This window comes from Chiloscyllium plagiosum, unplaced genomic scaffold (genome assembly GCF_037043375.1).
Source record: "Chiloscyllium plagiosum isolate Xiang-an unplaced genomic scaffold, Cpla_swu_hap1 HiC_scaffold_9, whole genome shotgun sequence".
In the NCBI taxonomy this organism is placed as follows: Eukaryota; Metazoa; Chordata; class Chondrichthyes; order Orectolobiformes; family Hemiscylliidae; genus Chiloscyllium; species Chiloscyllium plagiosum.
The window spans coordinates 54055029-54127117 of record NW_028270147.1 but is presented as its reverse complement, the minus strand read 5'-3'; the positions used below and the strand labels follow the sequence as shown (position 1 = coordinate 54127117).

At 40.7% G+C, this 72089-nt stretch overlaps 1 long non-coding RNA gene across 1 annotated transcript; it reads left to right on the top strand.

Annotated features, from left to right (window-relative positions):
• Positions 1-46919: 46919 nt before the first annotated feature.
• Positions 46920-70991, top strand: LOC148149147 (uncharacterized). Its single transcript, XR_015758043.1, has 3 exons — positions 46920-47039; positions 63690-63845; positions 70743-70991. It is a non-coding gene; the product is annotated as an uncharacterized LOC148149147 (long non-coding RNA).
• The last annotated feature ends 1098 nt before the right edge of the window (positions 70992-72089 follow it).

The following is a 72089-nucleotide window of genomic DNA, read 5'->3' as shown; positions in this document are numbered from 1 at the left end:
CTTGGAGGGGAACTTGTAGGTGGTAGTATTCTCATGTAACTGCTGCCCTAGGCCTTTTAGGCAGTGCACCTTAAAGGTTGTACACACTGATGCTACTGAGCATCAGTGGTGGTAGCTTGTAAATGTGGTGCCAGTCAAGTGGATTGCTTTGTTCTGGATGGTGTCAAGTTTCTTTAGTGTTATTGGAGTTGCACCCACTCAGGCAAGTAGGGAACATTCCATTAAACTCCTGACTTCTGTCTTGTAGATGATGGACAGGCTCTGGGGAGTCAGGAAGTGAGTTGTTTGTTGCAGTATTACTAGATTCTGACAGTTCACGACTGGATGTGGAAAGACTGCAAAGCTTAGCTCTGATTCATTGCTTGTGGTTTTGCTTAGTTCTGTCTATGCTGTTTGGCATGAAAGTAGTCCTGTTTGAGAGTTTCACCAGGCTGATACCTCATTTTTAAGTATGTGTGGTGCTGCTCCCAGTATGCTCTCCTGCACCCTCATTGAATTAGGATTGATTCCTAGCTTGATGGTAATGGTTGAATGGAGGATATGTTGGGCCATGAGGTTGCAAGTTGTGCTGGAGTACAATTCTGCTGTTGTTTACTATTCTGCTGATCCACAGCACCTCATGGATGTCCAGTCTTGAGTTGATATATCTGTTTGAAGTCTGTTCCATTTAGCATGGTGACAGTGCCACACAACACAATGGAGATTATTCTCAATGTGAAGGCCAGACGTGTCTTCCACAGGAACTGTGTGGTGATTGCTCTTACCAATACCATTATGGATAGGTGCATCTGCAACCAGCAGATTGGTCAGGATGAGGTCAACTGTGTTTTCCCTCTTGTTGGTTCTTTCACAATCTGCTGCTAGTAGCTATATTCTTTAGGAGCCAATCAGGTTGATCAGTAATGCTGGTGCCAAGCCACTCTTGCTGATGGACATTGAAATCCCCCTCCCAGAGTACATTTTGTCTTGCCAACTTCAGTGTTTCCTCCAAGTGTTAATCAACATGGAGTACTGATTCATCAGCTAAGGGAAGACTGTACATAATAATCAGCAGGAGGTTTCCTTTTCCATGTTTAAATTGAAACCATGAGACTTCATGGGGTCTGCAATCAATGTTGAAGACTCCCAAGCAACTCACGACTGTATACCACTGTGCTGTCACCTGTGCTGGGTCTTTTTTGCTGATGGGACAGAATGTATCCAGAGATGGTGATGGTGACACATTATCTGACTCCATGAGTAGAACTACATCATCAGACTGTTGCTTGACTAGTTTGTGAGATAGCTCCCCCAATTTTAGCACCAGCCCCCATATGTCAGTAAGGACGGCCTTATAGGGTTGACAAGGCTGTTTCTGCCATTGTCTGTTCTGGTGCCTAGGTTAATGCTGGGTGGGCTGTCTGGTTTCATTTCTTTGTTGAGACTTTGTAGCAATTGTTACAACTGAATGGCTTGCTCAGCTATTTCAGAGGGCAGTTGAGAGTCAACCAGGTTGCTGTGACTCAATTCTACTAGTTATTTCCTCAAAGAACTCATGTGGATTTGTCAAACATTATTTCCCTTTCACACAACCATGATGACTCTGATCATTTGTGTTTAGCTTTTCTAAATGTCACGCCATTTCTTCCATGACAAACAGGACTACTTTCATGCCAAACAGCATTTTCCCAAAGCCAAATCTTAGAGTGTCCACTCAGGTTTACATGTCAGGAATTCTCGGCATCTGGTTTCTCTCTGTCCCATGATATCTTAAAAAGGTCCATATTAATGAATCAAAATTTGCAGTTAATGAGGTTGATATGAAGCAAAAGTCCATGATAACAGGTGTCTTGCTGCTCTGTAGCGTGAATCTGATTTCAATGTCCGGAACACTGTTGAAAAATGCAACTAATTGCTCTCAAGATCTAGAAGCATTGAGCTGGACTTGACACAATTCTCCCCGATTTCTGGTCATATTCCATGTTATTCAGAGCTCCACAAGATTCTGCCCTGCGTCTTCACCCTAATGGAATGGATATGGATTACAAAACAAGGAAAATTGCAACCTTTTTTTGAATTATAACTAATGTTCTTAATTCAGTTAAAAACTATTTTTAAGGAAATCGAAGGTTTGATGAATTTAGAAAATTTGTTTTTGACACAGCATATCTTTGCACCCACAGGCTTAAACATGGACTGAGCCCACTTTATAAATATGCACTTAATAATTTTACAAAAATTATATACAGAGAGATATCAGTATTGGATAAATGCTTAGATTTTCAATAGTGATTTTGCTGAAACCCTAAAACATAACCTATTGCAAAGAAAATATAAACTGTTTGATATGAGATGAACTCCATTTGTTGTGTGTTTGGCTTGTGTTAACCTAAGTGAAATATATTTCTGGATGCCTTCTGTCCAATTCATTATTATTAATTAATATATTAAAATTAATATTATAACTTAGACAAGCAGTCAACTCCAGGACCTCCCAAGTGGTAAATTACAATAATAGGTACTCTTGGGAGGGGCACATTTTAATTAACTACACTGCAAGTAATGACTCTTCAATTAAAATCTCTGCAGGCTACATTTGATCTAGGAATCAACAAAAGCAATTTCTGTACGTACTTGTAGAAACAACACAACTATTAACCTTTCATGGTGACTGTTTTCATGCATCACAGTCGAATAATATAGTGCATATGGGCAGCTATTATCAACACAAAATGAGATCACAAGTTAAATAAAGGCAGTCATAAATCGCATATATACATGATTTCATTTAATAGACTTTTCTATTAGCAGCTTGTTTTTCTTCTTCATTCCTTGTACAACTAATGATGATTTGTGGTGACAATTGATTGTTATCAACTCTTCCTGCAGATCACCAAAAAGTAGGAGCAAACATCAGGTGTTCAGCCCCTCACACCAGTCCACTATTTAGGATACCCTGGCTGATCTAATTGTGCCCTTAAATGAACTTAACTGTCTGTTTTGCCATAACTCTTGATTCTCTTACAGATCAAAAATATGTCTAACACAGCCTGACTACTCTCTGAGGAAGAGAATTCTGAAATCTAACAACCCTGCTAGATCTAATTCCTCCTCATCTCTATCTTAAATGGGAGACCTCTTAATTTTAACCCGTCTCCTTTGTTTGGAGTCCTCTCAGCCTTCACCCTGTCAAATCTCCTCAGAACGCTCTACATTTCAGTAAGAATGTCTCTCATTCTTCTAAATGCCAATGAGCAAAGGTATAACTCGCACAATATTTCCTCATAGGGCAAATCCTTCATCCCTGGTATCAGTCAAGAAAACCATCTATGAACTGCTTCCAATGTTTTTCACCTTAAGTAAGTGGATCCATATTGAGCATAATACTCCAGATTTAATTTCACTATGTCCCTGTACAGCTGTAACAACATTACCCTACTTTTTTACTCCCTTGCAATAAAGGCTGACATTTCATTTGTCTTGCCAATTACTTGCTATACCTGCATTCTAACTTCTTGTGATTTATGTACTGGACACCCAACTCCCTCTGTACCATACATTTCTGCAGTCTCTCCATTTAAATAATATCCTGGTATTCTTCCTGACAAAGGAGACAAGCATACACTTCCCACTCCATCTCTCAATTCTTTCGCCCACTCACTTAATCTCTCATTATGCTTTTGTGGACTCTTTGGTCTGAGGTTTCAAAGAGACAATATAAATGATACAGGCACATGTCTGGAGGTGCTGCTCCCAAGCACATATTATTTCTTAAGGGAGTTGGAATGGTGTGAGTTCTAATTTGAATATCATGGTTCATGGATGCAGCTGCACTTGTTAAATTGAGATGCTAGATCTATGTCCAAAACAAAGCTTATGCACATTAGAGCTGGTAGATAAAGATCTAATAAAATCAAGTTATTGCAGATGCCAGAAATCTGAAACAAACACAGAGAATGATGAAGAAACTCACCAGGTCTAGCAGCATTATGGACAGAGAAACAGTGTTAACATTTCAAGTCTAGTATAAATCTTCTTCAGAACAGGTGAAGATCTGAAGCTGCCAGTATTCTTTGGTGAGGTAAGGTACCCTTTTGGGTATAGTCCTGGAACACCTGGGAGTACAGGTGCTATTTGAAGGAGTTAGGATGTACTTTTATAGAGGTCAAGGGTCCTTTTACATTGTTAGATGCAAATATGACTTTCTGTAAAAGGTGCATGAACTCATTGAAATTAGCAAACACTTTGGAACTGTCAAGAGTACTGTCAAGATAGTTGACACAAGAACTACCAAAAAGATATAAAGAGGACTATCAAGATAGTTGTTAAATGGAGATGTCAAGCTACTAAACCATTTAAAAATCTTGCCCTTTAAACATTTAAAACACTGTTAAGCAAATCAGCATATGCTATTTCACTGTGTCTGTTGACAAAGCCTGAAATTTATCATCACATGATTAATGCTGCACAACTAATTTTACACCCTTTCATTACCATAGTGGGATCCCTGATAGATCCAATTGATCTTTAATCCTTTGACATTGAACTACAAATTCCAATGATTGTGGTTTGTTTTTAATAAGGGATGACAGGAAGTTGCATATAGTGAATGCCTTTTTTATGAAGCAAAGTGTTTTTCAAAAACAGAGACCTAAGAACTTTGTTTAAGATCAGCTTGGATCTTGAGGTTTGTTAATGTTGGACACTGGATGAGATGAGGTGATGGGATATGGTTATTGGAAAAGGGCAAAACTTGACATGGGGCTATAAAGAGTTGTGGGACATACAGGCTATAGGTTGGCATTGAAGGTACAAGTGGCCACAGGGAAGCATGGTGGCATGAGTTGGCATATATAGGTCATGGGGTGTATGGGGAGGGAGGGTGATATGAAGAGTGAGGGATGGAGAGTTGCTTTTGTTATTTTTTGAAAATCTTCAGCAAAGTGCACTGTGGTTGGCTTTCAGCTCAATTCACTTCCACAACTGGAACTTCCCACACAATTCCCGTAAAAACTATCCCCGTGAATGAAGGTCAGACCTTCTGGAGCACTGGTTCCTGGTAATCCTAACAGTCACTGGCTATGCACTCCTCGCCAGAGAGCAAAAGTACAGGCCTTTATGTCCTTTTACAATTTGATTTCTTACCAATATTTGTGTTATCAACATATCTATCTGGACTCAGTCCCTTCATTCAAAATTAATATAGATTGCAAAAAGTTGAAACCTCAGTACAGATCATGATGGCATCCACTAATTAGTTTGCCAACACCACAAAGGACTATACACCTCAATTCTTTGCTTCCTGTCATCCACCTTGCTTGTTCATACTTCAGAAGTTATTGCATGTGGAGCAGACTCCCATCAATTGTAATCGTAGTATTTATAAATCCTTCAATAGATGGTTGGATAAATATTTAAATAGACCCAACAATGAAGGGATATGCGCAGATGAAGATGATCAATTAACTTCTCAGCTCTGATGGCTTCTGTGTTCTAAGGAGGAGGGAAGAAGAAAGGTTGTGTCTATGACCAAGTAGACCAAAGGTGAATAGTGGAAAGAATGAAAATGCAATCATTTTGGAGATCCATTCAATACCGAGAGTTACAGATGTAAACTTGTCATCAATAGATGAAATAAATAGAGCAAAGACTATGTTCAGCAAAATTAGTATCGAAGAGAAATATAGTTATGCTGGAACGTACAAATTCTGCTACTAACTACCATAGTCCTGGGGCCATGGCATCATTTTCTAAATTGTGACATCATTTTCTGAAACAAAATTTAAAGTGGGCATTACTTATTCTTTAGTATCGTGGTAAGACTCAGAAGGAGTAATTTGCCCTAGTGTGGAATGTGTTGTCAGTGTATTGCAGCAGAGAAAAAAATTGATCTCTTTGTAACCCAGGATAAATATCACAGATGGAAACAACAGCTCAAGAGCTCCACATGCATAACTTACTGGTCTCTTATCATTAGTTTTACCGTTTTCATATACTAAATAATTAACCTAAGCATAACTAACTCCAATTTCACTGCCTAATCCAGTTTCCATGTTTTATGGAACTATAAAAAGCAGTAAATATGTGTCATACTATTAACAAAGTTACCAGGACATTCTGTACCAGGGCAGGTTCAACAGTGTCAGAGTTATACACGCATGGAAAACAAAATATTTTAAAACGAATGGTGATGTACTTCGTTTCTATTTTCTTTTTCTTTCTATGTGTTAAAGTAATCAGTCAATGTGAATACTTATAAAATATAAAAAAAATTAGCACATCAGGAGACGATCTTGTGGATCCATTTTTAAAAGGTGAAAGAATTGACCTTTTAAAATTGGTCTGTGGCACCATGCTTCCCTGTGGCCACTGAAATGGCAATATTGTAAAGGAGAAACTCTTAGTGAAAGGTCATGCTATTGAAGGCTATCCTCTCACAGATGGGGAGAAGTGAATTTTGGCAGAGAGCAGAATAAGACTTGTGTGTGATACATATTTGATTGAAAGGTGTCTTCACATTCAATGTGGGTAATTACAACCTAGTCTGTCCAGGACGACATTGATGAAATCAGATCAGCTCCTGTTTTGCAACCCACCCAATTTTACTTTCCATCGTAGTCATGACGTGTGTTTGTGTGTAGTGGGGGGTGGAGGTGGGGTTAACATGGGAGAAGGTTAAGTTAATATTAATCTCACTCTCATAACTCAGATATGTCAAGCAGCCATTTGGATGAGATTACCAGCAGACTGGCAATTTGGCAAGAAATCTGTATGACCAGCCAGTTTACTCAAGCTTGAACACATTTCCTGTCACACAAGCATCTGTGGAACTGTATATCAGCAAGAATCAGGCTTTCAGATGAGGAGAAAACTGCTGGAAAAAAAAATCAGAATTGCAATTTCTTACAAAATGCAATGTTTTAAATATTGGGTGAATGTTACAAAATTAACATTTAATGATCATATATTGTACAATTCTTAAATTGCTGTGTCAAGTAAGATGCAATTAATAGCACTAAATGCAGGTGATGATTCAAAGTTTTTGAAGTTACAGTCACAGAACAAAACTTTATCATTCACCACAGCGTGTGCAGGAAATAGGCAATGGTGCAGCGTTCACCCTGAGGGACAGAGGAAAAGATCAACGATATTCAATTCTTCAGCTTGTTACACCCCCACAAAATTCTTAGTTACTGCTTCAAGATGACTAAGTGTCAGCCAGGACTCAGTTGGTAGCATTCTCACTTCTGAGTCAGAACGTTATGGGATTTAGCACAAAATATAGGTTGAGATTGCCAATGCGGTGCCATCTTTAAGATGGGATGTTAAACCAAAGATGCTGTATACCCTCTAAAGTGGATGTGAAAGATCCCAGGCACTATTCCAAGAAGAGAAAATGGAGCTTTTTTGAAATCTTGACAATATTTATCCATCAATAAGCATAATTAAATTAGACTAAGTGATCATCATCACATTGGTTGCTGCTTATTTCCAATGTTACGTAAGAACACAAAAAGTAGGTTGTGGAATAAATCTCATGGTCCATTGAGCCAGATTCATCATTTAGTACATTCATGTCTGAACCTCCATCAATTCCACTTCCACCCCCTTCCACAAAATCCCATGTCCCTTGATTGCCTGAGAGACAAAAAGTGTGTTTATCTCAACCTAACATACATATAACAATGAAACACCCACAACTCTCTAGAAGATATTTACAAATATTCACAAACACTTTACAGAAGGAATTTTCCCTCAAAATGATTGGCTCCTTTTCCTGAGCTATGCACCAGGCTTTAGATTCCAAGGAAAATAACTTATTAACTATCTTCTCTTCAGAGATATTAACCTAAAATGTGTTGGGTTAGCCAAAACTAAATTAAACAAAATGAGAAAGGAGAAAACATATGAAGTTCTGGTGATGATCTAATGATTAGAAAGGTCACTGGCTGTAAAGTCCTTCTGCGTTTTGCTGAAGGAATATGCATTTGTTTACATCAATCATTGTAATTCAGCAGTAATGAATTGAACTGTCAGAGCAACTCTGGAAGGGTTGAAGTCTTGTTTAAACAGACACAGTGAAATGTGGATAATGTGGATATTTATTAGTTGAATTTGTGGTTATCATAGAATTTTGTTGTGAACATAAAAATGGTGAACAATGAGCACAACGTAAAGTTTTTTATGTCAAAGTTCATTAAAAGCAAGTGATAACTTTCTTTCTGAGGAGACCCATCCAAATATTAATGAGTTAATTGATCAAACCAAGCCCGAGGAATAATCACAGGAATAACTTGAAACGTTAATGCTGCTTTATTCCCACAGATGATGCCAGACCTGCTGAATTTCGCCAGCAATTTCTATTTTTGTGTTGAAAATAAAACAAGTTTCTAATATTTACCAATGGTGAAACTGATCATTTGCTGGAGACTGGATAGTGCCAAGATTTGATTGCACAGTTTCTTCATATGGAAAGAGTATTAAAAAAGCCTTGCCTCACTGCAAAATTAGTTAGCTGAGGATGTAATTTGATCAAAAGCCAGAAGTTGTGACAGAGCAGGCTGATCATCTGTTTTGGTCTGATCTTTGTCAAGTCCATGTAAAAGGGCTTCACTTGTGATTGTAAGCATTGTATTGGTGAGTTTTTTTGCAGTGTTTTTTGTGGTGTAATTTGGTTTTAATAATGTTCAAGAAAATTCTCTTTACTAATATGTAGATGTGCCCACTAGAACAGAGCTAAACTCAACCTTCTCTTGGGAAATAAGGCACTGCAAGTGACTGAGGTGTTAGTGGAGGAGCACTTTGTGACCAGTGACTGTAAGTCCAGTGGTTTTAAAATAACTATGGAAAGGGATAGGCCTTGTATAAAAGTTAAAGTTCTAAATTGGAATAAGGCCAGTTTTGACAGTATTAGACAGGGACTTTCAAAACTTGATTGGGGAAGGCTGTTTGCAGCTAAAAGGATGACTAGCAAGTGGAAGGCTTTAAAAAGTGAGATAATGAGAATACAGAGATAATATGTTCCTGCTAATGTGAAGGGCAAGGCTGGTAGGAGTGGATAACTAGCCATATTGAGACGCTGGTCAAGAAAAAGAAAGAGGCATACGTCAGGTGTACTCATCTGGGATCAAATGAATCTCTCAAGGAGTGTAAGGGGAGTAGGGGAATACTTAAGAAGGAAGTCAGAAGGGTAAAAGGGGAAAATGAGATAGCTTTGGCAGGCAATGTTAAGGAGAATGCAAAGAGATTCTACAAGTACATTAAGGGAAAAATAGCAACCGAAGAGAGAATAGCTCTCCTTAAAGAAGAGCTATGTGTCGAAACGTAGGAGATGGGTGAGATACGAAATGAATAATATGCACCAGTATTTACTGTGGAGAAAGGCATGGAAGCTAGGGAACTTGGAAAAACTAAATAGTAACATCTTGAAAATAGTCCACATTACAGAAGAGGAGGTGCTAGAGCTCGTAAAACCTATAAAGATTAATAAATCATTTGATCAAGTCATTCCTAGGATGTTGTGGAAGCTAGAAATTGTGGGGCGCCTAGCAGAGATATTTTTATCACTTACAGCCATGGGTGAGTTGTCAGAAGACTGGAGGGAGGCTATTATTGTGCCCTTAAAAAATTCTGCAAAGAAAAGCCAGGGAACTAGAGACTGGTGAGTCTGACTCTATGACTGTATGACTTTAAATTCTGTTGCTAGAACTACCTTGAGTTATTGATGTTTGTAGTTATCCTGATGGATGAAGGAACACAGGAATAAAAGCCTACACCTATCATTTCCCTGCAATCTGTTTCAATAAGATCCTCATAAGTAGTTACTTTAGTAAACCTTTATAAGGTCACTGATGACAATGTAGATTATATCTTTCTATATGGTTGTAGTGATGACTAGACCCAAAGAACTGGAGGAAAGTAGCAGGAAGAGTGCAGAATGAAACCCAGCAACAGCATATTGTTATAGATAAACCACAAGGCCATAATCGAAACATGTCTGAACCACTGAACTGGATTCAACCTGTTATAGTCACCTTTGGGTAACTGGTTAATAAGAGCTGCTGAGAGCAGATCATATGATGAGCCAACCAAATCTCTTCTTTGTGTTTAATAAACTGCTTTGATTGAAAACATGGAACAGAAGGAGAGACAGCAAAGTACAAGACCCCTGAGTAGGGGCACACTCTCTCTCCATTCACCATGTAATTTTAACACTGCCTGTTGTTTGACAATCTACACAACACAAGTAGTGTTTAATGAATCAATGTGGCAACTGCTTTCTCAAGGAAAAATAACAAACCATCTAATGATATCTTTAAATTATATCAATGCTGTATCCTGAGACCATCCAACCCAGCCTGAATATTATCAATCCATTAGATTCACAAACCATTAACTCTTACTGGACTTTAGAAACTGCTTCAGCACACTCATCACTCTTCATGAAAGACATTGAAGGTCCCCACACAGAGTACATTCTGTGTTTTTTTCCTATCTTCAGTGCTTCCTTGGAGAAGTAATGATTCATCAAGAGAGGAGGATGAAAATCAGCAAGCAGTTTTCTTATTCCTGAATCATCTGATGTCATATGGGGTCTAGAGAAAATGTTGAGAACTCCTAGACGACCTCTTTCTGAACAACATATCACAGTTCCAATGCTTTTCCTGAATCCATTCTGCCAATGACTCAGGTCACACTGAAGGATGGGACAAGCTCCCAAATATTAGTTGGAATGACTTTGCTGGACAAGGATCGACCCAGGGCTCGGTTTCCCATTGGCATTTCTGGTGCCTGAGCCAATGTCATATTATCCGAGTTTTATTCCTTTTAACTTTTTGTAGCAGTTTGAAATCACAACGAGCGCACTTAAGAGTCAGCCACATTGCCGTCTCTCTGAAATCACATTTTGGCCACACCAGATAATCAAAGCAGATTTCCTCCTTGAAAGAACATTAGGGCACTGGAAATATTTTTACGACAATCAATGTTAAAGTAATTGTAACATCATTGAGATGAAGTTTCAGTTCCAGATTTATTTCTGTTAAGAGATTGAATTATTATTTAAATTTAAATTCTGCCAACTATGGTGAGACTTGAACCCATGCTATTACCTGGGTCTCTGGATTATTAAATTAGCAACATTAACTTAAGACCACAGCCTCTATTTCTACCAGGTGTTAGGGTAATAGGCCAGAACCCCTAAATACTTTGGATATTTTTAATTCCAGAATGTGTTTTTTAAAAGTGGGCTGATACACAGATGTAAATTAACTGTGGCTATCTGAAGAGAGTTTGGAATTTAACTTCTAAAGTGTTGAAGAGATTTCAAACTGAATTCTGATCTCTTGTGGATAAAAGGACACTGAACATTAAGCCATCCCGCTGTGGATTATGTCCCAAATTGCAGACGCGTTTTGAGTTTTTTAGTTTGAAGACAAATATTAAAAAGCCTGTTTCAACACTACTAGAATGCTCTAATGGGACAGAATGATCTTGTGTGGAATTAAAATTTAAATAATAATTGAATCTCTTAATAAAATAAATCTAGTTCAAGTATTAGCCTGCTGTGAAGAGTACAGTCGAAGAATTATCCTCTAGTCACCCTGTGTTTCAGGTAAAGGGACTCCAACTCTGAGTCCAGCAAGCCTGAAGAACTGAAGGATGCTCTCTCACTCGGAATGCTGGGATTGAATCACAGTTAAACAAGATCAGAACTACAGAATCACAAACAATTCAGAAAATTAAGGATCATGAAAACCCACTGTTCAACTACCAATGTCTCTGTATTGGAACCTTCCACTGTAATGACCGTACATTTTAACTCCCCGTCCTTAGTGAGCATTCAGAGAAGGATACATATTTTTCCAAACTTTTAAATTTTTACATTCACTTCTTATCTATAATCTGTGTATATGTACATTGCATTAGTATTTCTTCACATGTCATGATTCATAAACTCGCTCTTATTGTTAACTCAAAAAACCTGTTCAAATTGGCTCCTTTGAAAAGCTAAGTTCATTTAAATCAGGTAAATAATCTGTTTTCAAATTAATCATGCTGTAGCCAATTAAAGAGAGATGGGTGGTGAATAAAGAAGGGGAGTCTCCTCATCCAGAGGCTTAACAGCTTGGAGTATCCCATCTGGAATCATAATGAACTGGGGAACCTCATCCAGGCTCTGGTGATAACACATGATACAGAAGAAAGACAGTGGGTCATCTACAAGCTGAATTGCCTTAAACTAAAAAGAGAAATTATTTTTTAAAAATGAGCTCCAAAGCTATTTTTGAATAAATGTCAAATCCAAAGGTTTGGTCATGAAGACTGAACTCAACAAAAAAACAAGCTTTCCTTGTTTTGAGATGGCATGAATACAAGCCACATGGATCCAAGTTTTCTTGTGGCATTGAATGGAAGGAGAAACAGAAATTTCATTAGGTCTAATCAAGGTTTGGCTCTGTTGTTTTTGGCAATGTTCAGATGAGACTGTGCAGAGAGAGTTCCTTATTATTTAAGATTATTAGAAAGGTGTTCTATAATTCTTATTTATTCTCTTTCTCCTCACCCCTCATGCAAACACTGAGTCATGTTTGGACATGGCCCCATGGTTAACAATTTCATCTGGCTGACCAGGTTCCATGTGAGTAACCAAACAGTTAGTGGCAGCAGGTGTTTTAACAGTAGTGACAGGAAGGAGCAAGTGAGGCAATAAGATCACAGCTAAGGCTGGTCTTCATCCAAAAACCACATATATCTGCTTTCCAGCAGAGGTCCTTGGATAGGAATAGGGAAAAGCAAGCCTGGTTACTTTATTGCCTCATGTGGCATTGCAACAACCTAACTGCCATCTCAGCTGAGAGAAACAGACAATCTGAATCCCAGATCGTTGTGGTCTGAATGGCTCACTGTTACTCTCTGCAATTACGTCCATCCAATAAGCCATCAGTGCACTGCCAATTAAATTAGACAGTTTTCAAGTTTTCCATTTTTGGCTGTGATACATTCTGCTAGTTGTCAGAAACTAGACTAGAGTTACTGCCCAGTAGTGCATTGACAATGAGAAAGTTGGCAAGTTAAGCCTCAAGACAGCCTGCCACTTCAATCTATCTCCTATAGCTGACCAATTGCCAAGGTCTTAACAGCATAAAGATATACCAGAATTTTCTTCAAACCAAAGTGGTTGATGTTTCTCTCTTCTATGCATATTTTCCCAGAAGTATACCACATTTTATTTTGGGAATCAACTGGATCAAATTTAACTTTTTGTGATCAGCAGGAAAGGATTTGGATGAAGCAATTGAAATAGATTAGCTCCATTTTGTATTCTGTGTGAGAAACAAAGGAGATGCAAGGATTGAAGGTGCACACCTCAATTGTTGGCAAGTTTTTTTTTTAGATTACATTACAGTGTGGAAACAGGCCCTTCGGCCCAACAAGTCCACACCGACCCGCCGAAGCGAAACCCACCCATACCCCTACATTTACCCCTTACCTAACACTACGGGCAATTTAGCATGGCCAATTCACCTGACCCTGCACATCTTTGGACTGTGGGAGGAAACCAGAGCACCCGGAGGAAACCCACGCAGACACGGGGAGAACGTGCAAACTCCACACAGTCAGTCGCCTGAGGCGGGAAGTGAACCCGGGTCTCAGGCGCTGTGAGGCAGCAGTGCTAACCACTGTGCCACCGTGCCGCCCTGCACGGTGTAAGGCTGGAGGATGTTACTGTGTTAGAAAAAGGCAAGGCCATACAGAACTTTCAACATGCGGATGAGAATTTATAAATTCAATGCAATGCTGGACCATGAGTTAATTAGCATCAAGTAGAATTTGTCAGAGCAGTGAATCTGGACTTCTCAAATTAATACAGTGAAGGACAGAACTTTGAAGTAAATTTGAAGACGATGTAGGGACTATAGGGATAGATGCGAACACTGTCTACAGGCAGTCATGAATGACAACAACATTAATTATTAATGGATTCTCTCCTGACCCTTCCACCTGCTTCCAAAATGGAGGATTTGGATGATTTGAAAATCCTTACCAAATGTTTTTTAACATCTTGGACACAGATTAACTCATAAAAACAATTATTTGGAGAAAGTAAAAGCCACACTGCAAATTAGTTTCTTCTTATCAGAGATTCAAATATCAGGATTTAAAGTTTACAGGGTACAGTGGAGTTTCCACTGAGATCAGGTTTTACAATTATAATAACACTGATCTAATGTTCTAGATAGAACACTTTGAGAATGCTAACCTCAGGCACTTTACTGTGAAGATGAGACACTGGGCCAAAGCTGAAATATATTGTTGGCAGTATTGGCCTAAAACCAGAGTTGTTTGAATTCTATTTTATGAAATCTGTCAACACATTGACAATTTATAATGTTAGAGAATACACATTGTCCTTAGGGGAGATGGGCTGAGGAGCCAGTGCAATTATGGTATATTAAGAAAAAAACAAATGAAGCTGTTATTTTATTTTCACATTATATCGGAACATCAAAGATAAAAGCTGACTTGCAAGGCTGTCATAAGTTTGTGTTTTAACTACAGGCAGGATTTTAACTCCACTCATTATCAAGAATAGTGTATGGGAGGTGTTAGCATTTGGGAAACTACAAGCATGTAGCTCCAACCAATGGCATTCCAGGTCACTGATCCTAGTGTTTCAGGAGGAACCCTACAAGGAGTAGCATTGATTCCCTGATCTCGCCCCCACCAGCTCCTAATCATGTGGACCCCACCACTGATTACCACCCTTCCCCTGCACCATAAAATGCCCCCTCTTTCATCTGATCACTGTGAACCTTGCTCCTTGCTCCTTTTGAATGGAAATGTTTTCTATTTGACAATCCTGTATTGAAGCAGATCTGTCAGAATATGGCAAAGACTGTTACTGTGTGTTTGTATTTCTAAAGAGAAGAGAGATGAAGTCAGGCAGAGCAATGGATTATGGATTAGAGAAGATCCGCTATTTCGGTATTGTCAGAGTCCAACTAAAGGAGTTCAGATACTGGCACCTTTGGGGACTCCGTCACTTCAGAACTGTGATGACTTGAGTGAGAGAGTATTCACAGATATTCATTTTATCTGTGGCAAACAGATCCAAGAGCTTCACTAGCATGTGGCTATGACAAGGAATGAAATGGTTGAGTGAGAAATAATGGATCCTCAAAGAGAAAGCAGGGTTTGAAAGACAGTGAAATTACACTTGATGCCACAATTGTGCAGGAAGTAATGTATGTGTTCTTTTTAACAGTATGAGGGATATCTTTGTTAATACAACTCTTTAAAGATATTTTTAATTTGAAAATTCCTTTGCCTGTTAACTAATATTTAAATTATGTTAATTTCAGAAAATTTGTCTCAGTAGTGTGTTCAAAACGTAAATCCAGCCCATCAATTTTCTGTCCATTCCTGATGAAGGGCTTATGCCTGAAACATTAATTCTCCTGCTCCTTAGATGTTGCCTGACTCTCTGTGCTTTTTCAGTGCCACCCTTTTGACTCTGACTCTCCAGCATCTGCAGTCCTCCCATTCTCCCATCAATTTTCTTCTCAATCAATGTGGAAAGTCCCTCTGGTATTCCACCCAGTCACTGTGCAACTGTCTCTACATCCCCAACAGCTGGCGAATGTGAAACTTCCCTCTATTACCCATCTTATTACCATAATATCTCCAACCCCAGCACCCTATCACTGGCAGCATAGATTGTTCTCATCAGGCACTCACTCTGGCTCCAGTCACCAATTACAGGGTATATTTGTGAATCTGGCTAAACACCAAGTGGGATTCCAGTAATAAAAGAAATATAAGAAGGAGTAGTCCATTCTGCTGTTCAGTTTTCTTTGCCATTCAACTAATTTACAGCTGATCTTCCACCTCAAATACCATTTTGCTGCACTAGCTGCATATTCTTTGATTTCTTCAATATCTTGAAATCTATTAATTCCTGGTTGAGCATGGAGAGCCTCTGGAGTTGAGAATTCTGAAAGTCCACTGACTGAAGAAGCTTTGACAAAGGGTCAGTTAGACTCGAAATGTCAGCTCTTTTCTCTCCTCACAGATGCTGCCTGACCTGCTGAGATTTTCCAGCATTTTCTCTTTTGGTTTCAAGTTCCTAAATAGCCTATTTATTATTCTGGATCCACAGGTTCAATACTTTCAGCCCATAAGCCAGAGCAAATATCCTTTCTGTATCCACCTTGTCCAACCCTTTTAAAAAAAGTTTTAAGTTTCAACAAGATCACCTCTCATTCTTCTAAATTCTAAAGAATACAGGTCCACTCTCTTCAATTGTTCCTCTTAAGATAGTCCCTCTAACCCAAGAATTAATCTGTTGAACCTCCACTGCACTCACTTTCTGGAAAGCATATTCTTCCTTAGGTAAGGGGATAAAAACAACACATGGTACTCCAGCAACAGGCTCATCAAAGTTCTGTACAATTGCAGCAAGCCATCTCAACTCCTGTACTGAAATGTCATGAAATAAAGGCCAACATACCACTTGTCTTCCTAATCTGCATGTTAGCTTTTATTAACTAATAAATAAGGAGACATGGGTCCCTTTCAACATCAACACTTCCCAACTTCTCACCAATTAAGAAAATCTCAACTCATCATTCCTCTTAACAAATTGGATAATCTCAAATTTATTCAAATTATATTGTATGATATTCTTTCCCACTCATTCAACCTGTCCAAATCCCCTTGAAGTCTCTTTAAATTATTTTCATAACATACATTTCCACCTAATTTTGAATAATAACACATCCTGCGTGTTCCTGCATCCACTTTGTCCAGAATACTGCAGCTTTGGCTTAAACAGTGATTTCTAAACTTTTGGAATTTCTCTTTTATTTTTTAAGCTATTCACATGTTCAAATAATCCATATGGAGTTTAAATCATCTTTTCAATTTGTCATGCTACTCTTAACTTATCTGTGGTCACAAGGATTCTCCAATCATCTAACCTTTGAAATTGCTTAAATTCTGCCCATATTAGCTCTTGCACTGTTATCAGTTCACAGTTCTCTGGATTGAACTCCAATTCTTCACTTCAGTGTGCCAGAAGTCTTTAATTATCCTCTTTAACTACTACTTTTCTACTTTCATATCATCTGTAAACTTAATAACACTACTCCATACTGTTGAATCCAGTTTGTTCATAAAAATGGAAAAGAACAATGAATCAAAATTGAATGCTTGAAGAACATTTCTGCAATCCATTTCTCCATTGGAGAAAAGAAGGTTTAGGGGTGACTTGATAGAGGTGTACAAGATGATTAGGGGTTTAGATAGGGTCGACAGTGAGAATCTTTTTCCACGTATGGAGTCAGCTATTACAAGGGGGCATAGCTTTAAATTAAGGGGGGGGGGTAGGTATAGGACAGATGTTAGGGGTAGGTTCTTTACTCAGCGAGTCGTGAGTTCATGGAATGCCCTGCCAGTAGCAGTGGTGGACTCTCCCTCATTATGGACATTTAAGCGGGCATTGGATAGGCATATGGAGGATAGTAGGCTAGTGTAGGTTAGGTGGGCTTGGATCGGTGCAACATCGAGGGCCGAAGGGCCTGTACTGCGCTGTATTCTTCTTCTATGTTCTATGTTCTCAGAATCACCCTTGCTTCTTGTCAAATTCATATATCCTGCACGTTTCCCTTTATTTCAACGGGTTTCTACTTTTTTTTAATAGCCTTCCCATGTGATGCTTTGTTGAATGTCAGGAGTCCCTATCTACAAAACCTACTGCAGTACATTCATCAACCTTCTGTGTTACCTCAACAAAGAATTCAACCAAGTTAGTCAGACAACATTTGCCTTTAAAAAAATCCATTCTTGCTCTTCTTGGTTAATCCTTAACTATCCTAATGAAATATTGTTTTTTTTCTGATAATGATCTGTAATAACTTCCCCAGCAACAAGGTTTATTTATCTCCCTTTCTTTAAATAGTAGTGGAACATCAGCAATCTTCCAAACCTTTGGCATTGCTCCTCTATCCAATAAATATAGAAAAGATTGTAACCAATGCCTCTGCTATTTCTACCTTTGTTTCTTCCAGGAAGATGAATGTATTTCACCCAGCAAATTTCAATTTTGTTAAATCTTATAGTATGCTTTCATTATTACAAACTGTTGCTTAACTTCCCTCTCCTCTATTATTGTGCATTGTCCGCTTCCTTTGTAAAACAAGGAAGCAAAGTATTCGCTTAACACTTTAACCAAGACCCGTGACTCTCAATGAAGATTTTCCCTTTTCAGATCTTAATAAAAAGGAATTACTTGCAATTATATAGCAATTTTCATGAACACCAGACATCTTAAAGCATTTTACAGTCAGTTAAGTACTGCTGAAAACACCAGCTAATTTCCACTCAATAAACTCCCAAAAACCGCAATGAGCAGATAATTTGTTTTTTTGGGTAATGTTAATTGAGGGATAACAGTAGTGACTCCCTGCAGTTCATCAAAATCGGACCATGGAATATTTTACCTCAAACCAAGCATCCTTAATTTACAGCTCATCCAAGAAAACATTGCCTTTGACAGTCTGGCAGTAAAGTGTCAATCTTGGTTTTTCTGCTCAAGTCCTGCAGTGAAACTTGAACCCTGAGAATCACAGGCCAATGCAAACTGATTCATAGCTGAATATTGTCAATAGGCTGAAACAAATGGAAGAATGCTGAAGAAACACAGTAGATCTGACAGTTTTTGTGGACAGAGAAACCGAGTTAATGTTTCGAGTCCAGTGTGACTCTTCTTCAGAAATGAAATATATTGGAAAATACATTTTTGTTTTTCATAGATTCTTTTTCAGATAAAACAGCTTAAAGGTAACAATGGCAAGAACCTATTTTCCAACACCTTTCAGTTCTGGAGAAGAGCCAAACCATTCTCAAAACATTAATTTTGTTTCTTTCTCTTCAAATGCTGTCATACCTGTTGAGTTTCTCCAGCAGTTTTTCTTTTTGATTCAGATTTCCAGCATCCAAAATATTTTGCTTTTATTCGACTGTCAATAGGTCCATCTTTTCCCCAGCTAATTGGTTATGCTTTACGAGTTTACAGGAATGTTTTAGGGTCAGATTTAATGTCATTCGCTAGTCTCTTCTTTGAACAGTTCTTTGTCTCCCATATCAAATTTTGTCAATTCCCACATTCACTTTCTCAAACAAAAGCAGAAGTTGCTGGAAAAGCTCAGCAGGTCTGGCAGCACTTGAGAAAATAAATCATAGTTAACGTTTCAGGTCTGGTGACCCTTCCTCAGAACTGATGTACTTTCTCAAATCTTGTTTATTAACTGAATCTTGCTCCTGAAAGTTGTCACAGCCTTTTCTTTCTGTTTATTTTAATTTCTATTTCCTTTGTCACTAGGGTACATCAAATTTAAATGCCTCACTGTTTCCCTTCTAAAGGATTATGCATAGTTTGCAGCTACCTGTCTCTTATTTGAATGTCCTCAGTTGCATTGTTACTATAAAATAATGCATACAAGATCAATGTGAGTGATCTCTAGCAACGCTGCTAAATTAATTAAAGTCCAAATAGACACGTTGTCAAAAATCTAACAAACTGCCAATGTGATGTTACAGGCAGGATTAAAGTTAGTGCCTAAAAACTGCAAAGGATATGGAAATATACATTCTGTGTCTTTCTAATTATGCTATTATTGTGACACATTTGTTTTTCTGCAGCCATTTTATTTCATTGTTTGTCAAGCTTTTTATAGGCTTTTCAATGTGCCTGTCAGAAAATAGTGTTTTTCTTTACATACAACAGTGAGTAGTCACACCAGCAAAACTGTGTTTGAAGATTTGCCAGTGGGAAAGGTAACACGTTCTGCTCGCTGTCACACAGCTGCTGGTGGGCTTGTGTTGGCCAACAACGACAATATAATCCTTGGCAGCATATACTCAAATTTTGTATTATCAATAACACTGTCATAATATGATATGAAATAGCACTAACAAGGTACTCCTTGTCAACTAGCAATAGTTGGCTTTAGGGGACCAATTACGCAAATAGGTTTTTGCTATTCATGCAACCATCAAAATCTTATGGCCAAATGCCTTTGTATATTTTTGAGATTTCAAAAGGATTTATACTCAGTTCATTCATTTTAAGAACTCTCAAAAACAGATCATCAGGTCAGTTATCTTATGAGACATTTCATGAGATGGTTGTACATCTTGGCTGCCACGTTTTCCATATTTCAAAAGAAATTCACCTAGTATAAAGCATTTTCAGATGTCATAGAGCATTGAAAGAACTATGTGAATACAACGTCTTCTCAGCAACTTTCTGTGAAAATACTTTCAAACATTATATGGTTTATTTCTGAAGAGTACTATGAGATAGCTATAGCAACACAACATAAAACCATACAGTGAAATGGGGGAAAGTATATGAACATGTCTGAAGAGTAATATGTCACAAAAACAAAGATTTTTATCTTTGCCATCCCCATTTCACATAATCGCTTTTTATTCACATGTCCCCTCAAAGCAATCTAATGAATTATTGGAAAATTCTATTTCACCATTTACCATCCTGTATATCCCCATGATACTTTCAATCAGAATTATTGATTAATCAAAGTAATCAATCAATGAATGGCATTAACCATGACATGAGGAAAAGCTCATACACTAATTTTGCTGGGCAAGGCATCGTCAGTTACTTTTTCCTTTATGTGTATGCCTAGATTGTGAATGACAGCTTACAGATGATGAGAAGCATTGGATCCAAGCCAGATTCAGTTTTTAATCAACGTTCACAGTGCATATGCACACACAAGAATTTTCTGCTTGTTGTCTTTGGGTAATGATAATAAGGCAAGAATCTTGGCTGACGTTATGCATCTGTGGCCTAGAAGCACTGGACACTGAGATCAGTTGTTACATCCATGCAGACCTCCTGGACAAGACTAACGAATGAAATCTACTTCTCCTTGGACTACAAGGCTCAAAACTAGACAAACTTCACAGAGACGTATATGACGAGATGATGAGGGGTGACTTCCTGACTCAGCAGGAAGCCAACTTCCTTGGGTTATGTCTCAAACTTCAAACTTTTTTCTATTTTACTCTTCAAGTAAAAAGGGGGCTTAAAAACCAACTGTAACTCCTGCTCTGTGTGTTTTATGGCTTATCTGCAGGTGCAAACTCATGTTTTATGAAGATTACAGCTTGAAGACAGCCATTAGAAACCTCTGCACAACAAATAAAAATAAGACTTTCTTTATCTCTCTCTCTCTGATTGCTGAAATCAGGCAAATCAGTGAAGTTATTGTCATGAAGGAAGCAGGACAAAATTCTATCAGCTAACTGTGGAGCCAAGAATCTTGAAAACAACAGCTCCATGACAGACATCAGCATTACTGGTATTGTCTAGTTTAGTGGCTACAATGTTGCATTATTCATTATTAACAGAATTTAGAGACTGATTCATATGTCGTTTAATTGTCACCTTATTACTAAATTGAAATTTCCAATCTACACCATTTTTATTTTCTGTGTTTGGTAGCTAATATACTCAGACTTTCTTTAATTCAAGAAATCAAAGTTAGTTTGGCTCCTTTTAACATTCAGATACATTTGGATTGGGAAAAGGTGCACAAAGTAAAAACTGTGGACTGCAGATGCTGAAGATCAGAGTCGAGTGTGATGCTGGAAAAGCACAGCAGGTCAGGCAGCATCTGAGGAGCAGGAGAATTGACGTTTTAAGCTCATTCCTGATGAAGGGCTTATGCCCAAAATGTCTATTCTCCTGCTCCTCGGATGCTGCCTGATCTGCTGTGCTTTTCCAGCACCACAGTCTCGGCAAAAGGTGCACTATGCAAAGGATCCTTTTTAAGTTAGTCTTGCTGTGACAACCTAGGGATGGTGTGAATTAAAAAGTGGAACTAATTCATTCCTTTCCACCTGGGGGCATAAACATTTGAGATATCTCGCACAAAATCACAAAAAATTGGGGAACAAGTGTTCATTTTGAATATCCAAAACTTGTTGTTAAAGTTGCAGAACTCCTCTGCAAGATTCACAAACAGAATCTTGCCATCTCCATCACCATTGAAATGGGTATTGGATGTCATGAAACTGCTGCATCAGGGTGATAGGTATGAACTAATCTCATTGCAGATTTAAGCCAATGACTAAATAGTGTAAAGATAATCTTGGTGGCATGATACTTGTTAGTTATTACCAATCAAACTTTTCGGCTCTGTGGTTTTGAATGTTGATGGGAGATTTTATGAATATCTAATTTTAAATGTGAGATGTCTTACATTTCCTTTCTGTCTTTATTTCTCTCCTTCTCTTCATTCAATCCTTCTTACCCTATTCTTTTCCCTTATATGATGTTAAATTCACTCCTTTAATTCATTTTCCTTCCCAATCTTTAAATCTCATCAAAGAGAAATTCACTATTATCCTGTTCACTCAAATCCAGACAGCTACGTCTCACTTTGCATCGTTATCAGCTCATATTTTAGCAATTCCACGGGCAAACGTTTTTTGAGCTGAAGGGTGCAAAGGCAAGACTATTCAATGGCAGGCATCATTAGGTGTCCTGCTACAACAAATTCTGGCCCACTATTTGTGCCTTTAAAATACTGGAATGTACTCATTTGCAGCTCTAACAGACAATTATAAGATTCATGCAATGCCCGTAATGATCTTTACATATTGTTTGTGAAAAGCAAAAACAGTCTCTCTACTTGCAATTAAAACATCCAATTGTAAAGCAATTTTCCTTTACCTAAATCTTGAAATAACAAGGTATGAGACCAACATTGCAACCAACATTGTCAGTGCATATATATTTTATCATTTTGTAATATTATACTTAGATTCAACATCTGTATTTAGAATGTCTGTATGAGAAAAGCCAACCTGTCAGGACTGTAAAGCTGCAGGCCAAGTGTCAACAGAATGTCAAAATAAATCATTGTTAAAATTTTACAAACCTATTATGTGCTTGCAACAAAATCTCTGCTGAGATGCAATGAAATATATATGTTGTAAGGTCTTTAATAAATCATTTTTTTTCAAAGTCTAAGTAATCATAAGCTATTTAAATTATTTTCTCTCCCCAAACAGGATCATGTAAATTTTTAAGATTGATGGATTTACTAGTTATGTTTTCAAAGGATTGGAACTTTTTTCAGATATTTAGTTTCCTTTTCTATTTCCCACCTCATTCCATTCTTTAGACTCATCCTAATTCATTGGAGAAATTATCCTCAATTTTATGTTTGGAGATAGTGGGCTAGGTTTTGGGGATGATGGGGAGGGAATTAGAAAACTGCTAACATATATGTAACTCAATGTGTTCCAGCATTTTCCCACGTCAGCCAGGCAGGAGTGAATGTACTGGCAGCCACCTGCCCAACAGCATTCAATTGAATCACTTAGAAAGCCAATACATAAGGATTTTCCCAGAGAATTTCTGTTTACCAATACGTGGAAAAGTCTCACACTGTGAGACTTCCATGGTGTGAAGAAGCTGAGAGCACAGTGGGAGGTACAGGCTCAGTGATAGAATCTGTATTCAGTTGCACTCATTAGCCGTAGAAACAGGGCAGGCTGTGAGGTTGCCTTGTAGAGCACATGTTCTGTTGTTACTGAATGCTGTTATTGCTTGGCCAATGTGTGCCAACTGGCTGAAAAGACAATACACTTGACCAAAACCTCACCCTCACACAGTTACATTTTCCTTCAGACTGGCACAGGCGCAGCTTTTTTCGCTGCAGCATCCCTTTCCACTGAAGAATAGGGTGGAGAACTTTCCACTGTAACAGTATTCACAGCAGGCCCAACTAACTTTTGTGCAGCCACATGTTCCCCTATAAGGAGAGGGTATGGAATTGGAGATGTAGTGAAAGGTGGTCTAAAAGCAATGGACCAACTATCCTGAGATATAACATCACTTCTCTTGAGTCTCAGGCTGTGACAGCAACTGGGTGCAAACATCTGCAGCTTTATGATGCCTGACCATATTTACAGTGCAACATATGGCAACGTATTGCCAGGGTTCAATAGGATGACTGTCATGGAGGCACATCCCCCTTGCCTACTCCAACCTTCTATCCCGAACTCCTGCAGGAGAGAAAGCACTCGAGATGTATGTTGGAATGCAAATATTGGAGTTCAAAAGAGTGGAGATACTCCCTGGGTCGGCATGAGTGTAAGTGGGCAATTGATACAGCGAGTCCAAGTTTTAGCAGTTCAGTGGGTTTTTTTAATGTGCACTTTGCCTTTAAGAAACTTCATCTTTGAGGACTCCAGGTGCTGTGTGCATACCTTGTTGTGACCGCCATCAGTTCAATCTGGCTGGATTGTATAGGTTGCGCTTGAAGAAATCAGCTGTTATGTGGTAATGCCTGTTTTATAACTTTTAATGCATTTTGTTGTTTTAAATGTACAAAGCCATGGAGTTCACCAGTGATTGACTATTGGATCAACAGTAATAACATGCCAGTGAGCATGTGAGCTGCATGGAAAGAGAGGAGTGAGTGGAATTAGTTGGAGGAGTCTTGTGTAGGAGAAGCAGGAGGATCAGCATTGGCACCTGACAGTATTGTGCCACACACTTGCTATATCCTCATGAGGTCCTGCATCCTTTTGGTCCATGATCTCCTGCACAGCCACTTCTATCCATGTCTGCTTGGCTGTTTTTCAGACAGCATCCCATTGCAGAGTTCCAGCTCCATCACTGAACCTCTGATTGTGGAAGTTCAAGGGACTGGGCTTCCCAGGTTCTTATCACCATTCTTGCAGTTGTTGCAACTTAAAAAGTCCAAGTGCTGGTGAACTTCTCCAAAGTATGTTATGATCCCTTCAATTAGAAACCATTCCTCTGACAAATGGCTGCATTATCCCTTCTGCCCTTCTGAATTGATTGGGAAGCTCAGAGGCAGGCTCTTGATTGGGATGTTCTGGTAAGGATGTGGAGACCTGCTGTTCCAAAGATTGGGATCCTGACCTGGAAATGGTCCTGATATCTGGGAAGAACGCGACAGTGATGAGGTTCTACCCATTGTTTTGATTATAAAATAGTTAAGAGGGCAATAGTCAATTCAGTTTTGGAGAGAGCAAGTCTCAATTCTTTGTACTATCAGTTAATGTTGACCAAAGGCTCTATCATATTAATGCTGCAAAAAGGAAAAGATTTCCACTTCAGACAGAGAATATCTAACAGTGCTGCTATTGTACTCCAACAATATTTCTTAGCCTTCTGAAAGAAAAACACATCCTAAAACATATATCGGGTGCATAATGGCCTGGTATGGAAACTGCTCTACACAGGACTATAACAAACTACACAAGGTCGTGTGCTTAGCCCACTCCATCATGGAAGCCACCCTTCCATCCATGGACTCCTTTCACACAGCTTGCTGCTGTGGAAAGGCTGCCAATATCAGCAAAGACCCTGTAATGATCTCCTACAATCTTCTGTCAGGCAGAAGATACAGAAGCTGGAATACACGCACCAGCAGGTTCAGGAACAGCTTCTTCCCAGCCATAATTAGTCTCAAATAATGCTGACCTTGCTAACATTGATCTAGCCTCGCACACACTCTGCGCAATGTAACCTGTATGCCTTTGTCTAAGTCTTTTTACAACTTCTGATCTGTACATCCCTGCTTACTATGATCTGCCTGTGTTGCTCCTAAACAAAGCTTTTCACTGTCCTTCAGTACACATGACAATAAATCAATCAATAAATTTCAGTATGATGTGGAGGTGCCAGTGTTGGACTAAGGTGGACAGAGACAGAAGTCACATGACACTAAGTTATAGTCTAACAGGTTTATTTGAAATCACAAGCTTTCAGAACACTGCTCTTTTGTCAGGTGTGGTGATGCATTATTTACCATATTCAATATCCGTCTGTGACTTTTCTAAATTATAACAAAATGTCAAGGTTCTTTCTTTGCCTTCTTCCGTTTTCAAACTTCCATAAATTTAAGCTCACCAAATTCCTGCTTCTCATATGATGATTAAGTCACAAGAATGTTCAGTTTCCCTATAAGTCATGGAATCATAAAGTCATACAGCATGGAAACAGACCCTTCAGTCCAACTCATCAAAGCCAAGCAAGTTTCCTAAACTAAACTAGTCCTATTTGCTTGCATTTGGCCCATATCTCTCTAAACCTTTCCTATTCATTTATCTGTCCAACTGTCTTTCAAATATTGTAATTGTACCTGCATCTATCACTTCCTCTAGCAGTTCATTCCACATACAAACTACCTCTGGGTGAAAAAGTTGCCCCTCAGGTCCCTTTTAAATCTTTCTCCTCTTACCCTAAAAATATGTCCTCTAGTTTTGAACTCGCCTCCCCTAGGGAAAAGACCGTTGCTATTCATGTTAGTTATGCCTCTCACAATTTTATACACCTTTATAAGTGCAACCTTCAATCTCCTAAACGCCAGTGAAAGAAGTCCCAGATTATCCAGCCTCTCCTCAAAACTCAAACCCCCCAAGCACCACAACATCCTTGTAAATCTTTTCTGAACCCTCTCCAATTTAACAATATCCTTCCTATATCAGGGTGACCTGAACTGTACACAGTATTCCAAAAGTGGCCTCACCAACATCCTTTACAATTGCAACATGATGCCCCAACACCTATACACAACATTCTAAGCAATGAAGACAAGCAGGCTAAACACCTTCTTCACCACACTGTCTACCTGTGACACAGTTTTCAATGAGTTATGCACCTGAACTTCTAGGTCTCTCTGTTCAATAACACTACTGAGAGTCTTACCATTAACTGTATAAGTCCTGCCCTTGTTCGTCCTGTAAAAACTGCAAAACCTCGCATTTATCCAAATTAAACCTCCATCTGCCACTCCTCAGCCCATTGGTCCAAATTAATCAAGAATCCCTTTGTAATCTTAGGTAATCTTCCTCAATGTCCACAATCCCAACAATTTTGGTGTCATCAGCAAACTTATTAACCTTATTTTAAAAACTCTCACCCAAATCATTTATATAAATGATAAACAACAGTGGTGGTCACAGGCTTCCAGTCCGACAAAACCAACTTTCACCACCACCCTCTGCCTCCTACCTTCAAGCCAATTCTGTAAGTTGGCAAGCTCTCCCTGAATCCCACGTGATCTAACTTTACTACCGATTAATGATGCAGAATCTTGTCAAATATCTACTATTTTGCCCTCATCTATCTTTTTGGTCACTTTCTCAAAAAACTCCGTCATGTTTGTGAGACATGATTTCTCATGCAGAAAGCCATGTTGACACTCCCTAATCAGTTAGTGCCTCTCCAAATGCATAGAAATCCTATCTGTCAGGATCCCTTCCAACAACTTAGTCACCATTGATTTCAGACTCACTAGTCTACAGTTCCTGGGCTTCTCCTTACAGCCTTTCTTCAGTAAATGCAAAAAAATTAGCCACCCTTCAGTCGTCGGGCACCTCACCCATGGCTATACATGACACAAATATCTCTGCTAGGGGCCCCGCAATATCTTCCCTAGCTTCTCACAACATCTTGGGATACACTTGATCAGGTCTTGGAGATTTATCCACTTTTGTGTTTTTAAGAACCCCACAGATTTCCAAATCACGAATGCTACAACTTTAAAATTTGCGTATGTTCAAATCCCAAAGTGACATTGGCTCAACATATCTCTGCAGTCTTGCAATAGTCTGAAAATCTGCTGTGCCTTCAATTCAGGCCTCTTGTATATCCTTATAACTTTCATTCCACCACTGGGGGCTGTTCCTTCGCTGCTTTTAGACACTAAGCTCTGGTAATTTCCTCCCTAAACCTCTTTACCTCTCTTTCCTCCTTTAAAAATAGAAGGAGGAGAAGGCGATTCGGCCCATGGAGCTTGCTTCATAATTCACCAGGATCATGGCTGATCCTCTTTCTCAGTGCCATACCTCTGCTCTCTCCTCATACTCCTGGACAGGTTTAGCCTCTAGGAATCTATTTCTTTCTTAAATATCTTCAGTGCCACAGTCTTCTGTGGTAGAGAATTTCATTAGCTCAACACTCTTTGAAACTATGACCCTTGTTTTGTAGCGCCAGCCAAGACAAACAGGGAATGCAGATCTAATTGATCCAATCACCCCTCATACAGCAATCCAAGAATCCTAGGAATTGGACAAGTGAACCTTCACTGCTTTCTATCTATGAAAATGTGAGGACTGCAGCTGCTGGAGATCAGAATTGAGAGTGCAGTGCTGGAAAACACAGCAGGTCAGGCAGCATCCTAGATGGAGAGTCGACGTTTCGGGCATAAGCCCTTCATCAGGAATGAGGCCTGATAAATAGGAGGGGGGCTGGGGTTGGGGGAAATGTAGCTGAGAACATGATAGATTGATGAAGATGGGGGGAGAAGGTAATAGGTCGGATAGGAGGGTGGAGTGGATAGATGGGAAAGGTGATGGACAGGTCAGGATGGCAATGCCAAGTTGGAGGCTTTGGACTGGGATAAGGTGGGAGGGGAGGAGAAATGTGGAAACTAGTGACATCCACATTGATCCCACGTGTGCAGGGTCCTAAGATGGAATATGAGGCGTTCTTCCTCCAGGTATTAGGTGATAAGGATTTGCGATGGAGGAGGCCAGGATATGCATGCCTATGGCGGAGTGGGAATGGGACTTGAAGTTTAGTTATGGGGCGGTGTGGTTGGTCGGTGCGATTGTCCCAGAGATGTTGTCTAAAATGATCTGCAAGCTGGCATCCTATCTCCCCGATGTAGAGACCACGTCGGGTGCAACGGACACAGTAGATGACGTGAGTGGAAGTACAGGTAAATTTCTATTAGATATCGAAGGATCCTTTGGGGCCTTGGATGGAGGTGAGGGTGGAGGTGTGGGTGCAGGTTTTGCACTTCCGGCGGTGGCAGGGGAAGATGCCAGGAGTAGCGTGTAGGATGGTGGGGGGTCGTGGATCTGATCAGGGAGACACGGAGGGAATGGTCCCTCTGGAATGCTGTTAGGGGTGGGGAGGGAAATATATCTCTGGTGGTGGGATCCGTTTGTAGGTGGCTGAAATGGCGGAGGATGATGCAATGTATACGGAGGTTAGTGGGGTGAAAGGTGAGTACCGGGCGTTTCTGTCCTTGTTGCGTTGGGAAGGGTGGGGTTCAAGGGCAGAGGTGCGGGAAGTGGAGGAGATGTGCTGGAGGGCATCGTCGACCATGTGGGAAGGGAAATTGTGATTTAGGAAGAAGGAGGCCATCTGGGATTTTCTGAGGTGGAATTGGTAATCCTGGTATCAGATGCAGCAGAGGCAGAGGAATTGAGAATAAGGGATGGCATTTTTACAGGAGGTAGTGTGGGAAGAGGTGTAGTCTAGATAGCTGTGGAAGTTTGTGGGCTTGTAGTAGATGTTCTTGGTTAGTCGGTTGCCGGAGATGGAGATGGAGAGGTCCAGGAAGGGGAGGGAGGTGTCCGAGATGGTCCAGGTGAATTTGATGTTGGGATGAAAGGTGTTAGTGAAGTTGATGAACAGTTCAACCTCCTCATGGGAACACAAGGTAACATTGATATAGCGGAGGAACAGATGGGGGGGGGGGTGGCAGTGTAACTGCGGAAGGTGGACTGTTCCACATACCCGATAAAGAGGCAAGCATAGCTGGGTCCCTTCAAGTTTCACATAATCCTTCCAATAGGAGGGAGACCAGAATTGCACATAATATTCCAAAAGTGGCCTAACCAACATCCTGTACAGCTGCAACATGACCTCCCAACTCCTACACTCAATACACTGACCAATAAAGGAAAGCATACCAAACATCTTCTTCACTATCCTATCTAGGTGCGACTCTACTTTCAAAGAATTATGAACCTGCACTCCAAGGTCTGTTTGTTCAGCAACATTCCCCAGGACCTTACCATTAAGTGCATAAGTCCTGCTAAGATTTACTTTCCCAAAATGCAACACCTTGCATTTATCTAAATTAAATTCCATCTGCCACTTCTCAGCACATTGGCCCATCTGATCAAGATCCTGTTGTACTCTTAAGTAATCTTCTTCACAATCCACTATACCTCCAATTTTGGTGTCATCTGCAAACTTACTAACTATACCTCCTATGTTTTCATCCAAACATTTATATAAATGACAAGAAGCAGTGGGCCCAGCACTGATCCTTGTGGCACTCCACTGGTCACAGGCTTCCAGTCTGAAAACAACTCTCCACCACCACTCTCTGTCTTCTACCTTTGAGCCAGTTCTGTATCCAAATGGCTTGTTCTCCGTGTGTTCCATGAAATCTAATCTTGCTAACCAGTCTCCCATGGGGAACTTGTTGTACGTCTTCCTGAAGTCCATACAGATCACGGTATTGCTAACCTCTGTTCCTTGCCTTCTAAATCATTCTTGATCCATGCCCATATATAATCAAGAATCCCATGTCCTTTGATTTTGCGCAGTAATCTCTTGTATATGACTTCATCAAAAACTCTCTTAAAATCCAAATAAATTACATCCACTGGTTCTGCTTCATCGATTCTACTAGTTGTGTCATGAAAAATTTCCTGTACATTATAAAAATCAATTTTCTTTTCATTCATCCATGTTCACTTTGTGCAATCCCATCGATAAAGTCTAAGTGACCTGTTATCACTTCCATTATAATAAACTACAGCTTTTTCCCTACTACTGATGTTAGGTTAATTGATTGATACTCATGTTTCCTTTCTTTTTAAACAAAAAGATTACATTTGCTGCATTCCAGTACACTAAGATTGTTATAGAATCAACAAAACTTTGGAAGGTGCTAACCAACCCCTCCACTATTTCCATGGTCACCCTTTTCGGTACTTTGGAATATAAATTAGCAGGCCCTGGAAACATCAATCTCATCTGATACTGCCTGAGGTTCAGGTAAATTAAGTGTTTCCTGAGGACCTCATCATTCTGTGAAAAACTTCTCTGCTTTGCTGGCTCTACTGCACGTCACACTCCAGTTGAAGACACACTGTAACTGTATACTCATGACTGAGTGTAAGTGTTCAGTTCAGTAGACTGTCCAATTCACAATTTCCAAAGTTCCATTATTGACCCAAAGAATAAATGTCACCTTCTTCAGAATATACAGTGTTAGAACTCTGCAGTAGCAAAAAATGTCAAAAACACATCATCTGAAATGTATTTGCATTGATGGAAGGTGGTCCTTCATGCTAGCTTCAATTGTGCATGTTTAAAAGAACATTAATAGTGCTTATGAGGTCCAAAAAGGCAGATCTGGTGCCAAATTAGCTGATTGCTTGATGCTATTATTTGATGCTGACTGACACTATGCTATACCCTGACTTCCTGCCAGCAGAAACCTCCACTGCCTTCTTCCTTCAATTCTCTTCCCTCTTACTAATTCAATCATGTTGACATCTTACCAATTCAATCATACAGCCTACACTATAATGCCCAAAGGGATTCAACAATTGAGCCTTATCTGATCTTCAACAAGATCTGTACAGATATTTCTGATTTGAAGTAACTGAGTAATGATGAGGGTGAGAGATAGCTCAGAAAATTCAGAATAGATCATGGTTGCATCTTGGTACTTCACTGGTAAAACTTGTTCAGAATGAAATCAAGCAATATATTTATCAATAGAGGTAGCTCGTGTTCTGTGGAAACATCCTTTCTTTTCTGTTGTTATTTTTCTTATATAATGTCCAGTATCAGCTAATGGAAAACATATATGTATATTAAACCTGAGTGAAAGAAATTGCAATTGAATATGTAAACACCAGCTTTCTGCTTGGACGATGCATTTCGTTTTGCAGTAAATGCCATATATCTTGTTTATGGACGGATTACTTTTCCAGAAGTATATAGTCTTTGCATGTCATGAGTACATTGATAATATTCTGTCACCATGATTCTTGTTGAAAAAATGATTTAATAATTTTATTCCACTACCCACCAAAGGACAGAGCTTATTTAAATATTTCTTCAGCTAGTGTACAACCTGAAGAATTGAATATTTTTCATTTCATACTCTGAATATTTGCATCAAGCATTGCTTGGTCATGTACTGCACAATGCATAGAACAGTTTCAGTAATGCTTCATCAATCTCAGGAGAGAATGCTTGTATATACCAATGTGTCATATTTCATTTCCCGTACGCTGTAGTCACTTCTTTTCTCTCTCTATCTTTCTTGTACTTGACATCATCCTCGCATGACCACATAAATCATTAGAGCTTTGTTCTAAGGAGCTTATATCATTATCTAATACTCCTGAAGGACATTATTAGAGTGCTGTAATTCTCTCACTCGCAGAGGTGATGTCTGACAGCAAATTCTTTACTTGCTGCAGGCTGCTAGAGGTTTTAGTTCTCTGTGGGTTAAGGTTGTAGCATAAATAGTGTTTCACATTGTTCTGTTTTACCACTTTTTATTCCCTTGATTTAGCTTTCACCAGAAAGAGATTAAAGAATGTCGGTAATGGTGTTAGCAATAGATGGATGATTTCCCTGCAGTCACAAGTCTTCCCATGCAATGAGCTCTTCCAGTTTCAAGCTTTTCTGCTTATCAGTCTGATGCAATGTTTCAGGCTGTGCTGCAATGCTTTATAAATTGCAAAGATATATTAGTATCTGCTGTCAGTTGGAACAGCTTTTACTCATGTCTTTTTTGTACATTTATTAAATCTTATTATCCAAATATGCATATTAGTCTGGTAAATGGCTAGATATGTAAAATCCATTAGAGTGACAGAAGGCTTGGTAATTTTGTTCCCCTTCCAATTTATTGCTGGTCATATTTTCCCTTCCTTCCTCTCATGGAGGCAATTTCCCCACTACTAACTTAAATTGGCTGAGACCATTTGTGATAACTTCTGAAATCATATAACTGGGAACAGGTCAGGAAGTAAATTTGAGCCTTGCCTCCTAAACAAAAAAGTTAACTCCTTGTTGGATAAACTGCTTGGGTATAAATCCACCTTAGACCTCCGTGCATTAATTCTTCATATACATTGTCTGAATTTTCTTTTCATCATTATTATCCAAAATGAATTTATGTCCTATAAATGAGTAAACAATGGGCATTACTTATTCATGTAGGAATTTTCTGTTTGTGGCTGTAATTTGTACAAGCATCAATTCTCCTTTTGCAAACTCTTTTGATTTGCCAACATTGCTATGCTTATCTCAATCACATATCTGTTTGTGCAACTGCTCTTTATATCAGATATCAATGTGTTGGCATATGTTGTGTAGGCGAATGCGTAGGGATCTATCTATGAGCGATGTGCATAGAAATTTCCTTGTAACAGAGTGACTAGTGATTTTATAGATAAACAAGAACATTTCCACCCTAGTTTACATTGATCGATTTTCCAGATTAGCTGGTCTCAACACCTGCTTCAACATTTGAACAAAACTCTCTGTTTTCCCATTTGTGGTAATATGGCATGCTGAACTGGTGCTTTATATTGTCATGCGCATGAACTGTTGAAATTCTTCAGATATAAATTGACAAGGCGTTCAACAAAGTAACTCACAAGAGGTTAGGTCATAAGAGCCTATGATGTTGGAGGTGGTACATTTACATGGGGAGAGAATTGGCTCATGGACAAGAAACAGCAAGTGGGGATAATGGGTTCTTTTTCAGGTTGGTGACTCACGACCAGTGGGGTTCACAGGGATCACTTGGAGGAAAGAAGCAAATGCACTAAGAGGATGTTTCCCCTCATGGGAATGTCTAGAAAAGTCTCAGAATAATGGGACACCGAATTAAGATAAATGAAGTGGAATCACTTCTCTCAAAGTGTTGTGAGTTTTTAGAACTCTCTGCCACAGAGTGCTATGTGGGCAGAGTCTTTTTGTATATTTAAGGTTGCGATAGATAGATTCATGATCAGTAGTGGAATCAAAGGAAAGGGCAGGGAAGTAGATGAGAAGGAATGTCAGATCACCTCTGATCCTATTGAGTGGCAAGCAGGCTCAAAGGGCCAAACGGTCAACTCTGATCCTATTTCCTTTGGTCCTTTGATCTCATGGAATACTGTTATCAGGCAGTAACATTTGATGTAATCTATGTCTGCCAAACAATGTAACAACCATCTATTCTAATTTTAAACCTTTCATGGAAACATTTCTGGGCCACTTCACAAAACCATTCATTAGTATCATGCAAATGCACCTTCAAATGAATTTGTAAAACTAACATAGATTTGTTTGGAAGCAGGTGTGCAACAGTGTAAGGATTCCTTCTGATTGTTTTGTTTGAGTTGACTTGATCCATTTGCATTAGGGCATAGCTCAATCTGGCAATCGGCCTAGGACTATCAGACAGAACATCTTGCATTCGATTTTATCTTCAGAACTCCCAGATCATATAGTTTTGTTGGAACTGCACTACACAGCTTGCATGGAATCAATATTCTCATTCCCCATACGAGAACTCCATGCTTATTTGGGATCACTACCTAATGATTGTGGAAGGGTTTCAAGTTCCTTTCTTCTTCTTCTGAAATCCCGTTTAGCCATCCATTCAAAGCACACCCCATGAGTTTAAAGAGAATGGTGTTTTTACATGTTTGATTGTGAATTTCTCCTCCAGTGGATGGCAAAACACTAACAGGACATTCACGACATTTGATTCACATGTCCCTGGATCTGTATTCATATCAGGCAATGCTAACATGCAACCTGCTTTGAACTCTAATAATCAAAATCAATTCCTGCAGAGTACATTGCCCTCTCTGCATTCTCTGAGTTACAAGTACTAATAACACTTTGTGATAATCCAGCAAAGCAGTAGAACAGTTTATTATCTGTAATAAGTGTGAACTTGCATCTGTATACATGCCGACAAAACATTTGCAGCATTATTACAATAGAGTCATAGAGTTACAGAGCAGTACAGCATGGAAACAGCCCCTTCAGTCCGACTCATCCATGCCAACTAGCTACCCTAAATTAATCTAATCCCATTTGCCTGCATTTGGCCCATAGCCCTCTAAACCCTTTCTACTCATATACTCACCCTGCTGCCTTTTAAATGTCATAATTGAACCAGCCTCAATCACTTCCTCTGGCAGATCATTCCATACACACAGCACCCTCTGTATGAAAAAGTCCCTGAGGTCCCTTTTAAATTTTTACTCTCTCACCTTAAACCTATGCCTTCTATTTTTGGATTACCCCACCCTGAGGAAAAGACCCTGGCTATCCACGCTCCTCACAACTCCATAAACCTCTACAACGTCACCCCTCAGCCTCTGGCACTCCAGGGAAAATAGCCCCAAACTATTCAGCCTCTCCCATAGCTCAAAACACTCAACGCTGACAACATCCCTACATTTAATGTCATAATCAATTCCTGCTGAGTACATTGCTGTCTCTGCATTCCCTGAGCAGCAAGTGCTGATAACCCTTTGTGGTAGTCCAGCAAAGCAGTGGAACAGTTTATTATCAGTAATAAGTGTGAGCTTGCATCTGTATACATGCCTAAAAAACATTTGCAGCATTATTACAATAGACAAAGCTTCACATTCTATCTATGGATCCACCTCTGTCCTTGATAATGTTCTTGATACATACTGTATCAGCTTTTCATTTCCATTCAGCCAATGACCTTCACCTGACGAAGGAGCAGCGCTCTGAAAGCATGTGATTTTTAATAAACCTGTTGGACTATAATCTGGTGTCATGTGACTTCTGACTTTGCCCACCCCATTCCAAGACCGGCATCTCCACATCATGACAATTTAACAGAGTATGGCATCAAGGGGCTATCGCAAAACTGAAGTTAATGGGAATGGTGGGGGTGGGATTGTGACCAAAGCACACCACTAGTTGAAATTGTACTTAATAAAAAAAGATTTTTGCCATTGGTGAAGGCCAACTATCTAAACCAGATATACCAAGAAGGTATCCTTAGCATGAAGCTAGAGATGTAGTCTCCATAAGAACTGTGCAAACTGATGCCATGAGACTTCATGAGATCTGGCATCACCATTGAGGAGTCCTAGAGCTGCTTTCTCTCAAGTCTACCTGCTAACATGATATACCTAAGAAGAGTCTGGGACACTGATTTTTAAAAAATACATGCTGTTCTTTTAGCAGATAAAGCTAGTAACTCAGGAACATTCTGTTTAAATTATTCTGCTCTGTTAAAGACCTTTTTGAACATCTCCCACCAATCTTCTGTCCTGGTACTCATGAGAAGACTTCACTGTGAGAATGGTTTATATTTTTGATGGTTATAATTGTTTATTCATGTTAATAATGATCATTTGCACAAAATTGATACATGGACATAGATCATTATCTACTCCAAGAAATATTGATAGTTATCTACATGTTGTAATAACAACCATTAGATACTCAATGCATAATGACTTACATAGGATTTGGGTACTGCAAGATGTTTAAATGAGTTGCCATTATCCTGCCCCAGCACACACATGAGCATGTTAATGATTACATTATTAAAACTTGGCTGAGTTACATAGAGGCTCCTTGATTAGATGACTGATAATCTTCCTTGCTAAAAGCCTGTGAGTCAAGAGCTAGCTGATTTATAAGACAATAAACATTAAAAGCTGAAATAAATATTCTACTTAGAGTCATAGAGATGTACAGCATGGAAACAGACCCTTCAGTCCAACCCGTGCATGCCGACCCAGATATCCCAACGCAATCTAATCCCACCTGCCAGCACCCGGCCCGTATCCCTCCAAACCCTTCCTATTCATACACCCATCCAGATGCCTTTTAAATGTTGCAATTGTACTAGCCTCCATGACTTCCTCTGGCAGCTCATTCCATACACGCATCACCCTCTGTGTGAAAACGTAGCCCCTTAGGTCTTTTTTTATATCTTTCCCCTTTCACCCTAAACCTATGCCCTCTAGTTCTGGACTCCCCCACTGCAGGGAAAAGACTTTGTCAATTTATCCTATCTATGCCCCTCATGAATTTATAAACCTCGATAAGGCCACCCCTCAACCTCCGATGCTCCAGGGAAAACAGCGCCAACCTGTTCAGCCTCTCCCTATAGCTCAAATCCTCCAACCCTGGCAACATTCTTGTAAATCTCTTCTGAACCCTTTCAAGTTTCACAACATCTTTCCGATAGGAAGGAGCCAGAATTACATGCAATATTCCAACAGTGGCCTAACCAATGTCCTGTACAGCCGCAACATGACCTCCCAACTCCTGTACTCAATACTCTGAGCTATAAAAAAAAATTCCAAACACTTTCTTCACTATCCTATCTACCTGCAACTCCACTTTCAAGGAGCTATTAAACTGCACTCCAAGGTCTCTTTGTTCAGCAACATTTCCTAGGACCTTACCATTAAGTGTATAAGTCCTGCTAAGATTTGCTTACCCAAAATGCAGCACCTCGCATTTATCTGAATTAACCTCCATCTGCCAATTCTCAGCCCATTGGCCTATCTGCTCCAGATACTGTTGTAATCTGAGGTCACCTTCTTCCCTGTCCCACATTCCCAACTGTTAACACTTAAAAGAGCAATGGTAAGATTCTTATTTATTTACACAGGTGTAAATGTATTTACACCATGAACTATCCACAAGGAGCCGGAATCCAAGTCTCTTGATGTTTGATGGGCTGGTAGAGTTTGAGTCAGGTAAAGCTTTAGCCAATAGTGTCTTATAAATCACTGTAGCTGTTGTCATATCTGTTAGTGAGTGCAGTCAGTAACAAGCTGAAAATGTGTTGCTGGAAAAGCGCAGCAGGTCAGGCAGCATCCAAGGAGCAGGAGAATTGACGTTCGGGCATGAGCCCTTCTTCAGGAATGAGGAAAATGCGTCCAGCAGGCTAAGATATAAGGTAGGTAGGAGGGACTTGGGGGATGGGCGTTGGAAATGCGAGAGGTAGAAGGAGGTCAAGGTGAGGGTGATAGGCCGGAGTGGGGGTGGGGGCAGAGAGGTCAGGAAGAAGATTGCAGGTTAGAAAGGCGGTGCTGAGTTCGAGGGATTTGACTGAGACAAGGTGGGGGGAGGGGAAATGAGGAAACTGGAGAAATCCAAGCTCATCCCTTTTGGTTGGAGAGTTCCCAGGCGGAAGATAAGGCATTCTTCCTCCAACCAACCCCCGCCCCTCCAATCGCCACCAGGAAACCCCACCCCTTCAATCGCCACCAGAAAGCCCCACCCCTCCAATCGCCACCAGGAAACCCCGCCCCTCCAATCGCCACCAGGAAAACCCGCCCCTCCAATCGCCACCAGGAAACCCCATCCCTCCAATTGCCACCAGGAAACTTCGTAGGATATATGGAACAGTCCATCTTCCGCAGCTACATTGGCACCACCCCCCACCTTTTCCTGCGCTACATTGATGACTGTATCGGCGCTGCCTCGTGCTCCCACGAGGAGGTTGAACAGTTCATCCACTTTACCAACACCTTCCATCCCGACCTCAAATTCACCTCCTCCCTCCCCTTCCTAGAACTTTCCATTTCTATCTCGGGCGACCGAATCAACATGGACATTTACTATAAACCGACCGACTCCCACAGCTACCTAGACTAGATTTAGATTAGATTACAATGTGGAAACAGGCCCTTCGGCCCAACAAGTCCACACCAAGCCGCCGAAGCGAAACCCACCCATATCCCTATATTTACCCCTTACATAACACTACGGGCAATTTAGTATGGCCAATTCACCTGACCCTGCGCATCTTTGGACTGTGGGAGGAAACCGGAGCACCCGGAGGAAACCCACGCAGACACGGGGAGAACGTGCAAACTCCACACAGTCAGTCGCCTGAGGCGGGAATTGAACCCGGGTCTCTGGCGCTGTGAGGCAGCAGTGCTAACCACTGTGCCACCGTGCCGCCCCTACACCTCCTCGCACCCTGCCCCCTGTAAAAACACCATCCCATATTCCTAATTCCTTCGTCTCCACTGTATCTGCTCCCAGGAGGACCAGTTCCAATACCGTACAACCCAGATGGTCTCCTTCTTCAAAGACCACAATTTCCCCCCGACATGATCAACGATCTCTCCACCGCATCTCCTCCACTTCCTGCTCCTCCGCCCTTGAGCCCCGCCCCTCCAGTCGCCACCAGGACAGAACCCCACTGGTCCTCACCTAGCACCCCACCAACCTCCATATACATCGTATCATCCGTCGTCCTTTCTGCCACCTCCAAACAGACCCCACCACCAGGGATATATATCCCTCCCTTCCCCTATCAGCATTCCGAAAAGACCACTCCCTCCGTGACTGACCCGTCAGGTCCACAACCCCCACCAACTCAACCTCCACTCCCGGCACCTTCCCCTGCATCCGCAAGAAATGCAAAACTTGTGCTCACACCTCCCCCCTTACTTCCCTCCAAGGCCCCAAGGGATCCTTCCATATCCGCCACAAATTCACCTGCACCTCCACACACATCATTTACTGCATCCGCTGCACCCGATGTGGCCTCCTCTATATTGGGGAGACAGGCCGCCTACTTGCGGAACGTTTCAGAGAACACCTCTGGGACACCCGGACCAACCAACCCAACCACCCCGTGGCTCAACACTTCAACTCCCCCTCCCACTCCACCAAGGACTTGCAGGTCCTTGGACTCCTCCATTGCCAGACCATAGCAACACGACGGTTGGAGGAAGAGCACCTCATCTTCCTCCTGCGCTTTTCCAGCAACACATTTTCAGCTCTGATCTCCAGCATATGCAGTCCTCACTTTCCCCTCAGTCAGTAACAAAACTCATAATAGCTTTAGACCTTCAAACATGTGATATGTGTTCATCAGTCATTTCAAGAATTGCACTCAGCTGTTAATAACACCAATATTTTCAGGTCAGGGGAATTTTCTGGGTGCTTTCTGCAATTAACTTTGCATATCAAGTTGCATCAATTCTGAAACAACAATGGTGGAATGAAACTGAAAAAGTCTTTGGAATTGCATTGTAACTAATCAGCAATCTATAAAGGAAAAAGACAAATAAATGATCCTGGCCAGCTGTTGGATAATAGAATCATGACATAAATACTAATATGGTCCCTTTTATTAAAATAATTGTTGGTATTTACACAGTATTTACACATTTTGTAATTCAGTCAATTGGTTTAAACATAATTGCCTCCAATTATCCTACCAAAGTCAGAACTCTTTTCTCCCCCATCTCCAGCATTTTTTATGATTAACAAATGGAAAAGTTCAAAGAAAATGAGCAAAAATATCCCCAATGATTTTTCTTCTGTGTTAATCATAGAAGTGTCCAAGAAACTACATTTAAATTCCTGCAGTTTTTACAACTAATTTGGAGTTGGAAACCAAGTTGCTCTTTTATAATTATTGCCTCCAGGACTGGGCAGATGGCGTGACCACCTTAAAGATTTGAAAGACCTCAAGGATATTTGCAAGAATTCATTAAATGGACAACAATATGCCAGTTTGGATATTCCTTCAAATTTACCTTCATCACTCCTTCCTCAGAAAAAAACCCATCACTTCTCTGTCTTTGAAAACCAGCACCCATTTCTGTACAAGATACTTGAATGTGCTATCATTCCCATCCTTCCCAAAGCACCATACTTGAATCTTTCCAAATGAGTTTCTGCCTTTGCAACAGTAGCAAAATGTCTCCAATTAAAGTTTCAAACATTATCCTGTGTAACACTGATAAAGATAAACCACCCCTCTTTATCCTCCTTAACCTGTCTTTGGTTTTGACATAGTTGACTACACCGTCCTCATCCATGCCTCCTCACCACCAGCCAGCTACACTGAACTGAACATGCCTGGTTTTAGTCATCATTGTCTATTCATGGTCAGTGAATCACCTCCAAGGGATTTTCTTTCTGTTTTAGTACTGTTATCCTTCAAGGATCTATCCTTGACCCTCTCATTTGCTCTGAAACAAGTGTACCTTTGATGACATTGGCTATCATAGTCATGTGATTCATCAAAGAAATTTGATAGGGAAAAGCACACTACTTTTAACAAAACAGCACAAAATATATTGATGATTTACCCTGTCAAAATGGACTCCAGAGGGTTTCCATCACTATGTTCCCTGGCCAACATCAAGAACATAGAACAGAAACGTACAGCACAGAACAGGCCCTTAGGCCATGATGTTGTGCTGAGACTTAATCCTAATGTAAAGTATAGTAACTTAACCTACGCACCCCTCAACTCACTGCTATTCATGTGCACGTCCAGCAGTCGCTTAAATATCCCCAATGACTTCACTTCCACCACTTCAGCTGGCAACACATTCCATGCATTCACAACTCTCTGCATAAAGAACCTACCTCTAATGTCTCCTTTATACCTTCCTCCTAATATCTTCAAATTATGACTTCTTGTACCAGTCAATCCTGCCCTGGGGAAAAGTCTCTGGCTCTTGACTCTATATGTTCCTCTCATTATTTTGTACACCTCAATCAGGTCTCCTCTCTTCCTCCCTTTCTCCAGAGAGAAAAATCCGAGCTTATTCAACCTTTCTTCATAAGGCAAGCCCTCCAGTCCAGGCAGCATCCTGGTAAACCTTCTTTGCACCCTCTCCAAAGCCTCTGTATCTTTCCTAGAGTAGGGCGACCAGAACTGGACACAATATTCCAAGTGTGGTCTCACCAGGGACTTGTAGAGCTGTAGCAAAACCTCGCTGCTCTTAAACTTGATACCCCTGTTAATGAAAGCCAAAACACCATATGCTTTCTTAACAACCCTATCCACTTGGGTGGCAACTTTGAGGGATCTATGTACTTGCACACCAAGATCCCTCTGTTCCTCCACACTGCCAAGAATCCTGTCTTTAATCCTATATTCGGCATTCGAGTTCGACCTTCCAAAATGCATCACTTCGCATTTATTCAGGTTGAACACCTTCTGCCATTTCTCAGCCCAGCTCTGCATCCTGTCTATGTTACACTGCAGCCTGCAGTAGCCCTCTATACTATCGATGACACCTCCAACCTTTGTGTCATCTGCAAATATACTAACCCACCCCTCAACCTCCTCATCCAAGTCAGTTATAAAAACTACAAAGAGCAGAGGCCCAAGAACAGATCCCTGCAGGACCCCAGTCAACACTGTCTTCCAGGCAGAATTCTTTCCATCTACAACCATTCTCTGCCTTCTGTCAGCCAGCCAATCCTGAATCCAGATAGCCAAATCTCCCTGTATCCCATACTTCATGACTTTATGAATGAGCCTACCATGGGGAACCCTATCAAATGGGAGAGGAGAAAGTGAGGTCTGCAGATGCTGGAGATCAAAGTTGAAACTTTATTGCTGGAACAGCACAGCAGGTCAGGCAGCATCCAGGGAACAGGAGATTCGACGTTTCGGGCACAGGCCTGAAGAAGGGCCTGTGCCCGAAACGTCGAATCTCCTGTTCCCTGGATGCTGCCGAACCCTATCAAATGTCTTGCTGAAATCCATATACACCACATCCACTTCTTGACCATCGTTGACCTGTCTTGACACCTCGTCAAAGAACTCAATAAGATTTGTGAGGCATGACCTGCCCCTCACAAAGCCATGCTGACTGCCTTTAATCGCACTATGCTTTGCCAAATAGTCGTAAATCCTAATCCTCAGAATTCTTTTCACAACTTTGCTGACCACAGACGTGAGACTGACAGGTCTGTAATTGCCAGGGATTTCCCTATTACCCTTCTTGAAAAGTGGAACAACATTCGCCTCCTTCCAATCCTCCGGCATGATTCCTGTGGAGAGTGAGGAGGCAAATATCCTCGCCAGCGGCTTAGCAACCTCCTTTCTTGCTTCCCGGAGCAGCCTTGGATAAATCTGGTCTGGCCCTCGGGACTTATCAATCTTAATGTTCTCCAAAATTTCTAGCACATCATCTTCATCAATCTTGATCTGGTCAAGACTGTATCCCAGCTCCTCTAAGTTTTCATTTACAACAAGTTCCCTTTCCTTGGTGAAAACCGAAGCAAAACACTCATTTAGGGCGTCCCCTATCTGCTCAGACTCCATGCAAAAGTTCCCTCCGCTATCCCTGATTGGCTCTACCTTCTCCCTGATCATTCTCTTATTCCTCACGTATGAGTAAAACGCCTTTGGGTTCTCCCTAATCCTTCTTGTTAAGCCTTTTTTGTGCCCCCTCCTGGCTCTCCTCAGTCTATTTCTGAGCTCCTTTCTAGCAAGCCTGTAATCCTCTAAAGCTGTGCTAGATCTCTCTTTCAGACCTGCTACAGTGCTCCAGGCAGGCTCAGTGCAAGCTGGAAAAATGTCATCTTATCTTACCCTTGGGAACTCTGCAGCCTTCGGGACTCAATATTTAGTTCAATAATTTTAGAATCTGAACACTTCCTTCTATGTCCTTTACCTACTCTCAAAGCTCAGATTCTGTCATAATAAGAGTTGTTTTCAGCACAATCAACCCATTTCGACTCCATAATGGACACTTGTGAGTTATAAGTTAGCCAGGAAAGACCTAAAGAGAGAGCTAAGAAGATCCAGGAGGGAACATAAGTAGTTGTTTGTAGATAGAATCAAGGAAAACCTTAAAGCTTTCTATAGGTATGTCAGGAATAAATGAATGACTAGAGAAAGATTACGGCCAATCAAGGGTAATAGTGGGAAGCTGTGCATGGAATCCAAGGAGATGGGGAAGCGCTAAATGAATATTTTTTGTCAATATTCATGCTGAAAAAAGACAATATTGTTGAGGAGAATACTGAGATACAGGCTAATAGACAATATGGGATTGAGGTTCACAAGGAGAAAGTGTTAGCAATTGTGGAAAGTGTGAAAATAGATAAGTCCCCTAGGCCAGAAGGGATTAATCCTAGGATTCTCTAGGAAGCCAGGCAGGAGATTGCAGAGCCTTTGGCTTTGATCTTTATGTCATCATTGTCTACAGGAATAGTGCCAGAAGACTGGAGGATACCAAATGTTGTCCCCTTGTTCAAGAAGGGGAGGAGAGACAACCCTGGTAATTATAAACCAGTGAACCTTACTTTGGTTGTGGGTAAAGTGTTGAAAAAGGTTATAAGAGTTATGATTTATAATCATCTAGAGAAAAATAAGTTGATTAGGGATAGTCAACATTTTTTTTGTACAGGGTAGATCGTGTCTCACACGTTCTTTGAGATGGTGACCAAACAGGTGGATGAGGATAAAGTGATTGATGTTGTGTATAGGGATTTCAGTAAGGTGCTTGATAAGGTTCCCCACGGTAGGTTATTGCACAAAATAAGGAAGCATGGGACAGAGGGAGATTTAGCAATTTGAATCAGAAATTGGCTAGCTAAAAGAAGACAGAGGGTGGTGGTTGGTAGGAAATGTTCATCCTGGAGTTCAGTTACAAGTGGTGAACCGCAAGGATCTGTTTTGGGGCCACTGCTGTTTGGCATTCTTATAAATGACCTGGATGAGGGCGTAGAAGGATGGGTTAGTAAATTTGTGGATGACACTAAGGTCAGTTGAGTTGTGGATAGTGCTGAAGGATGTTGCAGGTTTCAGAGGGACATAGATAAGCTGCAGAGCTGGGCTGAGAGATGGCAAATGGAGTTTAATGTGGAAAAGTATGAGGTGATCCACTTTGGAAGGAGCAACAAGAATAAAGAGATGAGCAGAGTCCATGTCCATGTACATACATCCCTACAAGTTGTCACCCAGATTGATAGGATTGTTAAGATGGCGTACAGTGTGTTAGCTTTTAATGGTAGAGGGGTTGAGTTTCAGAGCCATGAGGTCATGCTGCAGCTGTACAAAGCTCTGGTGCGGCTGCACTTGGAGTATTTCATACAGTTCTGGTCACTGCATTATAGGAAGGATGTGGAAACTTTGGAAAGGGTTCAGAAGAGATTTGATAGAATGTTGCGTGGAATGCAGGGAAGGTTTTATGAGGAAACGCTGAGGGACTTGAGGCTGTTTTCTTTAGAGAGAATAAGGTTGAGAGGTGACTTAATTGAAACATATAAGATAATCAGAGGGTCAGATAGAGTGGACAGTGAGAACCGTTTTCCATGGAAGGTGATGGCTAGCACATGGGGACTTAGCTTTAAATTGAGAGGTGATAGATATAGGACAGATGTCAGACATAATTTCTTTACTCAAAGAGAAGTAGGGGCGTGGAACGCCCTGCCTGCAACAGTAGTAGACTCGCCAACTTTAAGGGCATTTAAATGATCATTGGATAAACATATGGATGAAAATGGAATAGTGTAGGATAGATGGGCTTCAGCTTGGTTCCACAGGGTTGACACAACATCGAGGGCTGAAGGGACTGTGTTGTGCTGTAATGTTCTATGTTCTAATGGTCTCCATAATCAGATTTTCTTCCTTTTCTGAATTACTTTTGTCTGGCTAACTTGCTTTCTCTCTTTCTAGGTTCCATCTCTAACAATCTGCTCCCACCAACAATCTCAATCTCACCCTCTGTCATCAGCACATATACCTCATTTTCCCAGCTACTATCAGTGTTGAAGAAGGGTCAATGGACTCAAAATGTTAACACTGCTTTCTCTGCACTGATAATCCCAGACCTGCTGTGTTTCTCCAGCAATTTTGGTTTTTGTTTCAGATTTTCAGCATCCGCAGTTCTTTGTTTCATCTTCCTTTGTGCTAGGCTGAACTGCAACCAATGGAGAATTTTTCCAATGATAACCATTAACTGAAGTTTTGCTTGGGATCCTTGATGTCACATTCAGTCAAATCCTGTCTTGACATCAAAAGTGGCTACTCTCACCTCACCTCTGGAATTTAGCTTTTTTGCCCATGTTTGAACCAAGGCTGTAATGAAGTCAGGAGCTGAGTGGGACTTTCAGAACCCAAACTGAGTATCAACGAACAGATTATTGTTAAGCAAATGCTACTTGATAGCATGGATCCAATTTCTTTGCTGATGATCAAGAGTAGACTAATGAATCAGTAATTGGCCAGATTTGATCTATCCTGCTTCTTGTTGAAAGGACATGCCTGGCAATATTCCACATTAAAGGTAGATACCAGTGTTATAGCTTCACTGGAATAGCCTTGCTACAGACAAACAAGGTTCTGAAGTACAAGTTTGCATATCATTGCTGGAATGTTATCAGAGCTGATAGTCTTTACAGTATCCAGTGGCTTTAGTTATTTATTGATATCATATATTAATGCTGGGTATGCTGCTGACATGTGTAATGCTGGAAAAGCACAGCAGGTCAGGCAGCATCAAAGGAGCAGGATGTATCATCCACTCCTGGTAGAAGATAGGTGCAAATGTTTCAGCTTTATCTTTTGCACCAATGTGCTAGCTCCCCATATCATTGAGGATGGGGATACCTGTGGAGACTCGTCCATGGTGAGTTGGTTAACTGTCCAACATCATTCATGACCAGATGTCCAGGACTGCAAAGTTTAGATCATCTGTTGGATGTGGAATTATTACATCCTGGTTATTGCACATAGTTTTCACTGATTGGCATGGAAATACTCCTGTGCCCTTTATTTGCTATGGCTGGTGCAGCTCTGCCCTGTTCATTGAACCAGGAGTGATCACCCAGCTTGCTGTTAATGGTAGACATTGGAATTTGTTGGATAGATTTTGCTCGATCTATTTGAAGTCCATTCCATTTATCACTGTGGCAGTGCCACACAACTGAAGATATCCTCAATGTGAAGACAGGACTTCATCTTCATGATGACGTTTCAGGTCACTTCCACCACCAATGGAAATTAAGACACAGGAAGTGAAATTTTAAAGGATGTCGAGTTTCCAGAGGTTAGAATGATGAAGATCATTCAGGAGTGGATTGGAATAGTCAGGTTTAGGGTTAAAGAAGATCTAATGAGGATTTCAGACAGCAAATGAGCTGAGACAGGGATAAAGTTGAGCAATGTTTCAAAAATAGAAATAAGAAGTTTTAACAATGAGGTAAATATGTGATCAGAAATTCATCTTAGGGTCAGTTCTGAGGAAGGGTTACCGGATCTGAAACGTTAACTCTGACTTCTCTTCACAGATCTGCCCGACTTGCTGAAGTGGACTCGAATTGCTGAGGCTGCAACAATATGAAATGGAAATGTAGACCTGGGAAAACTGTTCTTCACTGTTACCAGAATGTCTTGTTGTGAGATTTGAGGTGCTGCAATAAGGTGAGCTCTCCAAAGGAAAAGAGAAAGAGACCAGCCACTCATGCATGGTTGTTCATCTAATGATGATGACCACCTGCAATGCAACCTTAGTCCGAAGGCTGCAGATGTCAGCAGTGACCTGCCTTGACAGTCTCAGCCTTCTAAGACTCTGGTGCTCACACGTATCATGAGAGCTACCCCTCTACCTTGAGAGATGTGTTTTGTGCTTTGTCTCCTTCAAGCTATATCTCTGTGTCCCTCTCTTCTGTCCTGTGAAATGACAAGTGACTGAATAGGGACAATTGTTGCTGTTGCTTCTGATGTTGTTTGTGTTGGTGGATTTCTTTCTCTTTCTCCTCATCAGAAGATAGGCTACATAAGCTGCTCCTATGCTATAGTGAAGGCTGAACAGAGGAAAGTGTGAATCAAGTTACGTGAAATGATAGTCAGGTGAAGTGACTTCCAAGAGGTTTGCATTTACCTGTCAAGCAGTGAATACACTTTCTGGAAAGGAGTACTGTGAGCAGCAGTCTCTCAGTTGGCAATGGCTAGAGCTTTTCAATTTCACTGATCAAAGCCTTGTCGGTTTCACTCTCCAAGTACAACAACAGCACTCCACTTTCTCCAGCACTTTCTGTTTTTACCCCAGGTTGAACTTGACATGTTGCTACACCTCATGAAATAGTTGTATTTGCTGTTACACCCAGTATATCTGGTTAAAACAGCTATTAATAGGTCTCCCATATGATAATGACTTACCAAGAGATTTCCTCACTTATTCTCAAACCTGGCCCAGGGAATCCTGGAAGTAAATGGAATGATGCTGGGATCATGACTTAGTGACACATTAGATAGTTGGATAAAATTTGGGAGAAGATTTGTAGCTCGGGTGCTCATTGTTATGGTTCTGTGATCACTACAAAATGCCGGAGGAAACATCACAGAAGCGCTTCACAGGAGGCTCGCAAGCACTGAGGATGTCACCTAGACAAGTTGGATAAAATGGTTAAGGTACATGGAATATTGCTTTTATTAATTGAGGCATAGAGTTTAAGAGCAGGGAGATGGTGATGGAACTGTATAAAACCTTGGTTAGGACTCAGCTGGAATATTGTGTGAAGTTTTGGAATCCACATGATAGGAGGGATATGATAGTACAGAGAGGGTACAGATGAGATTTACAGGATCATGCCTGGGCTGGAAAGTTACAGTATGAAGACAGATGAGACAGAATGGGTGTTTTTTTTTCCACAGAGCAGAGAAAATTGAGATGGGACATGATTGAGACATGTACAATTATGAGAGTAGACAGGGAGAGCTAAATGACAAAGGGGAATAAATTTAAGGTAAAACACAGCAGGTTTTGAGGATTGTGAGAAAAAAATCTTTTTCACCCATTTGGTGGTGGGAATCTGGAACTCACTGCCTGTAAAGGTGGTAGAGGCTGACATTTAAGAAGAATTTAGATGTACGTTTGCAATGCAAAGGCAAACAAGACAATTGGCCAAGTGCCAGAAAATGGGATTGGGATAGTTAGGTGGTTGTTTTTGAACAGTGTGGATGTAATGGCTGGAGAGTATTTTTCTGTGCTGTAGATACCTACGGCTCTATGACATTTGGAAGATTAAGACCCACATCTGGCCACACCAGCCTTCCCTTGGGAATTAAAATTCTGCCTATAAGTCTGTTGAGAAGAAATGGAAAGGAATTTGGTACTAAAGGAATTTGGTTCTTGGCTGTTGGAACTTTGACATCTGCAGTTTTATTGCTGGCTTTCATCCTCTGCAATAATACTGGGATATTCACTAATATCTGCCTCCTTGGTGGCATGGCATAAAACTTACAAGTTCTATTTTATTGCATAGTTTGGCAACACCTTTTTTCTTCCCTCCTTCTTCTGGTAGGTGCCCAAAATATATCCACATTGAAATGGGCCCACAGTGAAGTGGAAATAAAAAATGAGAGAATGTCAATTTGACTTCAAGGATGTTGACGGGTTCAAGAGTTAAATTCCAAAGTACCTGCTTTGCTGTACTAGAAAATGCTGAAATTTTAATTTAGTTTGCAGTTAAAGGGAGAAATTAATTGGAATCTGTAATCCAGGAATCATTCAACAGAGACTGAGATCAAAAATATTTTTAATAGTATCATGGATTATGTCTAACTCTATAAATCTGAAGAGTACTCAAAGCTAAATTTGAAAATGCCAAGCTCTGCAAAAGTTGTCACGCAAAAGCAGCTCCTACAGTCTGAACTTGCCCTGACCACCAACATTTCAAAATGCAAATGTTTTAGAGAAGATTGCAGGAACATCCTGCTCTAAAAACTCATCATTGCACTGACAACGCCCATCTAACTGAGGCATCAAACACAGTGTACAACATATAAATCCTGTGCAGAGACAATGTTTCTTTCATTGAAAGGCAATCCAAAACATCTCCCTGCAATTTGCCATTGATGCAATAACTTGTCTTGTGCCAAATGTAAAACTCCTATAAAATAGGTTTATTAATGATGCGCAAGTTGAACTAAACTTTTAATCAAACCCGACTGACCTGTATTGAATACAGTAACAGCAATTTTGGATTAACTGATAGTAGTTTTAAAAATGTTTTATGTTTGAGTTGTATTATTATCATGTAGTTTGTTGGGAACAAATCATTTAAAAATCTGAAAAAAATACTTTTAAGAAAATCAGTTATTATTTATTTATTTATGCAAATGCAAATCTCTGAAGCCAAATGGTAGCCTGTATGTTTGCTCAGTTTAAGATGATTAGTCTGTCACTACAGGGAACACTTCTTGCAGCATTAAATCTGTCCTTCTGCAAGATTCACTCCATGAGATGTTTGAACCGATGCCTCTGAGACGGGGTTTGGCTGCACAGGAACTCTGGCTTGTTCTGAAGGTGTTCAGCAAGGACCACTCTTGCTGTTGCAGTTCAAAGCCGCTGTTTGATAGGTAGAGTTTGTCTCAAGAAGCTTGTTAATAATTTATTGTGTTTCCTAACTGTTGATCCAAAGGATGGGTGCTGGTAGACCTTGCTGAGGAATATTACTCCATACGGAATGCCGAGATAGGAGGCGGGCTTGAACAGGTTCCCATTGAGTGATTGTGGAGCCATTATCAGTGAGGTCCAGTACAGTTACTTTCAAGTGAGTGAAGTTTGTGAGGACAGAAGGCAGAGGACAGGTGTTGATTGGAGGGAATCAGTAAAAATTAGTGATGAGGAATGTTTTAAAAGAAGAAGCAGAATGGGGGATATTATTTGTACTATTCTTCATTGTTCCCCACTTGGAAACCTGAATTAATCATGAAGCATTCCCCAATAACGTAATCATGACTTTACTGAGCCAAACCTTAAGAATACAAGAAAAATATAATTAACTTCAAACCATCTGCACATTTGTAAAAGTACTACTCAATTATTTACTTAGAAAGAGGATTGATGTCTCAGTGATTAATGAATGCTGGTGGATATTTTGATATGGTTATTAACCTAAGTCTGCTGATGGGGTTTTAGGCACAGTCAAAAAGCTGAAATTTAAATCAAATGTTAAATTATAAAGAGCTTTTTCTATTTTGATGCTGACAAATGCTTGGAAGGTAATTGTTCCAAGACCATAAAATTACATAAGTAATGCAACTATTCACAGAAGATGAGCGTTTAGTATTCAGGACATTACTGTATCTTACTTCACATTGATGTGATTCATTAATGAAATGGATGTAAAGTGAAATGTTTTATTAGTGTCTTCCTTAACCTTTATCTAAAAGACAATGCAAGTAGCTGACAGCCTGTTCTCATTGCATTAGGAGCCCTTGAATGAAAAACCTCGAAAGACTGCAAGTTATTACAGATTGTGAAAATGTTTCTTCAAAGTCTCTTAAGTTAGCCATCAAGAAGAATTTATGTGACAGTGGATTTTATCTACGTTATAAAAATCCATGTGAACATGGGGTAGAAGTAGAATTACAATAAGTCCTTCATAAAGAATACTCAAGCAACATTAGTGTTTAACTCCACCCCATGAATAATATTAATTTGGACAAGGGTATGAGAAGCACTTGTCACAACAGAACTGAATCCCAGCCAGAATTAATATCTTCTTAAGAGGGAATGGAATAGGAGACATTGACATATGATTTATACCAAGAATCCAGTTCATCTGAAACTCCCACACTAAACTCTGATATGCCATTCATTGTCTGCTTTTAAAGCCGACTCAATATCTTATTTTGTTAATCATGATTAGATTTTTCTCGCATTTTTTTACTATCACATGTTCATTTCCTTCTTATGTGAAATACTTTAATCATGTTATTATTCTATAGCCATTGTATTGGCACATATGTATTATAACCTCAGAGCACCTTTATACATATTGAACTTTTAATTATAACACAAGTTCTTTTTAAAGGTCACACAGCCAAAATATAATGGCAGATGTAAAGTCAGTGGCTGTCTAGAGGGAGAGAGATCCTGCAATGTCGCATCTAAAAGAAAATAAATCAAAGGGTTGACTTGAAAGGGGAGAAATTCATGACAAACTGAAGTGTGATAACAAGTGCACAGTCAGGGTTCTACTATATACTTGGTTGTGTGAGTATACCCTGTGACTAGTAATTCTGGTGAGTTCCAGGATTTTGACACAGTGAAACAGAAGGAACAACAGTTTATTTCCAAGTTCGGATGGTGAAAGAAACTTGCAGGTGGTGGTGTTCCCAGGTCTTTGCTGCCCTTGTCCTTCTAGACTATTGTGAGTTTGGAAGGTATTATCTAAGGAGCTTTGGTGAATTTCTGCAGTGTATTTTGTAGGTGGTACACACAGTTGTCTCAGATTACAGAACTGAGGTTGAAAAGACAGCAGTGTGGGCAAGAGATAAGTCTTGTGTCTTACCTTTTGAAGAATATACAAGAAAAAGTGTTAAAAGCCAGTTAAATCCTAGTCTTTACATGTTAGTGAGCTAAGTGAATTCAGTGTGCCAGTAGGCAGTTAAGAATCAACCATACCTCTGTGGTCTGAAGTTATATGTAAGCCAGGCCAGGTAAGGATGTCAGATTTCATCCTCTAAATAATATTGAACCAGATGGGCTTTTATACTGAGCAATATTGGTTACATGATCAGCATTGGGTAAACTCTTTATTGTATTCAAATTCCACTGTCATGGTGGGATCTGATCCTTATCCCCAGAGCATTGACCTGGTGTTCTGTATTGTTGGTCCAGTGACATTACCAGTAAGCCACTGTTTTCCCAGTTAATTGTCTGAGCTCCTGCTGTCTGTGCCTTTGGGGGAATTATATCCTATCGTCACAAGCTACTGGTTAATCAGAGGTTTGGCAGTACTCCTCAAGTGTTAACCATTGCTGGCACTGCAATATTTCCCTAAACAGGAGTGTCATTGGAGACTGGAATTCAAAGTAAGAGGGGAAAAACCTTTCCTAGTCTATCAGACAGACCCGAACAAGGTGTGTGGTTTGGGAGAGTATGCAGTCTCAGAAGGCTTTGGGAAGATTGGGAATCATAGAGCTCACCCTTTCCAATGGGTGTGGCTCTCCGCAGGGTACATGGTGGCTGAATATGAGGGATTCTCCCAAGTGCACAGTCAGGGTTCCACTATATACTTCGTTGTGTGAGTACACCCTGGCACTAGTAATGGTGAGTTCCAGGATTTTGACCCAGTGAAACTGAAGGAACAACAGTTTATTTCCAAGTTTGGATGGTGAGTCATATGGAAGGAAACTTACAGGTGATGGTGTGCCCAGGTCTTTGCTTCCCTTGTCCTTCTAATTATTGTGAGTTTGGAAGGTATTATCTGAGGAGCCTTGGTGAATTTCTGCAGTGCATTTTGTAGGTGGTACAGACAATTGCTACTAAAAGTCAATGGTGAAGGAAGTGAAATATTCTTTCTGTGGACCCGAACAAGCAGGCTGCTTTGTCCTAGAAAATAAAAACCAAAAGAACTGTGGATACTATAAATCAGAAGTTGCTGGAAAAGCTCAACAGGTCTTGCAGCATCTGTGCAGAGAAATCAAAGTTAATGTTTCAGGGCCAGTGACTCTTCCTCAGAACTCCAGTTTTGAGGAAGGGTCACCAGACCTGAAACGTTAACTCTGATTTCTCTTTACAGAAGCTGCCAGACCCGCCGAGCTTTTCCAGCAACTTCTGTTTTTGTCACTTTGTCCTACAGATTGTGTCAAGCATTGTGAGTGTGTTTGGAGCTACAGTCATCCAGCAAATGGGGAGTATTCTCTTGCATTATTGATTTGTACCATGTAGATGGTATGTCAGGTTTTGGAGAGCCCCCATTACCTATAATTAAGATTGATCCAAAGATCTTGGCAAAACAGATCTTGTTCATGTATACCATTAGACAATAGGTACTGAAAAGCAATTTGACTATGGGTGAGGATTAATACTATCCAAAAGTTTAACACATGTACCATTTAACACTGATAACTAAAAGCCCATTTGATTCCTCTTCCCCATCATAGTGGAGACAAATTGTGGTGCATCTTTGGCAGCCACAGCCAAAATCAGTTAACTCATCATTGCTGAAGGAGCAACTTATTTTTCAGTTATGTGTTATTCAGTTCAATATTTTATCTGCTACCATTCGTATTAGAGAGTGCTGGAACTAAAGCAGTGCATTATGATTCTTTGTATTTGAACCATGTCAGCTTTTGTTCAGTTAGTACAAAGACACTCTTGCCTCTGAGTTAAAGGGTTCTGGGCACATGTCCCACTCCAGGCCTTGAAAAAAACATCAAGGCTAATCAAGGAAAATAAAAATCAGTGCAGCACTTCTGTCTTTTGAATAAACCAAGGCCATATCTGCTTGCCTGGGTGGATGTAAATGATCTGACTGGACTATGTCAAAGAAGAGATAGGGTGTTAGCTCCAGTGGCCTCACCAATACATATATCCCTTGATCTATATCAAAAATATAAATTGCCTTGTCGTTATCACAATACCCTTTGTGGAGTTTGCTGTATGCAAGTTTTCTGCGTCAAACAACATTGAATACATTTCAAACTCATGGCTCTAGAGCTCTTTGAATGGTCAGAAAACGTGCAATGAATGTGCAAATTCTTCATTTTTTACTGACCTGAAAAAAACCCACCAGATTTTCTTTTCAAAGATTCAATTTTATTTATCCAAGTACTGGAAGAACTTTAATGTAGGTTGGAAGATAATGACTTTTTAAGAAGGGTTTCTACAAATAGATTAAGGACAAAAGAGTAACTAGGGAGAGAATAGGGTCCATCAAAGATTAGCAAGGCAGCCTTTGTGTGGAGCCACAGAAAATGGGGGAGATACTAAATGACTATTTTGCATCAGTATTTACTGTGGAAAAGGATATGGAAGATATAGACTGTAGGGAAATAGATGGTGCCATCTTGCAAAATGTCCAGATTACAGAGGAGGACGTATTGGATGTCTTGAAACGGGTAAAGGTGGATAAATCCCCAGGACCTGATCAGGTGTACCTTAGAACTCTGTGGGAAGCTAGAGAAGTGATTGTTGGGCCTCTTGCTGAGATATTTGTATCATTGATAGTCACAGGTGAGGTGCCAGAAGACTGGAGGTTGGCAAACATTGTGCCACTGTTTAAGAAGGGTGGTAAGGACAATCCAGGGAACTATAGACCAGTGAGCCTGACCTCAGTGGTGGGCAAGTTGTTGGAGGGAATCCTGAGGGACAGGATGTACATGTATTTGGAAAGGCAAGGACTGATTAGGGATAGTCAACATGACTTTGTGCGTGGGAAATCATATCTCACAAACTTGATTGAGTTTTTTGAAGAAGTAACAAAGAGGATTGATGAGTGGTAGATATGATCTATAGGGACTTCAGTAAGGCATTCAACAAGATTCTCCACGGGATACTGGTTAGCAAAGTTAGATCTCATGGAATACAGGGAGAACTAGCCATTTGGATACAGAACTGGCTCAAAAGTAGAAGATAGAGGGTGGTGCTGGAGGGTTGTTTTTCAGACTGGAGGCCTGTGGCCAGTGGAGTGCCACAAGAATTGATGCTGGGTCCTCAACGTTTTGTCATTTACATAACTTATTTGGATGCTCGCATAAAAGATACAGTTAATAAGTTTGCAGATGACACCATAATTGGAGGTGTAGTGGACAGCGAAGAGGGTTGCCTCAGATTACAACAGGATCTTGACCAGATGGGCCAATGGGCTGAGAAGTGGCAGATGGAGGTTAATTCAAATAAATGCGAGGTGCTGCATTTTGGGAAAGCAAATCTTAGCAGGATTTATATACTTAATGGTAAGGTCCTAGGGATTGTTGCTGAACAAAGAGACCTTGGAGTGCAGGTTCATAACTCCTTGAAAGTGGAATCGCAGGTAAATAGGATAGTGAAGAAGGCATTTGGTATGCTTTCTTTTATTGGTCAGAGTACTGAGTACAGGAGTTGGGAGGTCATGTTGCAGCTGTACAGGGCATTGGTTACACCACTGTTGGAATATTGCATGCAATTCTGGTCTCCTTCCTATCAGAAAGATGTTGTGAAACTTGAAAGGGTTCAGAAAAGATTTACAAGGATGTTGCCAGGGTTGGAGAATTTGAGCTAGAGGGAGAGGCTGAACAGGCTGGGGCAGTTTTCCCTGGAGCGTTGGATGCTGAGGGGTGACTTTAGAGAGGTTTACAAAATTATGAGGGGCATGGATAGAGTAAAAAGGCAAAGCCTTTTCCCTGAGGTTGGGGAGTCCAGAACTAGAGGGCATAGGTTTAGGGTGAGAGGGGAAAGATACAAAAGAGACCTAAGGGGCAACTTTTTCACACAGAGGGTGGTACGGATATGGAATGAGCTGCCAGAAGAAGTGGTGGAGGCTGGTACAATTGCAACATTTAAGAGGCATTTGGATGGGTATATGAATAGGAAAGGTTTGGAGGGATATGGGCAGGGTGCTGGCAGGTGGGACTAGATTGGGTTGGGATATCTGGTTGGCATTGATGGGTTGGACCGAAGGGTCTGTATCCATGCTGTACATCTCTATGACTCTATGACTTTATGACCTCTTATTAAGTGATGAGTGACATTTAATTCTCCAGTCTGTTTTAACATTCAAGTTCACTCTGAGTGATGTATTTGACCAATCAAGAATCTTCAAATGCATAGTGTTAAAATTATAATACCTTCTAGTCTTCTTTTCCATTTTCACCATACTGGAAGACATCAGTTTCATAATACTGGAATAACTCATGCATTGGATGAACTACGGATCATTCGGGAGGCTGAGGGGGTAATTGAGAGGAGTTACCGGGAGTTGGTCACTCCTAAGGCTCAGGACAAGGATAGATGGGTTACAGTTAGGGGGAGGAAAGGGGACAAACAGACATTGCAGTGATCCCCTGTGGACATTCCCCTCAGCAATAAGTATACCATTTTGGATACTACTGGGGGGGGGATGACCTACCAGAGGAAAGCCATAGTAGCAGTTCTCTGGCACTGAGCCTGACACTGTGGCAAAGAAGGGAAGGGGGCAGAATAGAAAAGTACTCGTGGTAGGGGAATCGACAGGAGATTTTGTGGTCAGGATCGGGATTCCCGGAAGATATGTTGCCTCCCTGGTGCCAGGGTCCGGGACGTCTCCAATCGGATGTATAAGGTTCTAAAAGGGGAGGGCGAACAGCCAGAAATCATGTTACATATTGGCACTAATGATATAGCCAGTAAAAGGATTGAGGATATAAAAAGTGATTTCAGGGAGTTAGGTTGGAACTGCAAAGCAGGACGAACAGAGTAGTGTTCTCTAGTTTACTACCGGTACCATGGGATAGCAAGGCGAGGAACAGGGACTGGGCACAACTTAACACGTGGCTGCGCAGCTGGTGTAGGAGGGAGGGCTTCAGATATGTAGATAATTGGGATGCCTTCTGGGGAAGTTGGGACCTGTACAAGAAGGACAGGTTGCATCTGAACTGGAAGGGACCAATGTCCTGGGTGGAAGGTTTGCTCGAGTAGTTCGAGAGGGTTTAAGCTAGTATGGCAGAGGTGTGGGAACCTGAGCTGTATACCGGAGGTGAGAGTTGATGCAAATGAGGCAATAGCAAGAGGTAGACCAGCAAGTGGGAAGGATTTTCCTGGGAAGAAACCAAGGGATCAGTTAAAGTGTGTTTGCTTAACGCAAGGTGTATCAGGAATAAAAGTGATGAACTTAGAGCATGGATCAGTACCTGGTGCTATGATGTTGTGGCCATAACAGAGACATGGGTTTCTCAGGGGCAGGAATGGTTGCTGGATGTTCCAGGATTTAGAGCATTTAAAAAGAATAGGGAGGGGGGAACAAGAGGAGGGGGTGTAGCACTACTAATCAGAGAGGGTATCACAGCTACAGAAGCTTCTATTGTCGAGGAAGATCTGCCTACCGAGTCAGTATGGGTGGAAATTAGGAACAGCAAGGGAGCAGTCACCTCGTTAGGGGTTTACTATAGGCCCCCCAATAGCAGCAGTAAGATGGAAGAAAGCATAGGTCGGCAGATTTTGGAAAAGTGTGGATGTGGTAGGGTTGTTGCAATGGGTGACTTTAACTTTCCCAATATTGATTGGAACCTCCTTCGAGCAGAAGATTTGAATGGAGCTGTTTTTGTAAGGTGTGTTCAGGAGGGTTTCCTAACTCAGTACGTTGACAGGCCAACGAGGGGAGAGGCCATTCTAGACTTGGTGCTCAGAAACGAGCCAGGGCAGGTATCAGATCTTGTGGTGGGACAGCATTTTGGTGATAGTGACCACAACTGCCTCACATTCTACATAGCTATGGAGAAGGAGAGGATTAGGCAAAATGGGAGGATATTTAATTGGGGAAGAGGAAACTATGATGCGATTAGACATGAGTTAGGAAGCATGGACTGGGAGCAATTGTTCCATGGTAAAGGCACTATAGACATGAGGAGACTGTTTAAGGAACAGTTGTTGCGAGTGATGAATAAATATGTCCCTTTGAGATAGGCAAGAAGGGGTAAGATAAAGGAACGTTGGATGACGAGAGTGGTGGAGCTTCTCGTCAAAAGAAGAAGGTAGCTTACATAAGGTGGAGGAAGCTAGGGTCAAGCTCAGCTCTAGAGGATTACAGGCAGGCTAGGAAGGAGCTCAAAAATGGTCTGAGGAGAGCCAGGAGGGGGCACAAGAAAGGCTTGGCTGAACGGATTAGGGAGAACACAAAGGCATTTTACACTTACGTGAGGAATAAGAGAATGGTCAAAGAAAGAGTAGGGCTGATCAGGGATAGCACAGGGAACTTGTGTATGGAGTCTGAGGAGGTAGTGGAAGCCCTAAATGAGTTTTTTGCTTCTGTCTTTATGAAAGAAACAAACTTTGTAGTGAATGAAACCTTTGAAGAGCAGGTGTGCATGCTGGAATGGATAGAGATAGAGGAAGCTGATGTGCTGAAAATTTTATCAAACATTAAGATTGACAAGTCGCCAGGCCTGGACCAGATTTGTCCTCGGCTGCTTTGGGAAACGAGAAATGCAATTGCTTCGCCACTTGCGAAGATCTTTGCATCCTTGCTCTCCACTGGAGTCATACCTGAGGACTGGAGAGAGGCAAATGTAACTCCTCTCTTCAAGAAAGGAAATAGGGAAATCCCCGGCAATTACAGACCAGTAAGTCTCATGTCTGTCGTCTGCAAGATGTTAGAAACGATTCTAAGGGATAGGATTTATGACCATCTGGAAGAGCATGGCTTGATTAAATGCAATCAACATGGCTTTGTGAGGGGCAGGTCATGCCTCACACACCTTATCGAGTTCTTTGAGGATGAGACTAGAAAACTTGATGAGGGTCAAGCTGTGGATGTAGTGTACATGGACTTCAGCAAGGCATTTGAAAAGGTTCCCCATGGTAGGCTTATTCAGAAGGTCAGGAGGAATGGATACAGAATTGGCTGGCCAACAGAAGACAGCGAGTGGTAGTAGAAGGAAAATATTCTGCCTGGAAGTCAGTGGTGAGTGGTGTTCCACAATGCTCTGTCCTTGGGCCTCTACTTTTTGTAATTTTTATTAATGACTTGGAAGAGGGGATTGAAGGATGGGTCAGCAAGTTTGCAGACGACACAAAGATTGGAGGTGTCATTGACAGTATAGAGGGCTGTTGTAGGCTGCAGCGGGACATTGACAGGATGCAGAGATGGGCTTTGAGGTGGCAGATTGAGTTCAACCTGGATAAATGTGAGGTGATGCATTTTGGAAAGTCGAATTTGAAAGCTGAGTACAGGATTAAGGATAGGATTCTTGGCAGTGTGGAGGAACAGAGGGATCTTGGTGTGCAGGTACATAGATCCCTTAAAATGGCCACCCAAGTGGACAGGGTTGTTAAGAAAGTGGTGTTTTGGCTTTCATTAACAGGGGGATTGAGTTTAAGAGTCGTGAGATCTTGTTGCAGCTCTATAAAACCTTGGTTAGACCGGACTTGGAGTACTGCGTCCAGTTCTGGTCACCCTATTATAGGAAAGATGTGGATGCTTTGGAGAGGGTTCAGAGGAGGTTTACCAGGATGCTGCCTGGATTGGAGGGCTTATCTTATGAAGAGAGGTTGACTGAGCTCGGACTTTTTTCATTGGAGAAAAGGAGGAGGAGAGGGGACCTAATTGAGGTATACAAGATAATGAGAGGCATAGATAGAGTTGATAGCCAGAGACTATTTCCCTGGGCAGAAATGGCTAACACGACGGGTCATAGTTTTTAAGCTGGTTGGAAGAAAGTATAGAGGGGATGTCAGAGGCGAGTTCTTTACACAGGGAGTTGTGAGAGCAAGGAATGCGTTGCCAGCAGCAGTTGTGGAAGCAAGGTCATTGGGGACATTTAAGAGACTGCTGGACATACATATGGTCACAGAAATTTGAGGGTGCATACATGAGGATCAATGGTCGACACAACATCGTGGGCTGAAGGGCCTGTTCTGTGCTGTACTGTTCTATGTTCTATTTTGAATGTAGTACAAATAAATGTGTCCTCTCACCTACACCTTCCAAAGTGAAATGGAGTCACAAGGTGAAATTTTAGACTCATAAGCTTCAAGGCAGCAATGGGTGTTGTGGAACTCTGGCGAGTTCAAATGGCTGTAACTTTAACTGGACCTTGCTCTCGTAGTCCTCAATGACGATATTCAAACCTTGTATGTGAACCTTAGGAAATACTTTGGGAAAAACTGATCTAGACTCTGCGCACACTTTATCTTTCTCTCTAATTGTTATGACCTGACTCTCCTCAGTTTGCAGTCACTTTCTACAGTCAACGATCATGTGGGATTTTTATTCTGTACTTTCCAATCTGCAAGTCTATTTTCTCACTACATCTTCATCATGCTAACAGCATTCCACAGAATCTTTTATTTTAAAGGTTTTAACTTTCTCCGTGGATTGAAATCCAAACTACACTTTCAGATGATTATCCACTTTCAAACCATTTAACATTTAATTTGCTTTGATTTATTCATTGTCACATGTTTCTCGTTACAAAACACAGTAAGAACTATTATATAGTGTTGCCACTCTTCGGTGCTATCTTAAAAAATGGAATATAAAGGCAGAAAAATGAAGAAATTAAGAAAGTTTACAGCCCTTGTTAAGTGCTCTGTCATGTGTCATGGGCCTGGTGGCCAGGCACAAATCCCTTTCACCCACCACTACCACTGGAATGAAAGTTGCCACTCTTTGGTGCCATCTAACCTCCACCAGTGCTCTCGCCAATATGAGTTCTTGCTGGACCTTGCCAATGCAGAAGCCACTGATGCTGCCAGTACCGCACCAGTCTGAACTTGCATTGGGCCTACCTTGTCAATGTAACCGCTGCTGATGCTGCTGGGCCCAAACTCACCTCCACCACTGCCTCCATGAATCTGTGCTGCACACAGATGCTGCCAGGAACCCAAACTCGGTTCTGCAGCAGCAGCCACGAGTTGGCATTAGCACAGCCTCGACAATGCAGAAGCTGCCAGAACCCAAACCCATCTCCGATGCCACTGCCACAAGTCCACACTGCTGGGTCTCCTTCAGTACTGCTGGGCCCACCCGCTGCCACCAATGCTGTCACCATGACCAAGGGGTAAGTAAAATAAAGTAAAAGAGAAAAAGAAGTGAGAGGAGAGAGAAAAAAAGAAAAGAAATGAAAAGAAAGCGGACTGAGTGGATGAGCCCCGGGCTCGGAAGCCCTACTCCACTATCATCTTACCAGAACATCAGGTTTGTAATAATAACTGGCTCCTGAGTAGAGCACCTGCCACAGGCTCCTGGTTCAGTGAAATGGTGAACACTCAATGGATTATCTGCCAGATAAATTTGAAAATTGTCTTTGTGAAGTCTGGAGGAACAAGAGGCTATGCAAACATTTTAGGCTGATGGCCTACAAAACATTCCCAACTTTTCATCCCTCAAATAATTTACCTGCCTGTGGGCTGCCTGATTGTTTTAGGTTGCAAGTCACAGAGCTGCCATTGGATTGGACTAAGTCAGCTGGCTGATGGAATATTAAAAGTCAAAGTGGACCAAGTGTCCAACTATAGCTTCCAAGAGGTAGAGTCCACATTCTGCAAGTCTTGCCTAGGTGCTAAAATTCTCCTGGAAGTAATTTTTAACAAAACCTTAAAGTTGTTGATATTTTAAAATCTCCTTCATAATTCTTTTCTCCCATTTCCCTTAAACCATTAATATTCAAACATGGTATTGTTTAATCACAACTTTTTTTTTTGCACGCCTTGATAATATAAAAAATACTAAATGGATGTACTATGCACAATTCCCTCCCCTGAGGTGAGTTTGGTGGTGGGGAGATTTAATCAGGCAGGACAGGAGTAGGCTGTGAGATTCCCATCTGTGATCCAATTAAGACCAGGTCGTGAAAGATTGTGGGTAGCCTTCTTGCATTGTTGCCCATTGAATCTTTTGAATGACCAACTAATGCCATTTTAAGGATCTTATCTCACCTCCTCGGGTATTCATCTAAGGTGAGGGTCATGCCATATGGGAAGCCTGAAAGAATAAAACTTTTGTTGTCTATCCCCTCCTCCATCCCACAATTACCATCTGGCCATCACTGGCCTGAGGCTTGGACGAATAACTGACCTTGAGTTTTGGCTGTGCCTCTGATCGGCTGTCAGAACTTAGCAGGCACTGTATTACTCCCTAAAGGATGATTTTTTTAAACCTATGTTTTCATGAGATGTGGCCATTGCTGGCTAGGTCAATAATTATTGCATAGCCCTTGGCTAGTTTGAATGTTACTTGTCACTTATCTACGCAAGTCTCAACATTGTCCAGGTCTACCTACATCTATACATGGATTGTTTCGTATCTGAGAAGTTGCTAAGGGTGCTGAATATTGTGTAATCATCTAAGAGCATCCCTATTTCTCACATTATGATGGAGGGAAGTTCATTAATGATGCAACTGAAGATGATAGGCCTAAAACTCTACCTTAAGCTACACTTGCAGCGATATTCCACAACTGAGATGATTGACCTCAAACAACCAGAACCATCTTCCTTGGGCTCAGTATGAATCCAGCCAGTGGAAAGTTCCCCCACTTATTCTCAATTACTCCAATTTTTCTAGGGTTACTTGATGCTTGATCAAGTGCTATTTAAATATGAAGTCTTTGATACCAGAGAAAGTTCACCAACATCAAATTAAGAATATGACAATGATTTTGGCTCTGAACCTGGTTTGATGTTAGGTGAAAATCCATACAACCAACCAGCAGTAGAATCACATTGCTGGTGTCATCATGAGGCCTTGACTCTTCACCAAACTTTTGTTTTCCAACTAAATAAATCCTGCTTAGATATCCCATTTGGCTTAAATCTCTAATAAAAGATCCTTCATAACTCTACTAGAAGCATTTAATTACATCTAAGTGAATAAATAAAAACTTATCCCAAATCTCTAGTGTTAAAAATTCACCACAAATTAATTGATGCTTTTTTTTAAAAAAAGTCTTATTTACTGTTTCTAACTTTAGTTATACAATCACATGCTTTTATCTCGGTTCATCCATCTGTTGTAGTGTCTGATGTGATAATTTCGACTTTCTAATATGATTGCCTTGGCTTACAGTTCCAGCAAAATTAATAAGAATTCAAATTTCCAATTACTCTTAGTGAAAGTGATGATTTTCAATGTTGTATCTGCTCATCCAAACAAGTGAAAATGTGTTTGTGTTGATTACACAGTTGCATGAGATAAATTACAGACAAGCGCAATGTTTGGATTGTACCTCACTAGCTGAGCCATGTTGATATGTCAATATACTTATCTGTGACAGGCAGATTAATGAGTCTGTATTAACACCCACAGTACAATCCAAATTGGCAGAAGCAATTAAAATACTTGTCATACTTCAGCAGCAAAAGTATCTTGTACAAGAAAACAATAATCACGGTTTTCAGATGACTTTATCAGCCACAAAAAATACATTCTCCTATTGATACTTGTTTTAAAAACAACTTTGATTTGTAATTATGGTACTTAGAAACACCTTGTGATTTACTGGTACAGATTTTGCTCTGTGATCATGTGATATTATCAACTCTAGATCATAATCTGAGCAAGGTCTTTTTTACACTATTAGCCACATTACAATAGAAAGTGATTGCAATTATTCTTTTATATTAAACTACTGACATTTTGCTTTTTTTATATATCATGCTAGTTTATTTTTGTTCAGCTTTCCTGAATTACAAAACAATCCTTGTCTGAGATGACTAACAACATCATCCAAACTCTCAACAAGTGCAGCTCCTGATTATATGAAAAATGAGTTATGGAGGACTGGTGGAATTTGCTGATTGTGACTCCTTTCCTGTGTGTAAGTATATAGTTTTTCTTCACTTGCAAGGAATATTAGAGCATCACCTTGTGATAATTACTTTTGGCACTATACAAACTCACTTTTCTTCAGTTTAAGATATTGAAGCTTTGGTATTTAAGACCATCCAATGTAATGTGTTGTTGACAATAACTACATATTTACAACAAGTTAACATCTTTATATAAAATTAATGCTAATTAAGGGAAATGGAATGTGAAGTATACTGTCTATTCATGTCAGGAATTAAATTCCAATCCAGTTCAGACTTATGTCAGCACAGTTTCTCTGTTTGTTGACTATAAATATTTTATATTAAAGTGTTTGAACTCTCCTAATCCAAATCTGAGTATGTATCATCTACACAATAACCTTTGTTATGACACAAATTTGTCAATTTGATTTGCAGAGGACATGACACGAAGGTTACTACAATTACTACTAATTTGAAGTTGAACTGAAGCATATTTTCTGGGTCAGAAAGAGACTGAAACTTCCCAGCAGCTGGGTGATAAGCTTGGAGGCCTGCTAGAGGAAGGGATCTGGATTTGGCACAGGTCCCCGATTCAGTAATTTACCAGAGAAATTTCCTGACCATGGAATTTAATTCCATGGGCTGGATTTATTGGGATGTCATGGTATTCACCCCATCTCTGGCTAAGAAATCAGCTGGGTGTTAATCAACCTGAGGCAAGACTTCTGTCTCTCAGCAACTGGAACATAGATACATACAACACAGTGCAGACACAATGGGCAAAATGAATCTTTCTTCACTGTAACAGTTCTGTGATTTTGTGAACATGTGTGTGTTTGTTCCTATTGCTGGGGGCAAACCAGTACTATTGCTGATACTGCAAAAAGGTTTACAGGAAGATGTGCTATGTTGGAACCGGCATCAGAGACAAGTCTGTAGATCTTGCCAAAAATAGGTTGACTTGCCGAGTGAGGGAGTGGTTGGCGGGGGAGGGGGGTGGTGGCTGTCAGTGTGGATGGTCTATGGTGTAAAGGGAACCTGGAGTTGTTAGACCTGCAGTAAGCTAAGGGATGCCAGTCAGGATTCCTCTCTGTCGTGCCACCAGCTCACACAGGGAAAGCTTACATTCTCTCCACTGCTATTAATGACAGGATGAGCTCGTGAAGAGGGCATCAATTGGCTCAGTGAAAGCTGGGATGTTCTCTCCAATGCTGGTAAAATTCCAGTGGGGACAGCCATGGGCAGGTACGTGACGGACAGAGCACCCACGGGATTTTATGTGTCCCCTCTTATAAACTCATCATTGGCTGTTTTATTATTATATTAATCCAATCTGATTTAGGAAACATATGTTTAATCTTGTGTACAGATAAGTGTGCAGAATATCTGCACTCACCTCTGAACTATTTTGTCAGACTACTGAACAACAATGCATTCCATCATGCTCCAGTACTTATTATTTAAAACTTTGGAAATCACAATATACAATATGGTGGTTCCAGGTGCCTGTGTACAAAAGTCATGCCTTGAAATTAATGCTAATGCCCCAAGAGGTTTTATTTGGAATAGACAAGCTTGCAGTAAAAAGCATAACAGAAACATGAAGCCAATAATAGACAGATTAAGACTCTGACTATTCAAACACCTAGCCTTCAGTCAAGGAACAGAAAAAAGGCTAGTGCAGGGAAAATCAACAAAACAATGCATGCCAGAAAGAGAGAAAGATACGAGAGAGAGAGTACACGCATTGGCAAACAGATGGAAATGTTCTGCTTACAATAAGAGTGCAGAACTTGTAGAAAAGATATGCAATGTGCAGACCAAAGGAAAAAGATGATAAAAAGTTACAAGAGGCAAAACAATAGGGATATTAAGAAAGGAAAGAAAGCAAAACATTCATACCCTGGAAAATGGCAATGCATTTGAGGATACAATCAAAGTCAGAACAATACAACTGCATGAAATGTTAAAATGCACCGTTCAATCCAGGAGAAATAAGTCCACAACCATAAATATGATGCTGAAGCTTAATACTGGTTATAGAGTTACATTATGCTATACAGACTTTACCAAATGATGTTTCCTGAAAATCTGAAAGAAAATATCTTCCCAAAGAAAAATGTTCTGAAACCAAGCAAGGTCATGCTGCTGGCATGTGAGAGAATTGAGTTTTGACAACTAGGACTGAGCTGCAGCTGATCTGAGTAAACAATGAGACCGTGGAGGCATCACCAAGGATTGAAGATACTACCATTGATAAACATCCTCCAGCCATTAGCTGGAAAACTCTTTTTTAAATGTACCCAGAGTGAATGATAAGAATGCTGGATGCTTTAAAGATATTGAGTGCCACACCTCCATTGATCCAGAGAAGAAAGTGATTCATCTACCATTGATAAAACTAAAAGCAAAACTGAAAAGAGAGCTCTAGAATTGGAAGAAAAGAAAATTATTCCAAGATTCGTAGAGATCCCAGAATTCCGTAGTTGAGAGGAAGAAGCCAAATGGACAACTGGAAATTACCTTGGACACTACAGGTCTTATCAAATTGCTGTATATCAGAGATAAACTTGTCACTCAAAGTAGATGTTTCGACAGAAGAACCAGGAGTAGTTCTGGTACAAAACAGAAAGCCATTATCATTTGTATGCAAAGCTCCATTATCAGTTGAGACCACATGTGTCAATACAGAAAGAAAGTTTTTGCTAATGGTGTATGGATGTAAGATTCCATACATATCTCTTTAGGAAAAAATGTATAGTGGAGAATGATCATCATTTGCTGAAGCAAATCTACAAGAAAAATCTGTGTAATGTATCAAAGACTGCAAAGGCTTTAGAGTTAAAATTTCACTTTGAAATGCAAGCCAGGCTGAGAAATATCATTGACAGATGATGTTGCCCATCTGTTTTGCATGGAAACACAAAATGAAAGGCACAAGGATCCGTCATCTAGTGAACATGACACCACCTGAATCAAATCAGACTTGAGACCAGTAAAGATAAAGAGTTAGTGTGCTCTCTCAGCAGGTGATCCAGAATGGCTTGATAACATAGTGCAAATACAGACAGAAATCAAAGAAGACATCTTACAGGTGTTCTGCTAGCCCAATTCAGAATAATCTGAACCAAAACGATGCAGACCAAATGTCTTTAGAAGATAAATGAAAGCCAGGTGGGAATGGAGAAGTGCAAGCACAATACCAGACTATTAAAACTACAGGTGACCCCCATTGCACTAGATTTACACACAGGCACTCCTACATCGCTCCCCACCCCACCCCCAAAACACACACACACAGGCACTCCTACACACACACACATAAACACACAGGCACTCCCACACACACACACACACATACTCCTACAGACACACACACTCCCACACTCACACATGCACCCTCTCACAGACTTAGACCCCTTTACACTCAGTCACACACACACATATATTCTCTCTCACAGACACTCACAACCCCCATTCCCCCACCCCACACATACACACAAAACCCACATGCACACATTCACATATATGTTTGTGGGATGAATTTGTACTTGTAGAGTTACATTGTACTTTGCTCAAGAATTGCATGACTCCATGTAAGAATCTGTTAATTCATTTTTTAGATTAGAATCAGTCTAAACATTATGGCACAGACAGCAGCACACGGGGGGCTAATATCTTCAATACATTATCTGGGTTGACACAATTGTTAAATTAATTGAGAATGTAACTTTTAAAAAAAATGTTTTGCAATTTACATATGAAAGAAGTGAAACTAACATGGTCATCCTAACGATGAGATAGACAAACAATCAAGGTATTTTTCAATGTATAATTTCAGTTACATCACACTGTAAACTTTTGCTATAAATTCTGTCTTACAATTGTGTACTCCACAACCACCTAATGAAGGAGCAGCGCTCCAAAAGCTAGTGCTTCCAATTAAACCTGTTGGACTATAACCTGGTGTTGTACTTTTAGCTTTGTACACCCGAGTCCAACACCAGCATCTCCAAATCATGGTTAGGCATCTACAAAAACAATGAAAAATGAGGAATTTATAGCTACTAGATTAAAAGGACTGAATTGTTTGATTGAAACTTCAGAAGTGCAGGGTTCAGTTGTGAAAACCAGGAACCATCAATAGATATTGAAAGCTGAGACTCCAAGATCATGCAATACTGAAACCAGTCAGCAAGTGAGAAGGAACTGAGAAACCTAGCTCTGAGTTCTAAGCAGACTATAGCATACTATAAGAGCTAATTTATTCACACACAATCAAGGATGGGACATTAGAGGAAACTATCTTTGTATTCAAAAGATACGAGCTTTGAAATCTATAACAATCATTGCAACATTGTAAGTTCTGTTCACGGAATCCTGAAAGAATAATATGTCATAATAGACCCAAATTCATCTCCAGAATGCTTAAGAAATTAGTTGAAAGGTATGAATACAATCCCATCACCACGTTACCAGAGAAAGGCACATCCAACCAGGCAAGCAAACCCTCATGAAATGCCAAGAGACAAAGGAGAACCTAAATTTTGCCTTGTTATCTGAGTTGTACCTGTGATAAATGACATGAAATTGCCTGCAGAGCTAGATAGCGACAAAAAATTATAAGACAATTTTGTAAAGAAAGTTACACCCTAAAAATAACCAGAAGAAATAACACAGCAACTCAATGAAGTACAGTTGAAAGAAGTCTCAACTTCAAAAAGCATGCCAAATCCTTGCCTAAACTGTAAAGATGAAAAACTGTATGTTTGCAAGCTCCGTCAAAAAATGAAATCAACAATCATTGGTGAAGTTGAGACTCCAAGGCGGTACATCATCAAGATGAAAAGGAACAGAATCCATATTTGACCTTCACCTGACCTGGCAAAGTGGAAAAGATATTCAACGGTACCAGCAATATCAGTCATACGTGAGACAGCAAGAACAGTTTCACCAAGTGATGCAACATCAGTAATAGCAAGAACATTGATGTTTGAGATTCATTTAAGCTGAATAGTTAACCCATGTAAAATTAAACGATTAAGAACCCATTCTAACTCCTGGGTAACTAATAAACTGAAACCCCAACTTACCGCTGATGCCAACTGCACACCGTCCTGACCCATGATACACCATCCCCTAACCTAACATTGTCAGACAAATGTTAAATCTTCCTCTGCAAAGTTGAAAAGCAGAAATGTATTGTCTGATGTCTGCCGAAGCATATATTTCCATTGTTCTTTCTCTTAACAGTAAAATATAAATTGTCAAGCCCTATATAAAAATTAATATGATGACAGTGTCATGCACTAAACTTAACATTGTACTATCTTCAAAAACTGGATTTCAGAAAGAAACTTAATTAGATTACTTATAGTGTGGAAACAGGCCCTTCGGCCCAACAAATCCCACGGACCCTCCGAAGAGCAACCCACCCACGCCCATTCCCTGACATTTACCTCTTCACCTAACGCTATGGGCAACTTAGCATAGCCAATTCACCTAACCTGCACATTTTTGGACTGTGGCAGGAAACCGGAGCAAACCCATGCAGACACGGGGAGAATGTGCAAACTCCAGGCAGACAGTTGCCTGAGGCAGGAATTGAACCTGGGTCTCTGGCGCTGTGAGGCAGCAGTGCTAACCACTGTGCCAGTTCTTTTTCAACGATAAAGTTTGCAGTCCAGGAAACTTGTACAAACATACACAGGCCAGCAAGGCCTATCTGACTCAGTCCAACGGCAGCTGTTAAGTGCTCATGTTTTGTGTGAAGGCGCCATCTCGGCTCCATCCCACGTTTCTTTTGAAATGCGCAGGTTAGGGGAGTACAGAATTGATCAGAGATGCGACATTTGCTGATTTCAATAGCGTTTAAAAAGATACGTTAAGCCTCTCCACCATTCTCTCCCACGTCACATACTGACGCCAATGCAACGCCCCAACACCAGCCCAATTCCGAGTTCAACCCTTAAGCTGCAGACCCAGCTGGTCTGATCATTCAGAACTGTAGACTGTGTTCAAGTTCCAGGGTCAGTCCCATCCTCAGTTTATTTTCAGCACCAGCTTAATCCAGCTCAATTTGAGACTGAATAAATCCTAGTTTCAGCCCAGTTCTGGTTTGAGGAACCAACTCATGCCCAACCCAAACTCCACTCCAATCCCAATACCAGCTCACTTCCAGCCCCAGTTCAGTCTGAAGTCCAATAATTCCCGACTCCACCTCAGTTTTCAACTACGAGTAGCTCATGCTCAGCTCCAACCTGAATCTCATATTGATGCTCGACAAAATGCAATCCATGGACAGTATGCCAGACACAGGAAAACTGTGTCTCACTGTCTGCAAAGGCCAAAGAAAGTTGCAGCAGTGAAGTTCATCATAGTTCAACATATGAACAGCATCTGACTACCAAGTTATGAAGGTTGTGTAGACAATAATGATGATGATCTAAAGATGCCACATAAAACAAAGTCACGTATTGGCTTCTACTAGGGTCCAAATAGTGACAACATTAAGCTACATCACACTTTCAGTCCCAACATTTTAATAATAGAGTAATGTCCTTATATATTTTTCTTTGGAAACATTGATCAGATTCCACCCCTTTCTATTTTTATCTTGAGCTAACTTAGCACAGATAGAGCTACTTGTAACTGTAAAAAGTGCAATTTGGAATTGAACCAAACCATCAGAACCTTTCAATTGAGTTGTTTTTAATGGAATTGCAGTCTGCCACTTGCTATTCTTTTAAAGAAAACTATTACTTTGTTACAAAACTGCAGCACACATTATGGCAGTTGTTAGAGGCCTCATTTCCTGATGAGTTTGAACACGTTAATTAGCTTTGAGAACAAAGGTAAGTGAGGGCAGCATGTGTAAATTATTCTGCAATATGCTTTAACTGATCATTTATTATTCCATACAGGTTTCAAGGACAAGTAGAAGCTGGGAGCAAAGCCAACCCAAAGCAATAAGATACTTTTACCTGGATTAATTTTTAATTTTAAAAAGTCATTTATTTCCTGGAAACTTCCATAGAAAAACTGCTGTTTCATTTAAATGGCTTTCATTTACAGAAAAGTTATCTCCATTGTCATTTCCTGCATTTGTAACAACAATGGTATTCCAGAATCTGATTAAGCCAGCCATAAATCTTTCTAATAAAGACTTGAGAACACCACTCGATTTGTTTTGTCTGGATGATCGCAGAAAAGAAAGGTCAGTGATTTTCAACTTTGTCACCTTGTTGGTAACTCAATAGAGTGACTTACTCACCCATGATGAAATGAGGAGAAAGTGTGGTCTGCAGATGCTGGAGGTCAGAGCTGAAAATATGTTGCTGGAAAAGCGCAGCAGGTCAGGCAGCATCCAGGGAACAGGAGAATCGACGTTTCGGGCATAAGCCCTTCTTCAAGAATGAGGAAAGTTTGTCCAGCAGGCTAAGATAAAAGGTAGGGAGGAGGGACTTGGGGGAGGGGTGTCGGAAATGTGATAGGTGGAAAGAGGTCAAGGTGAGGGTGATAGGTCAGACTGGGGTGGGGGCGGAGAGGTCGGGAAGAAGATTGCAGGTTAGGAAGGCGGTGCTGAATTCGATGGATTTGACTGAGACAAGGTGGGGGGAGGGGAAATGAGGAAACTGGTGAAATCCGAGTTCATCCCTTGTGGTTGGAGGGTTCCTAGGCGGAAGATGAGGCGCTCTTCCTCCAACCGTCGTTTTGTTGTGGTCTGGCGATGGAGGAGTCCAAAGACCTGCATATCTTTGGTGGAGTGGGAGGGGGAATTGAAATGTTGAGCCACAAGGTGGTTGGGTTGGTTGGTCCGGGTGTCCCAGGGGTGTTCTCTGAAACGCTCCACAAGTAGCCGGCCTGTCTCCCCAATATAGAGGAGGCCACATCGGGTGAAGAGGATGCAATAGATGATGTGTGTGGAGGTGCAGGTGAATCTGTGGCGGATATGGAAGTTTCCTTTGGGGCCTTGGAGGGAGTTGAGGGGGGTGGTGTGGTTGCAAGTCTTGCACCTCCTGCGGTTGCAGGGGAAGGTGCCAGGAGTGGAGGTTGGGTTGGTGGGGGGGTGTGGATCTGACGAGGGAGTCACGGAGGGAGTGGTCTTTACGGAATGCTGATAGGGGAGGGGAGGGAAATATATCCTTGGTGGTGGGGTCCGTTTGGAGGTGGCGGAAATGACGGCGGATGATGCGCTGTACATGGAGATTGGTGGGGTGGTAGGTGAGGACCAGTGGGGTTCTGTCCTGGTGGCTGTTGGAGGGGCGGGG